At 33.1% G+C, this 59,922-nt stretch overlaps 1 protein-coding gene across 2 annotated transcripts; it reads right to left on the bottom strand.

Annotated features, from left to right (window-relative positions):
- Positions 1–5,857: 5,857 nt before the first annotated feature.
- LOC140445368 (uncharacterized) lies at positions 5,858–46,087 on the bottom strand. 2 transcript variants are annotated; one of them, XM_072537347.1, is made up of 5 exons: positions 46,048–46,087; positions 19,916–20,134; positions 14,548–14,787; positions 11,804–12,054; positions 5,858–6,421 (listed from the first exon to the last, which is right to left on the bottom strand). In XM_072537347.1, exons 2-5 carry the CDS (start codon positions 20,094–20,096, stop codon positions 5,885–5,887), a joined length of 1,209 nt encoding a protein of 402 aa, XP_072393448.1. In that variant the 5' UTR covers positions 20,097–20,134; positions 46,048–46,087; the 3' UTR covers positions 5,858–5,884. The 2 variants fall into 2 exon arrangements, with proteins under 2 accessions (XP_072393448.1, XP_072393449.1); XM_072537348.1 differs by lacking the exons at positions 14,548–14,787; positions 46,048–46,087 and having other exon boundaries at positions 19,916–20,290.
- Positions 46,088–59,922: the final 13,835 nt, after the last annotated feature.

The raw sequence follows: 59,922 nt of genomic DNA, 5'->3' as shown, positions 1-59,922 counted from the left end.
GCCTTCTTCAGAACAATCCGGTTCTTGGACTCCTCCATATATTTACCTCTAATTTTTCTGGGTAGTTTTGGGGCCATCTGTTTCCTCAAGCTTTAATAGCACTTATTGGCAAGCATTATTCTTCTTTTAATTTCTTTATTGAAATTGTTGTCTTTGGTCAGCAGCGAGCCCAGGTAGACGAAGGTGTCCACACCTTCCAGTTCCAGATCATCAATTAAAAGTCTAGGTATCTGGTTGCCTGATCTAGTACAATACATATACTTGGTTTTCTGTGCGTTTACTTTTAATGCCATTCTCAGTGCAGACGCCCTTAGTGATCGAAATGCTTCGATCAGAGGTTCAGTGGACCTAGCAATAATGTCTATGTCATCTGCATATCCGACCACTTGTACAGACTTATTAAAGATGGTGCCATTTGTATTAATATGGCACTCTCGAATTACTTTTCCTGGTGCAAGGTTAAATAAGAGACACGACAGTCCATCTCCCTGTCTCAGTCCATTTTTACAATGGAAGGGTCTTGAAAAGTCGTTTTGGATTCTGACTACACTCTCTACGCCTGTGAGTGTAAGTTCCGTTAGTTCCGTTAGTTGAACAAGATGAAGCGGCATTTAAAATTCCACAATAGCCTCTAGAAGTTTTTGTCTGTTGACTGAGTCGTATGCGGCTTTAAAATACACGAATATGTGGTGGGTGTCGACTCCGAACTCAAGCGTTTTCTCAAGAATCTGCCTGACCGTGAAGATTTGATCCGTTGTTGATTTATTGGGTCGGAAACCGCACTGGTAGTTCCTAACTATTTGTTCAGAATAGGGGATCAATCTTCTTTACAATATTGGACAATACTTTATATGTCACGTTAAGTAGTGTGATGCCTCTATAATTATCACATACCATCATATCTCCCTTTTTGTGAAGAGGGTGCATTACACCTAATTTCCAGTCCGCGGGCATTTCCTTCCGTTGCCAGATTTCGGTTACTAATTTATGCATGTGTTTAAAAAGGGTGTCAGCACCATTTTTAAAGAGGTCGGCAGGAAGATTGTCCAAACCAGGGGCTTTGTTATTTTTCAGTTTTGAAATGGCTTCTCTAATTTCTTCTTCGGTGAAGGCGGCTCTTGAGCATTTTCAATCATTTCAGGCAAAGTAATTTTTATTTGGTCTTCTTCACGACTGTCGCTAAGCAGTTCTTCAAAATGATTCGCCCACCTGTTTAGTATCTGTCCTTTGTCACTAATTATGGAACCATCTCTGTCTTTACATGCTGTTATTCTGAGTTTGACTTCTTTTCTGCAGCTGCTTATCTTCTGGTAGAATTTTTGCGAGTCTTTTCTATTGTGGTGGTTAACAATCTCGTTTGGAGCGTATTCGTATGGCTCTTTCTTTTTCGTTCTAAACGTACTTTGTTCTTCTTGTCTAAGATTTTCATAGTCTTCCAGGTTTGATCTCGTTCTGCGCTTCTAAAGTCTGTTATATGCTTCATTTTTCTGTTGGTTAATGGATCTACATTCTTCGTCAAACCAATCTTGGTTTATTTAAACCTGGTTAGGTTTTAAAAAGCCTTTAGCCGCTGTGTGGATAGCTTCCCTGCATTTGGGCCAGTGTTCTTCTATACTTAAATTTTCGTCAATTCTTGTCAGCTCTTTATTTAAAATTTTCCTGTAGTTATCCCTAGCGTCTTCAAATTTTAGCACATCAGTATTATATTTCGTAGATTTTGTGCTCTGGCCCTTCTTAGCGTTTGATATACGAACCCTAAGTTTTGTTCTTACAAGGTAGTGGTCAGAGTCTATATTAGCGCCTCCTCATGCTCTTACATCTAGTACGTCCGAGAAATGTCGACTATCAATTAGTACATAGTCAATTTGGTTTTTTGTTTGACTATTTGTGATTACCATGTGGATTTGTGGATATTTTTGGGAGAAAAACATGTACTTACTACCACCATTCCCAATGATGCTCCGAGTTCAATCAGGCCTAAACCATTTTGGTTGCTGACAGCATGAAGACTATGCTCGCCGACGGGAATGTTACACTGCTAAGTAATAAAGAACAAGAAATACTAATCGAATTAAAGAACCATAACATTATGGTACAGTGAAAAACTAAAAGACCATAGAGCTCATTCAGAAGTAGGACCAATACTGCACGAGAAAGGTAGACTGTTGGTAGCTACAATTTTACTCACGGTGACATCTTAGATCAATATTCTAAGTATATATCGCACCCTTAGTAAAGTAAAGGCACAAATTAAAAATTTCGAATTTTGAGTTTTAGTCTGATATAGACATAAAACCTAATACTCTATCCAATGGCCTTGACAGAAAGCGAGAAACCTAAATGTGTCGCTTTTCAACTATACGGTTTTTCTTTCTCCCCGCTCATCCTACTATATCAACGAATTCAGTATCGTATCATATTCGTCGACTGCAAACCATTGTTGTGTTTTCATGTTCAGCATTTTGCCATTGTATGACGAAAACAGTTTTACATTTTGTTTTTTCTATTAAACTGATGTGTTTAGATTTATGCCGTTGTATTACAAAACTTACGGGTATAATGTGTACGCATGTCAAATTGGTTCTGTACGTTCTTCTACGTGTATTTTTAATTATATCTTTGTGTTACAAAAAAAACCACAGACTTGAAGTCAAGTAATGATTGTGCCTCTGTAAGATAAAAAATGTAATGAAATATAAAGTTTAGTGCCTTTATATTAATAAATATTCACATAAATATTTATATATAATGTGAATAACTACATACAAGTATTTATTGTGTTGTTGCAGAATTATGGGATCACGAGCTCAAAAAATTATTAATCTTTTACATAAACCAGTTGACCTGGTGTTACCAAATTTAACAGCGAAACGTGAAAATGTAAGTAGGTATAAAAATGTGTACTTAAATAAACAAGGGATCATTCTATAAAACAGGTAGATCCCTTTTTGATAGATTTTCACACCTAAATGATTGAAAGCTGTGAAAAAACGTTTTTGTTATATTATTTTATGGATTCTGTTTTTTTAATTATTTGAAAATATGAAAATGAAACCCCAGGTTTACAAAAATGTAGACTGAAACGCGGTGAAAAAATGGATATAAACCAAAGATTGCAATATTTGCTCAGCTTTAAAATTACACAGTATTAGCAAGCATTATATCAGTAAAAAGATTATACTGGAGTAGTTTCTTTAACCTTAAAACTAAGTGAAAGATATAGTTTAAAATTTGTACAAGTATATGCCCCAACAAGTGGCCATTGGGATTATGAAATAAAAGAATTCTAAGATGATATTACTTTAGCCAGCCCCAATTGATACAAAAGTACACTTAATATGTGCTAACTAAATAAGATAAGATGGGAAACAAGAAATGCAGATAAGACAGAAACGTCATTGGCAAAACTTAATTTAGGAGACAAGAACGAGTGCGTTGAATCTTTACTTAGTTTCCTGTTGAAATTTTTTTCTACAAATAAACAGTTTATTCTACACAAAAGAACATCGGAGATGGACATGGTAGAACCCGAATGTAAACTCTAAGAACAAGATCGATTTTATGATCACTTACAAGAGGCAAATCTTTAAAGATGTCAGTCCTGAACCAGTTTTCAACAGGTAGTGACCACAGGAGGAGAATTTTGAAGATACTATGGACCCATCATATTACGATCGAAATGGTGTTGCACAGAATGGGAAGAGACAGAGAACGTTTGACCACCATTAAGAGGCGAAAGACAGCATATTTGGGGCACATACTTAGAAATGATAAGTACGAGTTGTTGCAGCTGATTATGAAGGGTAAAATCGAAGGAAAAAGGGGTCCTGGTAGACGACAAATATCCTGGCTGAAAAACATTCGAGACTGGACCAGGTTAAACACACAGACGCTCTTAAGAAAAGCAGAAGATAAAGACGAATTTGCAATGGTTATAGCCAACCTTCATTAGTGGAGATGGCACTAGAAGAAGAAGTGACCGCAGGATGGTGAAAGTGTCGTTAGAAATAGGTCTTGGGAAAGAGAGATATCGCATGATTAAAAGGAAATCTACAGATACATGAACAGAGCCTAATAATATAAATGCATTTGAAAGAAGACCATATCAACAGCATTATCATTTTAAAACGGTAAAAAAGAAATAATGAAATTAAAGAATAAAGGTGGAAATATCATTACCAACAGAGATGAATTACTAAGAGTAGTAGAAGATTTCCATATAGAATTATACAGAATTTAAGAAAACGATGATGATCAACTAAGAGAAAAGTTAGAAAACTCGGGAATAAGACTAGTCAACCAAGGATCGGAATTGATACCTGATAATATCAACAGACCTCGAAAATTACCTACCAATAAGCCTGTTTAACTACCTCTACAAGTTATTCACAAGAAAAATAACAAATAGACTGAAAACAAAATTAGATTTGTACCAACCTATAGAACAGGCAAGTTTTAGGAAAAACTTTGATACCAACCAACATCTCTACTGCATAAAAGGATTATAGAAAAATCTATCGAATACAATCCTAGCGTTCATACACTTTCCCAAAACATTCGATACGAAACAGCATAATGACGTTATAGAAAATTCGTATAGATTATTGGTACTCCAAACAGATCGCGAATATATACAGTAGTACAACCGTGTCAGTAACTCTACACAAAGATAAAAGAGTATATGAGTCAAAAAAGTTATCAGTCAAAGAGACACGTTATATCCCAAACTCTTTACGGCAGTTCTGAAACATTTTAAAAAAAAATTGGAGTGGAAAGCCAAAAGAATCAATTTCGACGGCGAAATGCTCTAACACCTACGATTTGCGGGCGACATTGTTCTGATAACAGATACATTAAAAGAGATTGGAACTACGCTAACTGAGTTAGATGCCACCTGTAATGAAGTTGGTTTAAACATAAATTTTGGAAAGACACAATACCTGACAAATCTGGTACCAAGCGAAAATCCAAAATTCGACTACAACGAAATAGGATTGGTGCCTAAATATAAATACTTGAGTCATGAAATCCACATTACTAGGAACAACTAAACTGGTGAACTACACAGAAGAAACACTTTAGCATGAGCTGCCTATGAAGTTGTATCAAACATCTTCAAGAGAAACATGCCAAATTATTTGAAAAAGAAGACTTTCGACCAACGTGTGCTTCCAGTCGTGACTTAGGGCACCGAAACACTTTCCTTAACGAAGGCTTTAGCAACCAAACTCACAATAGTCCAAAGACGAGGGAAACGAACGCTACTTGAACTTGAACTGACTCTCAGAGACAGAGTTAGAAACAAAGAAATAAGCAAAAGTACAGGCGTCACAGATGTCAAAAAGCGCATAGCATGGCTGAAGTGGAACTAGACGGGCCATGTGGACAGAATAAATGGCGGGCGATGGATCCAAAAAATTACAGTGTGGAGACCACGAGGTGACAAAAGAAGCAAAAGCAGACTACCTAGACGATGGCCAGACGACGTCAAAAGAATCGCTAGGGATTGGCTGCAGGAAGCCCAAGACCGACAGAACTGGAAGAAATTAATGTTCATCTTTGGACGCAGAAGGCTCTTTCATGATATTTTATTTCATTATTTACTACTTCAATGAACCAGCTATTTCTAATATTTCCTACATAAACACTGGTCAAACTGTTCTTCTCCACCAAGGAGTCTTAACTAGAGCAATAAAGACAGTGTTATAACATATATATACATTTATTTAGAGAGTCAACTTTTAAATATAAATAAAAATTAAATTAATACAAAAAGATTCTAAAAAGAAAGACGACAAAAGTAAACATTTTTAAAATACACATTGAAAAAATAATTTAAATAAAATAAAATCGAATCAACAATTTGTACATTTATCGTTTGTTTTCATAACCAGTTACATTTATGACACTGACTTATTATAAAAAACAGTCTTTCTTTGGCTTCTGGCATCATCCTGTCCTTTACTATTTGTCTGAATTTAGGATCTTCAAAATTGATATCGCCTTGAAGTGCTTCGCCTTTTTTACTAAATACCACCAAGCTAACAAAATCCATGGTCCAGCCCAAAACTATTTCGGACTCCATCTTACATTCTTTCAGAAATTTTGTATAACTAAACGGTTCAGTATTACATCTTAAACGTTCTAAGTTGGACACAAATTGTGCATGATAATGGTGTAATAAATCATCAAAATACTTTTTAGAAACCGCTGTCTGTACACTGGTAAATATGAAATTTAGAACATCCACAGAGGGCGAGCCGTAATCGTACAATTGAAAATCAAAAAACATGTTCTTTGGTGGTTTCCCACTTTCGTATTTTGTCATTGTATTGTTGAGCCAGAGGTCACGGTGGACAATCGTTGCAAATGGTTCTCTTACTTCAGTTTTGCTTTCTGCTTTGTTCCACGCTAATTTTACCTACAACAAGAACAGTAATTTATAGTTTGGACTTAAATACTAATATTTCTACAGTAAAACCTTCAAATAGGAGAATCAAAAGCAGGTCGCCAAAGAAAAGTGGTCTTTTAAGAGAGAACTATGAAAATTACAGCAACTGTATTTTACGTTGTTTATTTACATATTAAACATAATGTTAATTAATTGTACTTTCAATTTATCCATAACATAAATGAACACAATGATATCAATTTAAGAATTATTGTGTCATGAAATGTGTTTTTCAAGTAAGAACTGAACCATTTTATAGTAAAAATCCACTATTTGGAAGAGTGATTTCACCGTTTAAACGCAGAATATCCTCAAATTTAAATGTACACAGCGGCCGTCGAAAACTACCCATTTAATTTGCGTTTTCTTATAAGAAATCACAGAATGTATAATTAATACATTTATTTGTGCTTCTCTGTAGCAGACTTAACCACGAGCTGCCGTACAGTGTAGCCGATTCTTGTTCAAGTAGCAGTTATGGTCATACAAACCTGAATTCTTCGACACAGCTATTATTACCGTCATAAATATGGGTTTTTTTAGTACTAAAAATTTTAGCAAACATAGTAATAAAATACATTTTATTTACATGGTTTTGTTATATATTTAAGTTTATAAAAAAAAGATCGATATTTTAGATTTCATTCCCATTCTGTTTCAAAGACTTGGCAACTTGGGTATTTGTAAAGCACCGTAACGGTATCACTACCGCCCGTGTCGAAGCAAGAAACATTCATTTACATAGGCGGTGCTGGTGGGAGTGATTGTGTTGTATTTTGTGAATATATTTTGTGCACTTGAAGTTTGTGATGATAAACCGAGTGTTATTGAAGTTTGTCGTTTTATGGCGAATTTTTAGTTATATTCTGTGATTATTGAAATACAATGGACGAACAACCGAGTTGTTCCAAGAGAAGACAGCAAAATTCTGATGTTAATTCCAAAAATGAAAAGCCGCAAAAGAGACGGAAAATGTTAACGTCAGAAGAGTAGTGATACGATATGAAGGAATTGCCAGCAGAAAAATGGCATCAAATGTTAGCCAAGTGGTCGATATTTGTAGCAGTTTCGAAAGTAGCCCTTAGATCGTGTGCTCAAAAATACATCGGAAAATAAAAAAAACAAGAAAACGGTAAAACTAGAGGTAGAAAAAACATTGTTTTGGATGACGAGACAAGTAGTGTTTTTTGACAAAAGATTCATTCATTTTATTTTAGGAGTAAAATGCCAACATAGAAAAAGTTCTCAAGAGCTCGAAAACGATCACTTTTTACCCAAGATATCTCGTAGAGTCTTAATCAGGACTATGAGTGAAATGAACTTTCGATATCTAAAACGCAACAGAAAAAGTATGTTATTTGAAAGAAAAAAGAAATTATTGTGCGGAGAAGAAAATATTTAAAAGAAATACGCAAAATTCGAAGCATTGGACGGAAAATATATTATTTGGATGAAACCTGGATTAACGAAGGTCGTACAGTCGGAAGAGTTTGGCAAGATTTATTTAAATATTAAAAGTAAACGAGAAGCATTTATAGAAGGCTGGTTTACAGGATTAAAAGCTCCATCGGAAAAGGACGACGTTTATTCATTACCCTATAGGCAGTGATACAGGATTCCTTGATGATGGTTTGCTTCAATTTGAATCAAGAGAAACAGGATATTATGATAAAGAAATGACTTCCGAAATATTTGGGCGCTGGTTTAAGAGAATCTTAACAAAATTAGAACCTGGTCAGTTCACGTCAATAGACGTTTTAGCGTAACTTCTGCGACAGCTGAGTAGCATCAATAAGCTTTCTGCAAATTTATTTGTTTTTTATAGCTTTTTGATTGTAACATTCCGTATTTTTAGGGGAATGTAGGAAATAAGCCACAAAATATTTATTCGTACGTTTAAGTTACTGACGTTTCGATCTCTATATAAAGAGATCGATTTCAAATATACAAATGATAGATATATTTATTTTTCTACAGCTTTTTGCATGTTGCATTCTATAGTTTTAGAGATAATGTTGGAAATAAGCCACAATATATCTATTTATATATTTAATTTACTGATGATTCCATCTCTATTCCAGAGACCGTTTTTAAAGTTAAAAAAAAGGAAATAAATAATTAAAAATAAACAAATAAAATAAATATATTATCATTTATATCTTTATAAACGGTCTTTGGATATAGAGATCGAAACGTCAGTAAAAACCTATATATAAATAATTGTGGCCTATTTAGAACAAATAATATTTAAAAAATATAATATAATTAACGTTGAAATACAAGTGAGAATAAGCCACTGAATTTTCATACGTCTTTCCCCACTTCTCCGCATTCAAACGATGAAATCACTCTTCCAAATAGTGGAATTATAGTATCAGTGCCTTTAAAACCACATCTTTTCTGTTTATTAAGAAGTATTTTTTGACACAGTCGAAGGCTTTAGATAGATCATAGAAAACTACAGCAGCAACATAATCTTTACTTAAGTCCAAGTATAATTTTTTCATGAATAAAAAGATGGCATCATAATAATATGTACTTTTTTTTGACTGAAAACCAAATTAACAGGAAAAAAGAAAATAAATTGTATTTTTGTAAAAAAGTCATCACTCGAATTGTTACCAATTTTTCTGTAACGTTTGAAAGCGAAGGTAACAAATAGTTAAGACGATAATTAGCAGGTAAATCATGGTCATTACTATTATATAGAGGAATATCCTTAGCAAATTTTAAACAATCACTAAAGTGACCCGTTAAAAAAGACGTGTTAATTGCCTCCGCTAAAACTCTCAGTACATTACCAGGAAGATGAGATTAAACTTTACATGGGATATCATCACAGCCTGCAGCATTGGCGATTTGTAATGTTTTTTATAATATTTTTTATTTCAGCCGACTTAGTACAAAAAAAAATAAAAGGAATTTGTAATGTTTATTCCATTTAACATTTTATTCTTCTCTATGAGGAGGAATTTTACCAGTTTACCTCATTGTATAACAATTTGCTGCTACGTAAGAATCGTCTTCTTTGTGACTTAACATTCTGTAAAGTCTATCGAGACCATAAAGTCATTCGCAAAGTTCTAAAACTCAAACACAATACTTCTTTTTCTATCTTCCAAATTCATAGAAGGGATAATTTTGCGCATCTCCGTAAAGCTATTTATTCCACTAGTGAAAAACCAGATGACATAAATATCAATAATTTTAATATCTGCTCATCTATTCATTCTTTTAATGTGCATCCCATATTATGGGACACTTTTGACCGTATAAACTCATCCTCCTCCTCAGTCCTAATCCCTTTTGGGATGTGGTGACACCATCAGGCCTTTACAGTTTTTTCACGATTTCTCTCCATCCTTTTTTGTCCTTAACTAGTTGTTCGGCTTCATGTAACCCTTGGTTAATTAGTATTTTTGTTTGATCTACCCAACGGCTTGGATGTCTTCCCCTAGGTCTCTTTCCTTCAACTCTACCCTCGACTATTAGTTTTTCCATCGTAAACTCATAAACAGCCCTAAATACGTTTGAATCTAAGACCGAAACTCAGAGAAGCGCAAATTAGGGCATCTAATTGACAAAAAAAATTTCAAAACCTACAACTTAAAAACCCACTACAGTGGTTTACAACTTTATTGATATACCTATTTAGACCATTTCCACTCAAGCTATAACAAAAGGTTTCGATTACTCTGTTACCCCAGGTTACATTCCAATTGAGACAATCATTTGTCAAACTGAAGAAGCCATCTCAGTTTACCTTGCTGAAATAACTAGACAAGACATAGCTAGAGTTCTTAGAAACTCCAATACTCATATTCTGAATGTAATCCTCCGAGAAAAAAGATATGAAATAACTTCAGTCAAATGCAAATCCAGTCATTCTTACCGCCAATAAATGACTAAGGAAATGCCACCGTTATTCTAAATACTTCTTTTTACATTAATAAACTCTAAAATCTCATTTTTAGTAGAGACTAGAGACCATTTCTTAATATTCCAACAACATATCTAGAGAAAATACAAAAAGCCATCATTATGAAAACCTTTTTTTCTGTTCCATAGAATAATTTCTAATTCCTTCTGAAAAATCTTCTAGAACACCTCGAATATATGGCCTACCCAAAACTCATAAACCTAACACTCCTGTACATCCCATTGTTAGAGTATACAACTGCTTTACCTAACCATTGTGTAAGTACTTGGCCAAAACTCTACAAACACACGTTGGTACGATATGCTGATGATACGTTCGTCATTTAGCCCCACGACAGGGATGCTTTTAGTGTCTTTTCAGATCTGAATGGTATACATCCTAGTATCCAGTTCACGATGAAAGTATAAACTGATACATTTATAGCGTTTCTCGACGTTATCAAAAAGGAAAACCAATCCCATGGTTTCGTTACTCTGTTTATCTAAAACCCAATTATGCCATTCGTTACTTGCATGCCAACTCTCATCATTGACCTTCATAACTTATTTCAGTCATTAATACCCTTGGTTTTACATTGATACGCCTTTGTGATGATGCAAGTAGCCACGCTGAGCTCTCTAGTTTAGAACAAGCCCTATCAAAAATGGTTACCGTAAACTTCACATCAATAGGAACATCCACAGACATTAATCTTCCGCTCAATCTCAACCCAAAGATTTAGACCGTCATCATATGAAAGCTTTTGTTCCTTGCATCAAAGGTGTCACTGACAAAATCGACAAAATTTCTTAAAACAAGAGGATTAAAATATTTACCCTTCAACAAACACTTTCATCTCTTGTCCAATCAATCAAAGACAACATTCCAAATGAGCAACACAAATTTTATCAAATTCCTTGTGCAGGCTGCCCCTGATCTTATATAGGCCAAACAAATCGTGGAAGCCAAAACAGGATTTATGAACATTCCATTTTTGTGAAAATCCATAGAAAGAGCCAAATTTTTAAGGCCAAAGATCAAAATCTCACCGTCAGAAATGTTTGTGACAACTCCCACGCCAACTTTGATGCCATCCCCCACACCAACCCTTACGCCAACCTCCACCCCAACCTTCACCCAAACCACGTCAACATCGACGGTATAAATAAACCGTCCGCTATTCTCAGTAGCGTAGTGCAGTGATTAGTGATCAGTGTAGTAGTTTCTGAGAGTTGGGAGACTGAAACCTCGAAAGCAATGAAAAATACATCAGAGAGGATGTCGAAATCTCGCAATAATAATCGACGCAGTTCAACTCGGAAGCCTGGTGAGGTTAATATAATTTTTTGTACTGGTATTAATCTTAGCTTAGCTCGGTGTTACTTTTTCATTAAAATAGATAATTTTAAAAATAATATTTTTCTGCAATTTACCTTTGGAATAAATTGTTTAAATTCTTCTGATTCTGCAAGAATTTCTTCAATAACTAAGATCATTTTTTTAAATGGATTATCGGCAGTTTTTATCATGTAGTTATTACAAAATGGTTTAACCTCTTTGTTAAATACATCGGGCTCTTTAATTTTTAAAGCAACGACAGTTGACTGGAATATAGCCAGATCTCTAAGTAGTAATTTGGTATCTTCCAAGTTATACCCAATGTATCGATCGAGATTATTGTATCCTGCAAATAATAAAAAATAGAAATAAAAATATTCTGAATGAATGAAAAAGAAGATTATTTTTGAAGGGCATAAAATATCTAATTACTAGGTTCTCGCTTTCGGCCTATAAAGCCATCCTTAGAGCCATGCTGCAATAAAATAACAAATAAAAGTAACTAATGTAAGTGTTACAATGCTAAACTTACAAATTTATAAAGTACCAGTACTAATGTAGGGTGAAAAATAAAATTTTTTTAATTCAGAACAACTTCGAAAATTATTCCAAAAATACAGCACATTAGACTCCATAAAAAACACATTAAAAAATGTGTACCAAAAAAGCGTTCAAAATTACGTGCATTTAGTAGTACGGAAAAAAGCGTTATATATAATATTTATAAATCGACAACGGAATCGCGTCCTGAAGCTTTAATATCGGAAATAGTTAAACAAACTGCTTCTACCAGCGGAGTAGGTGAAGCTTCTGTGTACAGAATTATTAGGGAACAGAAAAGTACAGGAGGATTTTCTTCACCGAAAAAGAACAAACCCAGAAAAACCATACTTCACAAAATAGACGATTTTGATAAAACTGCTATTCGTCGAATTGTACATCAATTTTTTTTCGCAACGAAATACCAACTATAGACAAAGTTCTTGCAGCTGTTAACGACGACGAAAGCTTGCCAAATTTTAAACGCAGTACTTTCCATAAATTTCTAAAATCATTAGATTTTAAATACGTACGTAGGGGTAGAAACAGTGCTTTATTAGAACGAGAAGAGATTATTTTATGGAGGCGAAATTTTTTAAAATCCATTAAAAAATTTCGGGAGGAAAACAGGAAAATTTATTATTTAGATGAAACGTGGGTAAATGCAGGACATACAAAATCTCATGTGTGGGTTGACGAAACGGTGAAATCTTCCAGGCAGGCGTTTTTGTCAGGTCTCTCAGCAGGTCTCAAAAATCCATCTGGCAAAGGAAAAAGACTGATTCTTACACATATTGGGAGTGAAACAGGTTTTGTAGAAGGTGGCCTATGGACGTTTGAATCAAAAAAGAGTGGCGACTATCACGAGGAAATGAACTCAGACGGTTTTGAAAAGTGGTTTGCAAATATTTTGCCCCTTTTAGAAGACAACTGTGTCATAGTTCTCGATAATGCTCCTTACCCTTACCATTCGCGAAAAAGTGAGAAAGTACCGACTACAGCATGGATAAAGCAAAAAATAAAAGACTGGTTACGATCAAAAAATATCGACTTCGATGAGGACATGCTTAAAGTTGAACTCTTACAATTAGTGGCACCGCGTAAGGCTGAATATAACAAATATGTTATCGATGAACTCGCAAAAGCTCAAAATAAAACCGTTTTACGTTTGCCACCCTACCATTGTGAGCTCAATCCTATTGAGCTGATTTGGGCTGATGCTAAAAATTTTGTTGCTGCCAACAACAAGACTTTCAAATTTGCAGATGTCAAAATCCTTTTAAATGATGCCCTTAACAACATTACCCAGGAGAAATGGAAAAACTGTGTGAAGCATGTGCAGAATACAGTAGAAAAAAAGTTCTGGGAACTTGATCATATTATTGAGGTCATGGTTGAACCGTTAATTATAGAAATTGGTAGTAATGGTGATAGTGATAGTGATAGTTCAAGTTTTTCCTAATTGTTTTTAACGACAACAAGGTAAGCCATCTTAGTAGCCACGTTTTTTTTTCCCAAGTTAGCTATAAAACGGAAGGCGAACGATTTTTTTGGCATGTAAGCCTCGTTTGTTTGTATTTATTGTCATAATTATTCCACTAATCTCAATTATTATTTGTAAATCTTTTTTATAAGAATAATGCATAACATACATTTTCCTCAAGTTTGATTTATTATAATTTTACCAGACTGATTAACGGAAATAGAAATAAGTGCACAAAATATAAAGGGTTTGAAAAAAAAAGTTATTTTAAATGTCATTCCATATGCATTGCAAAATGTATGTGCTCATTTTTCATAATTGTCAACAAATGGATTTAAAATCTATGTAGCACAATAAAATATAACATATAATATAATTGGCAACAGCGCAATAACAGAAGTATCGTCTAACTGTGGTTAGGGATGCATCTTTATCGTTCGACTTCTCTTCAAAATTCTTTTATTGGAAGTTACAGCAGTACAGCTGTGTACAGTGTTGTCAGTTGATTTAGTATTAGTATTTAATTTAAAAATACAAACAAAAAATTGTATAATGAATATCTATTCCCAAGTTTATGACATATGGGATGGGAAAAACATTTATTGCCGACTTTGTATGTGCATTGAATCAAAAATGTTCTATTATTTAAAAATATATATTCATAAATATCACTTAATTTTCGTAATACAGATCTGAAATAGGCGGAGAGAGGTCTAAACGCCAGCCAATTAAAACGTTTATAACCCTACACGCGTATATTTCGTTGTTTACTGGCACTATCGCTTCTCGGTGGATAGAGTTTAGCTTCAAACTCACCTTTTATCTTTAGATTCTCTAGCAATATCACACCGTCTCTGTCAACTTTGTCACTTCCATTTAAGTTCAACCTGCTTCCATAATACTTGGGAAAACAATTAAGTATTTCTTTAATATTATATTTTTTCTGGAATTTTTGAAGTTCCGGTACAATTTTCTCATAAAATGCTATTTCGGATTTAAATGTAATTTGTACGTTAAATGCAGCTTGAGCTCGTTCCTTTTGTGGAATGATCTTACCTAAAATGTTTTATATATTTAAATAATTCAGGAATACATTTCATCTCCACTATTTTTGGGTACTAAAACTATAGTTTTATAGATACCATCGTTAGAAAATAAAACTTGTACACAAAATTCTGCAAAAGTATTTTTTATGGTCACATAGTTACTTCTACAATAATATTAGAAGAAAATCTTTTAATTAGGAATTGCAGGAATACAATAATATACCAGCAGACGAATGGGAAAGATACCTGACGGAATTGTTTAACCCTTCAGTACACGGATGATATTTTGATACACGTAAGAAAGGGTTGGGTCTGAGAAGCCCAAAAACTTAACTAAGATTTTTTTATGTTTAATTTTGTAACAACAGGTTTGGGTTGCATATATTAGAACTACTACTAAAGACAACTTACATACATTAAAAGAAAATGAACTAAAAATATAAAAGAAATTACGTACTACAATATGGCCGATATTTAAAAAACACCTTGTATGTAACTTATTCAGTCATTTTATCAATGCGTATGCAATAAACAGGTACGGTATGTTCCAAGCAAATAAATTTTTTACAATAGTGATACATGTATCGAGTTTTACGATCTCTACAAAAAGCACAACTCCCCCTTTTATTTTGCATTTTCGCAGGTGCTTGTACTGGTCCAACACCACTAACTTTAGCAGCAAGCTCTCTTATATATCGTGCCAAATAAGAAGATTGAGCTCTTTCTTTTATATTGTCCATTACGAACTGAAGACCTAGTTCTTTAAAAAAAAACTGGTGTGGCAGTCCAGTGGGACTGCCGGTAGAAGTTATACTTCTATACACGCGTTCACCGTTACTAATTTATTTGGGAGTCAATCTGCACAATCATTACATATGTAATGCTATAGGTAAGACATAGCAGAAAGAGAAACAGAATTAATAACAACTTACTAACAATTAATAAACAACATTTGACCTGTAACAGGAGGATAGTAAATGAAGGATTGAATCAATATTTTGATGAAAATGTATATTATTTTCATATATGTATGAAAGGAGTTGAATGCAAAAATTTTTTTACACTTACTCCGCAGTAAAATTCATTGTTTATTTTGTTATTAATATAAAAATACAATACAATACACTGCAACATAATTCAATATAATAATATAATACAAATTAAAATACAATATTCATAAGTCTTTAAAAATGACAATAATATACATAAAAAACATACACTAGAATACAGTGCAACACAATTCAATATAATACTACAATACATATTAAAATGCAATATTCATAAGTATTTAAAAATGACAATAATATACATAACTTTTCTACTTATGCATGTGTTTAATTTACCGTGTAATAATAATAAAAAAGTCTTCCCCGACTGGGAATCGAACCCCGGTCTCTCGCGTAACAGGCGGGGATACTGACTACTATACCACCGAGGACATAACACAAATGTATTTCAAATTTGACAGTTCTGGGTCATACAGTGATTGAGATTATTATTTTGAAATACAAAAGACTAATATAATTATGAACATTTATTAAATAATACAAAACATATTACATAAATAATAATATTAATAAATATTTTATTATATATATAATATTATATGTATATATATAATATTATATGTATGTATATAATATATATAATATTAAATATATATACAAAAGGAACATTTTTATATTCGAGAGAGGAAGAGAGAGAAAATATATCTTCTGTCTCTCTCTTACTCATTATCTTACATATGTAATGATTTCACAGATTCACTCCCATACAAATTTCCAACGTGGAGCGCGCGTATAGAAGTATAACTTCAAAAAATCTTCTTTTGATTGTTTTTAGATCCAGTTTGTTAGTTCTCTTTATCACAAATGCATTTATTGCAGCAACATCAAGCAATCCATAAAAGGTGACTATGGGCCAACGTTTTGTATTTCTATAGGAACCTGGAAGTTGATCAACCGTGTTCACACCACCTTTCATAGAGTTATAGAACGTTATTACTTCAGGTTTACTTGTCACCCGTTGTCGGATCGATTTGGTCATCATGGTGTAGGGTTGACAAAAGAACAACATGTTTTTTTGGTTTTGGTATATAAGACATTATCGTCATATCTTTGGTAAATTCAAACATTAGATTATGATTTGTCAGTAAGTTTTGTGCGACTTCAATTGATGTAAACTAATTGTTCAGTGTAACATTCCGGTTGGATTTGGAGATTGGTTTGCAAAGCCGCTCAACCACATCGTAGGCTGCAGAACTGATAGAACATGGACCTGGTGGTTGTGCACCGGCAAAGATTTCTAATTGATAAGTATAGAAAGTGCGAGAATCCAGCAAAGAATATACCTTCAGACCTTATCGGTCCGGCTTGTTTGGAAGGTATATTCTAAAACTGCAGCGACCTGTAAAGCCTAAAAGCATCTCATCGATAGTGACATATTGGCCAGTGGTATAATATTTTTAAAAATTTTTATCTACATCCTGGAATACGTTTCTAACTGCTGCAAGTTTGTCTACTTTTTTCCGTTTGTTTCTTGTACGAATATCATCTAGGCGTAAGCACTTCATAAGAAATCTAAATCTGCGGAGAGCCATCGTTGCCGGAAATATGTCAATGCCCGTACCATTTTTTCCCAAGACTCAAAAATTGAAGTTCTACCTCCACGATAAACCTGGGCCTGCTTTAGCTAAGTAAAGCAGGCCAATCAGAGCTTTTAGTTCACATATATTTGTTAGGCTCGCATCGGAACTGTCTTTATATCTCACAGACACACGCTCGATATATACATTAGTACATTAAACAATATGTTTTATAATTTTGTCATTAAAATACAGTTTCCAGCATTCCTTTTCAGTTGTGCAACTTTTCGCTTCACGAATAACTCCAGGAAGTTTTGTGATGATATTTTCTAGTCCAGCTCTAACATTTCGTGATCCGCATGTCTTATTCCATTTCATTCCATCTTTGGTATTGTAATAAAGATGTTGGTTTGACCCAGCTTGTGGAATACATTCTTGTAAGTGTAGTTCGGTGTCTGATAAATCAAATTCAGACTCTGAGTGATGATTACTATCTTTATTTTCTAATTTTCCAAAAATAGACTCATCGGAATCTGAATCTTCATAATTTTGTTCCTCGTCAGTTGCCACTTCTTCGTAGAGACATTGCAAACGTTTTACCTCTCCCTCGTAAGAATACATTGTTTTGCTAAGCTCTAAAAACAATGCTCTACAAATTTTGTTTTGTACTTTCATAAAAAAATACTTACATTAAGGAACGGGTTGGGTCTGAGAGAACGAAAACAGATATAACATCGACACTATCGCTTCAATACGCATTAGTAACTGAGGGATTATAGCTGGCCATGCCGTCGAAAGGTACCTAGACCGCCAGGATAGTACTTAGACTCGCTGACCGAATAGAGATATTAGAAAAACTGAATGGGTCCGACAGACCCAACCCATGTACCGCAGGGTTAAAGGAAAGAAAAATAATAATCAATACAATAACGTACCTGAATTAAGACACGAAATAGACATCAGTTTTCAGGAAGTAGAAATTGTATATAAATAGTATAAATTCACTTAAAAATAGAAAGTCTCAAGGACCAGACGGAACAACCAACAAGCTTCTAAAACACGGAGGAGAAATTATAACCCTAGAGATGACAAAGCTTATACAAAAAATAATATTGCACTGCAAGATACCAGACGCATGAATAAACAGCATAACAATACCAATGTTCAAGAAAGGTAATGAATATTAATAATAAAATGATGAAGAAGACCTCAACAATTATAGAGGTATGTATCTACTGAATACCGCACTTAAGCTTACCACAAAAGTCCTAACCAACAAAATCAATAAACTAACAACTTTATCAGATAAACAACAAGGATTCAGATCCAGAAGATCCTATGTAGACACCGTATTTGTACTAATACAAATCACAAAAAAGGCCGTCGTGTACAATAAACCAACATATCTATATTTTATAGACCTGACAAAGGCTTTCGATCGCATCCAAGTCGAAGTTTTGAAGACGTCTTACACCTACTGTATAAAAGAAACATACCAATCGATATTATACAAACCATCGAAAACATCTACTTCCATAATTGAATACAGGCAAAGATAAATGGAAAACTTACACAGTTTATACCAGTATAAAGCGGAGTCAGACAGGGTGAATCACGTCTCTTTAATATAATGATGGACAAAATAATACAAGCAGTATGTAAAAGTTATGGTTACAGAATGGGAAACAAAGAAATCCAAATATTATGTTATGCAGACGACGCCGCATTAATCTCTGAGACAAAAGACGACCTCCAAAGATCAACACACATCTTCAATACAACAGCCAAGAAATACAATATGATAATATCAGCAGAAAAAACCAAATGTGTGACAACATCTAAATACCCACTATGATGTAAAATCAAAATTGACGGGAAAATAATAAAGCAGGAAGCAAGGTTTAGATTTCTGGGAAGAGATATAATTAGTTACGGAGATGTTGAAAAAGAAGTACGACAACACAGCTTAACGCAAGTAGAGAACATCAAGAAGAACAAACACCTAAGAAGACACAAAAACAAGAATCTATAAAGCAGCAATTAGATCTATATTAACATACACGACGAGACCTTACACATCTAAAACGAGACGACTACTAAAAACAACAGAGATTAAAATACGACGAATATCATGGAAAAGTCTGTTGGATAGGGACAGAAGCCAAAACATAAAAAGAGCATGCAATATAAAAGACATAAATGGATGGGAGACAAAACGGAAACAGGAGTGGAACGAACACAATAAAATGGCAGAGGATAGGATAGTACGAATAGCACGAAATAATTCGAAGAAGTATTTGCAGACCAAGAAAAAGATGGTTCGATAATTTAAACAATTTAGGAAGCTAATATTATATAATAAGTCAACAGTAAGACATAGACCTCCTCTGTTCCAGAGTACACAGTCTTGTGCAGTATGGATTCATTACTGGGAAAAGTGTGCAGGATTATTTAATACATTTTTTTAAATACTTATGTTTTCTTTGTTTTGTTGGGTACTTCTATAAATAACAAAGAGTTATTTAAAAATGAAAAAAAAAAAACGACTACTTACCTACAAGATGCCAGACTTCCTCCTTCTTGGTGTTGGATTCTTGTATGGTAACATCTATCTTAAATAATTCTCCGCCATAATTTTCTCCAGGTTCGACTAAGTTGGTTATTTCAGTTCTAATTATCTGTTTACCTTCATCAATATGCGATTCTAGCAGTTTCTCTATGTTTTTTATAGTCATTTTATATTATATATTTTATAATATCTTGTGCTGTCTTTCTATAATTAAATGAATAGGTGTCACAGTAAGTGTACTAAATATATATATAATTATATTTCTTAATTATCATTAAATATATTCTTTGGGATTTTTTATAACACTCGACAATCTAAAAAGTGGATTATCATTCTACAAACCTTCAGTAGATTTGGAGATTAAAAAACAAAAACGTTTTGAGTTATCTAAAACGTGATAGAACACGGGCCAGCAGTTATTTTACTTTTCAGTTTATTTATTTCACAATGTACAAGATTAAATTCAAATAAAAGCAGTTGTAGCTATGTTGGTTTATTAAGTTTTACGTTAACAAAGGGTTTAAAAAGCTTAAATAATATAGTTTTAAGTACAAAATTTAATTAAGTAATCTGTGTTAAACTGAAAGGATTTTTCCATTAATTTAAAATATAAAGTAAGATTCTATGTTTGACCAGCAAGCGAGAAAGACGTGTTTTAGGCACTACTTTATCGTGCTCGTTAAATAGCAATTATTAAAGTAAATTTAAAAGTAATTAAGTATAAAAGTGAAAGTGATTTGTATACTGAATATTGGAATCGTGAGTAGATAAAATATACTTTTTTCATCTATTTGGATTTAGATATTTAACTAAATCACTGCAATTAGTTATAAGTATTATCCAATTTCCATGAACTGGTATCACAACGAAAGCTGTAAGACAGCACAGGTTTTAGTTGGATTTTAAATTCATTTAAAAGATGTCATCTTCCAGTCAGCTACCACAAAATTGATCATACTCAAAAGCAGTTAGTCAACCACGTAGTATATTAATCCCAAACAGACATCAAGCTATTCTATTTAACACTCTAGATAATTGTACAATTAATGACTATTTTGAAGGATTGAGTCAGCATATAGAACCAAACAATATAATTTTCGCATCCCGTATATCAAACGGTAGAATATGCATATATTTATCATCTAAAAACCTAGTAGATAAATTCATAGCAGAAACAAAGAAGATAATAGTAAGTGGAAATATACTAGAAGCGAGAAGATTAATAACTCCATCAGTCCGCTTAATTATGTCCAATGCATGTCCAAGCATACCTTCTAACTTAATAATGGACAATTTAATAAAACTAGGTTTAAATCCTCTCTCAGACATATCATACCTACGGATAGGAGCAACAAATCCTGCCTTCAGTCATATTCTAAGCTTCCGAAGACAAATTTTCGTTTCACCTTTTCCAGAAAACTTTGTACTACCTGAATCTTTTATTATCGAGTTGAAACAAACATCATACCGCATATTTATAGCCCAAAACGAAACATGTTTCAAATGCAAATTAACTGGACACCAGGCAGCTAATTGTCCAAATATTTCACCTTCTAACCATCCTCACAAGTATAGTGCAATGCAAACAGAAATGAGACAAAATTCATCAATAAATCATACTCAACAAGATAATCTACAAAATACTCCCACAATCTCAAATACCACTCCCTCCACACTAACTACGTCTTCTCAAACTACATTACAAACAGTAGCAATCCCAAATTTATCAATAAACCAAACCCAACAGTGCTCACTACAAAATACATCTATACATTTGACCACTTCTTCAGTTAACACTACAATCGCAACACCTCCACCGTCTGAGTCATCCTCTAATATCCAAAAACATAAATCAACCTTACCCGAAACAAGTCAACACTTACCTCCAAATAAAAATACACATATGAATTCGCACGAACCCCAGATAACTTCGAACAAAGCAACCGGAAAAAGAACTCTAGAAGATGCAATCACGCCACCCGCCGAAGAAAACTTTGAAAAACCTAAGCTTCAATTAAAGAAAAAAACCAAAACTGATGACAAAAACTTAAGAGATGAGATACCAAATATCCAAACATTACTGGAACCAGTTAGAGAATATGTAGAAAGGAAAAAACAATTATTAAGCTTCGATCAAGTAGTGGATCTATTCGAAAATATACAAGGATCAAAAGACATAATCAGCGTAACAAAATTGTACTCAGAAGACTCTCATGCACTTATAAAGTTTCTAACGGAATTACATCCATACTACACCGATAAAAGAATGAAAACCAAAAGCACCAAATTATTACTAAAACTTGGCAAACACATAGTTTTACTCTCTGCAGTGAAAACTTCATTGTCGGAAGAAGATTGCGACTCATCGGTAAATAATTCCTCTAAAGAATAACTACATTCACTTCTCTGCTTCAATGGAACTTAAATGGGTTTTACACCCATTTTGAAAAATTAAAACATATTATCTCTGAAACACACCCATCTATTATCTGTCTACAGGAAACAAATTTGAAAAATTCAAACCATGTATATAACTTTCGTAATTATTCATGTTTTTATAATAACAGATTAAACCAAAACATTGCCAGTGGAGGAGTAGCAATTTACGTGGATGAAAAATTCATGAGCACACAGTTATCAGTGACTTCAAAAATTATTGAAGTAATAACTATCGCAATAAATATACCTCAAAAGATTTATATATGTAATATGTATATCCCACCAAATCAAACTACATCCCAAGAAGATTTAACAGTTATTTTGGAACAAATTCCTTCACCTAGAATTATTGTTGGAGATCTTAACTGCCACAATCCGATGTGGGGTTCCACAAAACTCAACCCCAAAGGACGAATTATAGAAGATATTATAACATCTCAAAATCTGAATCTACTTAACGACGGAAGACCAACCAGATTCAACATACATAATGGCACATCATCGGCAATTGATATTTCTCTGTGTGACCCAGTTGTGTCCACTACGTTAACATGGGACGTTCTACCCTACTTATATGGTAGTGACCACTACCCCATTATAACTTCTTTAACGCATCAGAAAACCACAAATATCGAATCGCCTATCTCAAAGTGGAATATAAAAAATGCTGATTGGACTAATTTTACCAAACATATCGAACAGGACATTAACCAAACCAACTTTACATTATCAAACAACATTGACAAGTTTTTAAGTACATTTTTACAAATCATTACAGCAGCCGCAGAGACGTATGTAAGAAAAACAAAAATATTAAAGAAACATAAACCTCTTCCGTGGTGGACACCTGAATGCAGCCAAGCTACAAGAGCGTATAAGAAAGCTTTCAATAGACTAAAGCATCATAAAATAGACGAAAACATATCGGACTACAAAAAACGAAGAGCTGAGGCAAGATACATTTTAAAAAAGAAGAGAAAAGAATCCTGGAAAAAATTCATCTCATCTCTAAATACCTCTTCAAGCATAAGTACAGTTTGGAGAAACTTAAGGAAAATCTCTGGCAAAGGCCAACCATATAAGATTCCTTTTCTAGCAAAAAATAACAAAATAATTACTTATAGAAAAGAAATCGTAGATATGTTAGCAGACCAATACGAATTAAATTCCACTGATGAAAATTACACTGATAATTTTAAAATACATAAAAACAACGTAGAAAAAAACATATTGGGATTCGACGGACATGAGATTCACAACCTTAACGTTCCTTTTTCCTTCATAGAACTTGCTGAAGCCTTAAACTCTTCCAAAGATACAAGCCCAGGACCAGACGGTATCCCCTTAGCATTTCTACTACATCTACCAAACAATGGGAAAAATTTATTACTAGACCTTTATAATTTTATCTGGAGTAACCAGGTTTTCCCATCAACTTGGCCCGAAGCAATAATACTACCACTTCTTAAACCTGAGAAATCCCGGACATCACCTGAGTCATATCGACCAATATCTTTAACCAATATTATATGTAAGGTGTTAGAAAAAATGGTAAATAAAAGGCTGAAATGGTATTTAGAACAACAAAAACTTCTTATTCCACAACAAAGCGGATTTAGGCAAAATAGATCCACTATAGATAACTTAATAGACTTAGAGTCAGGAATACATGAAGCATTTGCAAATAAGCAAGAGTGTATCGCAGTTTTTTTTTGATATTAATAAAGCTTATGATACTGTCTGGCGATACAATATCATATCAAAATTGCATAATTGGAATATCAGAGGCAATATGTTAAAATTTATTTCCAATTTTCTTCAATCTCGCAGCGTCATAGTTCGATCAGACAACGTTAATTCGGATAAAAAAGTTCAAGAGAACGGAGTACCACAAGGATCAGTTGGATGGTCTCATGCCAGAGTGAACTATGTGCATTTTATTTGTTTTAACTTTTTCATTTCCATTATGAGGCAAACTTTTGTTCTAAACTTATGCCAAAACGAACTATGTGAATAACAGAAAACATCAGCTGGAAATTAGTAAATTCTATTTAGCAAAAGGGTGGTAGTACTGGTAGTCATATGCCACAGTGAACCATCATCCAGTCCAAGATGGCTTCCCGTGCACATAGTTCACATCGTCATGACATTGTTGATAGAAATTCTAGTGAAGATGAACACGCTGATTTCAGTAATGCGTCTTCAGATGATTACCATCCAAGTTCTGATTCGGATATTACAGAATCAGGTAAGATAATAATATTTATTGCCATAAAACTTCATTATCAAAGTTTGGTTATGTTTTGGAACGTTTCTTTTGCCAAAGTGAACCATGTGCAAATTTATTTCTTGCAGTGTCCACTGGGAGTGCTAGTGAAATATGAGCAGTTATACCAACCTAAGAACATAGTATTTACCTATCTATATAAGAATGAAGCAATATGTTCCATTAATTTATATTGGAATTGTAAAAAAAAATTAAAATCACATAGTTCACTTTGGCAAAAGAGAACGTAAATTGTCTGTCTTATGCATAGTGAATGTGTGTTTCAAAGTATTTTTATGTTATAACATAAAAAAGTAATGTAAAATATTTACTTATATAAAATATTAATAATTTTGTGTTTTTACTGATGAAAAAAATACCAGAGGGCAGGAAGAACCTCAAGACAAGAAGAGAAAATCTGATCCTAAAAAGTGGAAAAAAAATATTCGCAAGCAAAAAAGGGCAGCTGGTAAAGAATATATCAATACTTCAGGTACTGTCATACACTCTAAATCTTTTAATGACTATTCCTGCAATTGCAAAATAAACTGCCAAAATAAGCTTACAGCACAGCAAAAAGAAAGTTTTTTTAATTTGTTTTATAACGAGTCACAGTCTTAGGAAACTCAAACAAGCATAATATGTGGTGCTGTAAAATGTAGAACGATAATAAGACGTCGTAAGAACACTGATATTTCAAAAAAAAAGGCAATCGTGAATTTTATATCCCTTCTGAAAACGGAGATATTAAAGTATGCAAAAAAATGTTTATGGGAATATTACAAATCAATAGTAGTAGAGTACATCGTGCTTTGCTTAAGAAAAAAAGTGGAAATTTAAGTGATCTTAGAGGGAAAAAAGTGCCTCATAACAAATCTTCACCGTCCACAATGGAGTCAATAAAAAATCATATACAAAGTTTCCCTACCATAGTAAGTCATTACTGTAGAACTCAATCCCAAAAAAAAATACTTGGATTGTAATTTAAATTTTTCATTAATGTACAGACTCTATGTTGATAGTTTAAGAGAGAGAAATGTTGACAAAGTTATAAGCCAATCGCTTTATGAAAAAGTGTTCAGACGTGATTTTAATCTTAGTTTTAAATCTCCACGAAAAGATACCTGTCAAACATGTGACAGGTTGAACATTGAAATAAAGGCAGCTGAGGAAAACAAAGATGAAGCAATGTTAAAGACTAAGAAACTAAACCAGGAACTACACCACAGAAAAGTACAGTTAGCTGGCTCAGAAATAAATGAAGACGTTAAGATTAGTAAAGAAGGGAAAGCTACAGTAATTAGTTTTGATCTTCAGAAAGTAATGCTTCTTCCTAAACTAACCACAGGAGTTGTTTACTATAAGAGGCAGCTTTCATGCTACAATCTTGGTATACATAATTTTGAAAATAATGTCGGGACAATGCATGTTTGGGATGAGAGCACTGCCTCACGAGGTTCCCAGGAAATAGGATCATGTATTTTAAAATTCATAAATACCCATGATCATAAGGACATATTGATTGCATGGTCTGACTCATGTGGCGGCCAAAACCGCAACATTAATATTGCCGCGTTATGGATGTACATAGTGCAGTCCCCTACTTTAAACATAAAGGAAGTAGTTCATAAGTTTGCTGAGCCAGGACATTCATATCTACAAAACGATAGCGATTTTGGTGATATAGAAAAAAAATTGAAATATCATCCTGAAATTTATGTGCCTACACAATGGCATAACATAATTTCAAACTCAAGAGTTAAAAAGAACAAATTTGAAGTAGTATGCATAGAAAAAGAGGATTTCAAGAGTATGGATGCATTAAAACAAAATCTGGTAAACCGCAAAAAAGACTCAGATGAACAAAAAGTAGAATGGTTAAAAATAAAACAAATGAAATTTACTCAAGACCATCCAGGAGTTATGGAATTTAAATACACACATAACAAAGAAATACAATTTTATTCAGTAAATCTAAATAAGAGATTGAAAGGCCGACCTGTAAACCTAGCTTCTTTAAACTTAAGCATTCTTTACCCCGAAGGAAGAAAATTAAGTCAAGCAAAACTTAATGATATCAGATCACTTTTGCAATTCGTACCACCATGCCATCACCAATTTTACAATAAACTTCAACAAAGTGAAGTATTGGAAGATGACATTGAAGAAGAGAATGACAATAACAATGAAGAGGAAAATGAGATGAACAATGCGATCTAAATATTGCTACTATTAGTTTTTTACACATTTGTATAATTTAATTACTCATAATTCTTGAAAATTTAATTCTTTTGTATTGTTAGTTTTAATGATGTATTAATAAACTTGATTACAAACAAAAAGAACAATTTATTTATACTTCTCATGCCAGACAGAACTAAGTGCTAAAAAGTTTGCCAAAGTGAACCATGTACTGCAAATGCTGACCAAACAGCTTTAAAAGTAGACAAAATCATGTGCTGTTACTAAAAGTCTTAAAGAAATGTTTTTTTGAATAGTCTTAGAACCTTTTATATCCTATAAGAGATTATAACATATTGCGTATATTTTATAACACCTTCATAACTTTAAACTGTCGTACTGAAAATTTTCAATTTCGGCTTTTGGTTCACTCTGGCATGAGACCATCCAGTTATAAGCTCAACTCTTTTTCTAATAGCCATAAACGACATACTTCAACAATGCTCACCGATTGTCAAAGGAAGATTATACGCTGATGACTTAGTTTTATTTGCCAAAGGAAAAAACTCTACATCTATTCAAAACTATTTACAACAAACAATCAATCAGTTAAAATCATGGTCTAGGACTATCGGATTACAAAACGTAACACTCTAACTCCACATCTGAAGCTATATAATCAAACCCTTAATTTCACAAATAATATCAGATTTTTAGCTATGGTTTTCGACCAAAAGCTCTCCTGGAAAAAGCATACAGAAGAACTTAAAAAATCATGCCAAGCAGGACTAAATTTTATGAAAACTATTTCCTGCAAAAACTGGGGAGCAGATCAAAATACACTATTACATGTATATAAATCTTTAGTTAGATCCAAACTCGACTATGGTGCGATAGTTTATTCATCAAGCAAAGTATCAGTATTGAAAACCTTAGAAACTGTTCAAAACACAGTTCTACGAATAGCTACAGGTGCGTTTCGAACGACCCCAGTTGAAAGTTTACAATGCTTAACAGGAGAACCACCTCTAAGTTTACGATGCAAATATCTTTCTATCTCATATGCTTCTAAAATAGCTAGTAATAAAGAACACCCTACTTACACCAATACGTTTACAGATCTATTTCAAGACACTTTCTCTACAACAAGACTAGATCCACCATTTTACGAAAGAGTTAGAAGAAACCTTCATGACCTACATCTTGAATTTCCTGAAATTTTCCCAACAAATTTCCTAACTTCTCCACTTTGGTTAATACCAATTCCCAAGATTAATACTAACCTTAGTATATATAAAAAACGTGAGACTATAACAGATCTGATCAAACAATCATTCTTAATAGAAATGGAAACTTATAAAAATCACTATAAGATATACACTGACGCCTCCAAATCTTCAGACGGTGTTGGTGCAGCCATCCTCACACTCAATAGATCCTTAAAATTAAAATTCAATCCCATTACTTCGTCATACACTGCAGAGTTGTTTGCAATATTACAAGCACTTATCCACATAAAAGAGTCGAAACAGTCCCCGTCTCTCATAATAACCGATTCACTAAGCTCACTTCACACCATCAAACGTTTATATACCAATAATCCAATTGCCTCACATATCAAATCAGAAATAGATATTCTAAATAATAATAAGATCACTGTTGACTTCATGTTTGTTCCATCACATTCAGGTATACAAGGAAATGAAGAAGCAGATGAACTAGCCCGCTTAGCATCCTTCAGCCAGGACTCCATTCTTATTAATGAGGTTTCTTCAGATGACTTCAAGTCAGAAATAAAATATAAAGTGTTAAGTGCGTGGCAAAATAAGTGGAGTGCATCACAAAATAAACTTAATCAAACAATTAGTGAAACCGTGGCTCCAACCCACAGCGAATAGAAACGATCAAGTGAGAATAACACGTTTGCGACTAGGACACAGTAACTTTACACATAAACACCTCTTTACGCGAACTGTGCCGCCAATGTGTGAAAATTGTCAAATAACAATCTCCGTGAACCATATACTAACTCAGTGTAAAACATATGAGGCAGCAAGAAAGAAGCACACTATCCCAAATAATATGAAGGAAGCCCTAGGAAAAAAGAGAATAGATAAGTTATCTTAAAGACTCAGGACTGTATCAATTATTGTATTTTTTTTTTAACTTTACCTGTATTATATTTTTTAGGTCGCTAATAACCCTAGTGGTTACAGCGTAAATAAATAAAAAAAAATATGTAAATTAAGAAATTAAGCGAAATTAAATATAAATAAAAGTAAGCGTTCTTCCTGTATGAAAAGTTTGCCTAGTATGAGAGTCATGTACATCTTTGGTCAGTGTTAAAGCAATATTTGCAATTACTTGAGAAAGCTTACGTTTATAAATACACAAACTTGCACTGTACTCATTGCTTCAGTATTGAGTATTTTTCTTGGACAGTACAGATCTTGTGTTGGACGAAAGAGTGGCAGCTAAAAAACGTATTTAATAGCCCTTATCTGTAATATCTTAAGAGGATAAAGCTGTTTGTAATTGGTACTACCCCATATGATGTGAATTTATTAGGGAATAATACACAATTTTACGATTTGAATGTTCCAAAGTTTAACTACATCTCCTATAAATATCATGTAACTGCACTTATTCATATTAAATGAGAGTTTGTGATACTTAAACGACTCATCTATGTTGATAAAGTTCTTTTCTACATCAGTTTCTAATTTTCTGGGAGCTTTATTGGCATACAGAAGATCAGTGCATCAGCATAGAGATACAACATGAATTGCAGCAATAAATTGGATAATTAATGTATCTATCGATTTAATCCTGACTGACGGAGGGAGTGTAGGGGTCATCTTGATATCGTGTATTGTCCGTCACCAAAGATCTTTACCTCTGGTCATTTTAACTTTTAACATATACATAGGTCTTTTGCATGTTCCTATAATTTGATCAATCCATCTTGTTGGGGATCTTCCCCGTGATACTCAGCCTTCTACCTTTCCCTGGATAATTAGTCTTTTCATGTTTTTGTGTCTGCTCTCCTAACATGTTCAAACTATTTTAATTGTTGGAGATAGACTTTGTGGGATATCCATTTGCTGACTTTTAACTCATTTTTAATTAAAGTTTTTTAGTTTAACAGAACATTTCAGTGGCGTCTGTCTTTCTTCTTTCGGCTTGTCGTAGGGTTAAGATTTATATCCGCATGTCAGTTTTAGGAATATTAAGCAGTTGATTAACCTCATTTTTAGAGTTCGTAAAGTTTGACAGTTCTTCCATATTTTGGCCATCTTTCCTAAATCGACTTTTAACAGTCTACGTTTTATTTCTTTCTGTAATGACCCTGTGTTTGTGATTAATGATCGCAGATGTAAATATGAGCTCAGAACCTTAAACCGGTGAATCGTGGTCAATCATCTACACGTGTTACGTGTGGATGATTGTTATGCAGTCTATCCCCTATTATGATATTTGTCTTGGATATGTTTAACTGCAGACCAAGTTTTCAAGTATCGTTTTGTTTGCAAGAAGGGGCGTGTCGTGCGCAAAACGTAGGTTGTTTATTTTTTGGGCATTTATTGAGATGCTCTATTCCCATCCTTCAAGCTCTCTTCTCATAACGTGCTCTCCATATATATATATATATATATATATATATATATATATATATATATATATATATATATATATATATATTAAATAATTGTGGAGAGAGTATACATCGTTCTAACACCTTGTTATGGATGGGATTCATTTGAAAGTGTGTTAAGCACTTTAGCTGTTCTAGTAATGTGTTCATATAAATCGAAAAAAGTCTTGGTCTCAATGTATACCCTTAGGGAACTCCACGTGCAATATCTTCTGCTGCGCTAAGCACTTTTTTATTGTGTCACTTAAATAGTCCACAATATTCAAACTAAAGTCATTCTAGTTATTGTATATTACTCAACCACTTAAAAAGTGTGCCATGGTCAACTGTATTAAAAGCTTTTTGATAATCTAAAGATACATATACACAACTCAACCCTTTATTTAATGTATTGTATATTTCTGTAATAATGTCAATAGCAGCAAAAACTGAGCTTAAATAATATATAAAACCATAATGCCTGTTGCAACAGTAGCTGGTGGAATTAAAGGATTGTACAATTTGGTTATTTACATTATGATTTCTAGATTTTTGACATGTATATTAAAAGAGATATTGACCGATAACTTCCAGGCTACTTTAAGTATCTTCTTTATTCAATAGTACCACTGTCGCTATTTTCCCAGGGTTTTGAGTTAATCCAGTAATAAAATAAATGATAATTAGAGGTTAACTAATTAAGTTATATTCGGTAGCAGCTTCTCTGTAAACTCTCCAATATTATCCGCACTAAAGCCATTGCCGCCTGGATATTTTCCTATTTAAGTTTACTTACGACCGGTCTAACCCTCCAGTAGATGGGCGGGTTAAAAATTTCATGAGTGCTCGGATGAGACATGTCAGGACCATCTTTTTTGGTAATTTTTTAGTGATAAATATACTGGTAAATTGTGTTAAAAAATTGTGTTTGTGTTTTCATGTATGTGCCGTTCAAAAAAGTTTAGCCTTATATCCTGACATAACAGTTATAATAATTAAGGAACATAGGAAAAATAAAAATATCTCGTTACATATTGACATAATAATATACATAAAATAAAAAAGTTATACATTTCGGGCTTTGAGTGAATGAATTCGGATCTGATATCTTATAGTTTGTAATAAAAATAAGAATAACGTATGGGGCCTGAAGATAAAGGCAGATATTGTAAGTCTTGAAACCGGTAGCCCAAAATTTAGTAACATTAAATAATAAAAACCACTTAAGATTCTAAGTATCACCTTATGTCGACGACAACCCATTTTGTATTTGAACGGTCCGCCACTGCAGCCCAGCCAGCCAGCTAGTCGGTACAGACGACAGATGACAGAAGGACATTCCATCACCAGCCGTTGAGAAGCATAGAACTATTTGTTATTGTTTTCATATTTTTGTGCAAATTCATAAATAAATGCAGTATTTTAGACTATTAATTAATTTCAATGAATACAGTCCACTACAACAATAAACATTGGTCCATTCGACCCGATATTTGTGATAAAATCAGTGCTAAAAGTGATTCACAGTTAACGGTCAAGTGAAAGAACACGTGGGATTGCCGAACAATATACAGCCAAAAATACCGGTGAGTTCCCATCTGATTCCTATACCTATTTATACTGTTTTTGTTTGTGTAAGTTGCATAAAACTATTTACAATCTATATATCTATTTAAATTCAATTCGAATCTATTTGATTAATAAACAATGTCGGACGAACACTTAAAAAGATTAATTAGAAAACGTGCTGGTCATAAAGCTTCATTTACAATTTTCTCCAAATTTCTAGAGTCTATTAAATGCAAATTAGAATTACATGATGTTGAAAAAATCGAACTAAGCGACAGAATAAATAAACTAGAAAATACATTTTTAGAAATTAAAATTATCCAATCAGAAATAGAAGAATTGGCAGACGATCCCGAACCACACTTTGTGATAAGGGAAGAACTTGAAAACAATTTTTATTCACTATCGGCTAATGCCAAAGCATTGTTAAATAAATTCATTTCAGATATTGATGATAAAAAGTCGGTGACAAGCGAGCATACAAACAATAACACTTCTATTTCTGACGGGGCTTATCGTTTACAAGGTGTAAAACTGCCAACAATACAAATTCCAAAGTTCGACGGCACATACGAATTTTGGCTAGAATTTCGAGACACTTTTGAGTCACTCATTCATACAAATGATAGTATTACAAATATTCAGAAGTATCATTATCTTCGGGCATCATTACAAGGAAATGCCGCCGCAGTCATAAAACCTATCGAATTTTCCGCAAACGGGTACAATTTGGCATGGGACTCTGTATGTGATCGATACAATAATAAAAAACTCTTAATACACAATCATATTAAAGCTTTATTTTCATTGGAATCTATTCACAAAGAATCTTTTGTAAAATTTCGTAAATTAGTAGATGATTTTTCAAAACATTTAAAGTCACTTCAACAATTAAATCAGCCGTGTGAACAATGGGATGCCTTACTTATATTCATTATAACATCAAAACTAGACGAAACTACTATTAGGCAATGGGAAAAGCATATTGCTACTCAAACGGAACTACCAACTTTATCCGATCTAAAAGGATTTTTAAAATCAAGAGCAGATTTTCTAGAGGCAATTGAAATGAACATTGAAACAAAAAATAAAAGTAAGGAGAACAGGACGACTAGGGGATTCTTAGCAACAAAAACAAACTATACATGCGTCTCTTGTCAAGGCGACCATAGCATTTACACTTGCGAAACATTTTTAAATTATCCAATAAACGAAAGGTGGAATTTTATTAGATCAAAATCATTGTGTACAAACTGCTTGCGATCGGGTCACTCCAATAAACAGTGCAAACTCGGGCCATGTCGCAAGTGCAAAGCACGTCACAACTCACTTTTACACAATAATACAAATGATAGGAGCATCATTATAAGCCAAAATAATTCGGGCACGTTCAATAAAAATTCGAATATATCCAATAGCAGTATTAATACAAATCCATCACAAAGTACAAGTGAGCCAATAAATCCAGGAACAAGTAACAATACATTTTGTGGTAACAGCATGCTTTCTTGTTCTGATACAGGCTATGTTTTTCTCTCAACAGCAATCTTAAGTGTTAAAGATATGAATGGTAAAATGCAAAGGGCTCGTGCACTATTGGATTGCGGGTCTCAATCTTCATTTATCACAACAAACATGTGTAACAAACTAGGAATCAAACCACAAGATGTCAGCTTAAATCTTTTGGGCATAGGCAACAAACTATCAACTATTACAGGTCAATGTCAGTTAGAGATTTGCACATCTAATAATAAATTTGTAAAAATAATCAACTGTTTTGTATTGCCAAAAATAACAAATATTCTTCCTCATACAAACATTGATGTAAGCGCTATAAACATTCCTAATACAATTCGGTTAGCAGATCCTAATTTTGGCAATGCTGGATCTATTGACATTCTTATCGGCGCAGATATTTTTTGGCATTTGATTTGTAAAGGTCGCATATCTTTAGATCAAGGTCCTATTTTAACAGAAACAATATTTGGGTGGATAATTTCTGGCCCGCTGGGATCGGTTCCCCACAATACAATATCTTGCAATCTTAGCACAAATCTGGAACTAACTAAACTTCTTCAGCAATTTTGGGAAGTAGAGGAATTGCCAAATATTCTTCATCTATCTGAAGAAGAGCAATTGTGCGAGGACAATTTTCAAAAAACTACTACACGTGATCCAAATGGTAGATTCATAGTTATGATGCCATTAAAACAATATACGCATGTGTTGGGTGATTCAAGGATACAAGCTGAAAGAAGATTTCATCATCTAGAAAAAAGATTAGCACAAAACAATCCTCTTCGCGAACAATATATACAATTCATGCGCGAATATCAGGAGCTAAACCACATGTCGTTAGCAGATATCTCTGAAAACTCTACTGTCGACTACTACATGCCACATCATGGTGTCCTAAAGGAGGACAGTCTTACAACAAAACTTCGTGTCGTGTTTGACGCATCTTCACCAACAAGCAACGGGTTATCATTAAACAATATTCAATGCGTCGGACCCAGTATACAACAAGATCTATTCTCAATTCTCATCCGATTCAGAAAACACAAATTCATCATAAGCTCAGACGTAACCAAAATGTACAGGCAGGTGTTAATTCATCCCAGCCAACGCAGTCTTCAAAAAATAGTCTGGAGGGAAAGTCCTTCAGATCCATTACAACATTTTGCTTTAAATACGGTTACTTATGGCCAAGCATCAGCTAGTTTTCTTGCTATCCGATGCCTTTTCAAGTTAGCTAACGAATGCCAATTGTCGCAACCAGAAATCGCGAAGATATTACGTCAGGATTTCTACGTAGATGACTTGTTAACCGGTGCGGATACTATTACTGAAGCTTCGAACATTTACCGTGAAGTCTCACGTATTTTACTTACAGGTTGCTTTCCACTCAGAAAATGGATTTCAAATGACCCAAGAGTTTTAGAAAGGGTAAATAATCAAGATGATTCCTTTGGAATTCTAAACCTCTCTAAAGATGGAGTCACAAAAACTTTAGGACTTATTTGGTCATCCCAACGTGATTCACTATTATACAATGTACAATATAACAATTACAAGGAAACTTGTACCAAAAGAGATGTTCTTTCTTTAATTGCAAGAATATACGATCCACTAGGCTTAGTAGGTCCTTGTATCATACTTGCGAAGATTCTAATGCAAAGGCTATGGACTGAAAAACTGAATTGGGATGAAAAATTAAGCGGTTCATCACTAAATACTTGGAATAGATTGAAAAATGATCTTGCCAATCTGAAACAATTAAGTATACCACGTCATGCAGTGTGCAATAATGCTAAAGATATAGAAATACACGGTTTTTCGGACGCATCACAACAAGCCTACGGTGCTTGTATCTATTTAAGAAGTACTGATGACAAGGGAAATATCTCGGTTAAAATTCTATGTGCTAAATCAAAGGTTGCCCCTATCAAAACTCTAAGCATTCCACGCCTAGAGCTTTGCGCAGCTGTATTACTTTCACGTCTTTTAACTAAGGTAATTGAATCCATTAATATAGACCTCAATAAATGTTATTTATGGTCAGATTCCACAATAACCCTTGCTTGGATCAATACTTCTCCTAACAATCTTCAAACCTTCGTAGCTAACAGAGTCTCCGAAATTCAGGTCTTAACAAAGTCCTATACATGGAAGTATGTACCCACACAAGATAATCCTGCAGACCATCTATCAAGGGGATTATCTCCTTCTCAAATACTAAATTCTTCACTATGGTGGGACGGTCCGTCATGGTTGTCTTTAAGGGAAGAATTTTGGCCCCTTTTAAATCCAAAGGTAGACATTCTACCCGAAATAAAATCTCAAACTATTCTCAATTTTGTTTCCTATTCTCAGCAAGAACAATGGTTTCCATTCAAGGCCTTTTCACAATATTCGCGTTTACTGCGCGCATTTGCATACATCCTTAGATTTAAAAATAATTTATTAACACCCAAAATTCTTAGAGAGGGTGGCTCTCTAACATTAACCAATATTAATGACGCTCGTCGTTATTTATTGAAGATCATACAACTACACTCTTTTCGCGAAGAGTATGATCAGCTGTCAAAACAAAAAAGCGTTAGTTCCAACAGCAAGCTCTTCTCTTTAAACCCATTTATTGACCAGGATGGTTTAATACGTGTTGGTGGTCGCTTGGCTAACTCGGATTTTCTATATGACAAAAAACATCCCATTGTCTTGGATTCAAAACATCATTTCACGATATTATTTTTCCGTCATGAACACCTGCGTCTATATCATGCAGGCCCTCAGCTGCTTCTATCTACTATTCGGGAGACATATTGGCCTATATCAGGCAGAAACCTATCTAGGTTGACTGTTAAACAATGTACTACTTGTTTACGATTTAATCCTAAACCTATACAACCAATCATGGGTGATTTACCACGTGACCGATTACTATACACATTTCCCTTTGCCATCACTGGTATTGACTACGCCGGTCCGTTTTTGTATAAAAATAAGGGCAGAGGTGCCAAATTAAATAAATGCTATATTTCATTATTCATATGTTTTGCTACAAAGGCGATTCATCTTGAGCTCGTAACCGATTTGAGCACTCAAACATTCATGCTTGCCTTGCGCCGCTTTATCGCTCGTAGAGGAAAGCCAGCCAAATTGTACTCAGATAATGGTAGAAACTTCGTAGGTGCCATGTCTGAACTTAAAAGATTTTTAAAAATTAACAATGCACACATACAAGATTCATGTACACATGAGGGTATTAAATGGCATTTAATTCCGCCATATTCTCCACATTTCGGGGGACTCTGGGAATCCGGAGTAAAATCTTGTAAATTTCACTTAAAACGTTCACTTAAAAATACAAATCTTACATTTGAGGAGTTTGCAACAATACTATCACAAATAGAAGCAGTACTCAACTCCAGACCTTTGTGTCCTATTAGTCCTGATCCTAATGATTTAACACCACTCTGTCCCGCTCATTTCCTCATCGGTAGAATGCCAACGCTAGCTCCAGAACCAGATCTACTCCAAGAGATTCCACAACGACTCAATAGATTTCAACGCATCTAACAAATTTTCCAAAGTTTCTGGAAGAGATGGTCTTCCGAATACGTCGTCGAGCTACAGAGACGTTCTAAGTGGCAAATATCCAAGGGAGAATTAGTAGAAGGAACTTTAGTCCTTATCAAAGATGACTGTCTGCCACCAGCAAAGTGGAAACTAGGCAGAATAACTCACATACATGACGGATCGCAGAATACCGCTAGAGTTGCAAAAATAAAGACTCAAGAAGGTATCATCACGAGGTCATTCTCCAAAATATGTCCTCTCCTTCCATTAAATTGAAAGATTCAGGATCTTTCAAGGCCGGGAGTATGTCGACGACAACCCATTTTGTATTTGAACGGTCCGCCACTGCAGCCCAGCCAGCCAGCTAGTCGGTACAGACGACAGATGACAGAAGGACATTCCATCACCAGCCGTTGAGAAGCATAGAACTATTTGTTATTGTTTTCATATTTTTGTGCAAATTCATAAATAAATGCAGTATTTTAGACTATTAATTAATTTCAATGAATACAGTCCACTACAACAATAAACACCTTATTTCCCATACACTGGAAGTTAAAAAAATAAACATCAGCGAAAGATCGAACTGATGACCCGGGTTAAACAGCGTTGATTCTCCTTGCGCTGAGCATTCTCTCTGAAGTCTTCTCCCGAAGGTCTCAGTCTCCCGAGCCACCAGACACTACTAAAATAATCATCAATCAATGCACTACTGCCGGCTGGAAACAGAGGACGGTTGATGATAAATATACCGTCCGTAATAATATACCGTAAATATACCAAATAAATTAACCGTCCTCTGTTCCCAGCTGCAGTAGCCCATTGATTGAATTGATGATCAGTGTAGTAGTGTCTGGGGACTCGGGATATAAAGACCTCGGAAGCCCTGAAGAAGACTCGGCGCAATGAGAATGAACGCGGTTCAGTTTAGTCTACTCTAGCTCTAGGTTTAATATATATATATATATATATATATATATATATATATATATATATATATATATATATATATATATATATATATATATATGTATATATGTTACTTAAGATTTGTAAACTTAAATGTTGTTTACAGTAATGTAAACAGTCCAAGTTTTATCAACACTTGTATTATCAGTATTACTACACAATTTACCTGGAATCTTATCGCCTAATATTCAATTAAATATTTTACTAGATACTCTCCTAATAAATGGTTTTTGATAAAAGCTAACTCGTGATTTCTCTCGTCGGAGTCATTTATTGAAACAATGATATAAATATGAGCGATAGGAATCAAAAAATATATACATTGAATCAAGATAATACTGTGATGTAAGGAGTAGTAGTTGATGTTGTGTAAAATTTTACATACCTGTCGGGTTAATATCTCACAGGGTAAAGCAATAAAACCTAAAATTCTAACACATAAGGTAGCGGTAGTTTCACTTAGTTACCCACTCAGGCATAACATAACATAGGCAATATATAGGGAATATTCACAAAACACTAGGAACCAGACTAATCGTAGAAGATAACTGCAGAAATACCTTGGTGGATTCTTAGAAGTTAGCAGCAGTCTTAGCAGCTCCATAAAACTGGAACTTTTCAGCCAAGGAACACAACCCCTAGATAAACAATTAGCTAAAGGAAGGCAACTTTCTCTAAGGAAATTCTAACTACTCATAATCTTCTCGAAACGCCGCAGAAATCCACTTTAAATAGGTTGAAAACTGCGACATAGAATTTACAGTGTTAAGTTAAAAGGGAACAAGACCTAAACCGAGAACAGAAGAAGGAAAACATCAATATAGAAGTCATAACTGAAACTACAAAGAAATTGAACAGCAAATAAAAATTAGAAGAAAACTTAATAATTTATAGCGAAGTTGATTTAACAAGATCTAAATAGCACCATAATAAGAACTAGCAGTATCAGTCATTGCCGGACCAACCTTTTATTAAAGACAAAGTGGACCAAGAGGGTCAATAAATGTCCACACATATATTAATAAAAAATGTGCTTTATTAAAACTCATTCAAAAATAATACTTTTACAAATAAACAACGTATTTCTAGAACTAAATGAAGCAGTTAAAAAGATAAAAAATTGTAATTTACCCGAAGCCTGTGGCTTTAGTGGAATATTTGGCAAAAATAACTTCAAATTTGATTTTTTTGAAAATTATCAATAACTTTTCTAAAAAAGCACAAAAAACTTTGATTTTGCTTAAGAATAAAATAAATCTCATAAAAAATATTCAGCTTTAAAATTTCAAGAAGTTTTACTTAATACAGTTAATAATAATAATTAGTTAAATGACTTCCACTTAAAATCACTTAGATCAAATGCTCAAAACTGTAGAAATGTTTTCAAATGATATCAGTATGCACTTTGGGTTAGACAAATGTCATGTACTAAATATAGTCAAGGGAAAGGTTCAGCCCGGAGGATTCGATATGCAAAATGGCCAAAACATCGAGGCTATGGGCGAAAATGACATGTATAAATATCTAGGAGTAAAGCAAGCGCGGAAAATTGACCATAAACAAATGAAAATCGAATTAACATCAGAGTTCATACGAAGAGTAAAACAGCTACTCCGCTCACATCTTAATAGTAAAAATTTGTTTAAGGCATTAAATACCTACGCATTTTCCGCGCTTAGCTACTCATTTGGGATTATTAAGTGGACTAAAACGGATATAGAAACCCTTCAGCGAAAAGTACGAACACACCTCACAAAGGCACAAAAACACCATCCTCGAAGTGCAGTAGAAAGAACGATATTACCGCGGTATTTAGGAGGACCAGGATTTATTGATATAAGCGAGCAATTAGAAAAACAGATTACTAATTTACGAACTTGTTTTCAGGTGCAGGCAGAGACATCTACTCTTCATCGCGCGATTTGTGCAGTAGATCGATGCACAACACCGATCAAACTGAGGGAACAAGAAATGCACATAAACCATCTTACTAAGAACGAAAAAATGCGCATCTGGATGGGTAAACCTCTGCACGGGCGACATCCGAATGAAGTCAGTCAAGACTATGTCGACAATATAGCGTCGAACTATTGGCTGACATCAGGAAAGATGTTCCCTGAAACAGAAGGTTCATTACTCGCCATTCAGGATCAGGTTATACCAACCAAAAATTACCTGAAATATATCGTCAAAGACCCTCAGGTCCAAAACGATAAATGCCGATATGGATGTCAAGCCCAAGAAACTATCCAACATCTTACGGGGGGCTGCCAGGCATTTGCTGCAACTGAATATAAGGAACGGCATGACTCAGTAGGGAAGATCCTCCATCAAGAGATAGCTTTTAAACTGAGACTTCTACAAACAAACCATCTCCCATATTATCAATACGTTCCTGAGAGTATGCTTGAGAATGACAACTACAAGCTATACTGGGATCGCACTGTGCTCACAGACCAAACTGTAGCACATAATAGACCAGATCTCGTGCTAGTTAATAAACTAACAAGATAAACAACACTAATCGATGTGGCGATACCTAACAACAATAATCTGCGTGTTAAGATAACGAAAAGATCGCCAAGTACAGAAATCTGAAAGTACAAATAAGGAGACAATGAAGAATGGAAAGTACCGAGACGATACCTATTATTCTTTCTACCACTGAAGTCATCCCGAGGAACCTCCTAGAAAACATAAAAAAGCTGGGTCTAAATGAACATCTATATAAGATCAAGCAGAAAGCTATGCTACTTTCGACGTCCAGATGCGTGCGAAAATTTTTGGGAGATACAACGACGTACCAAGTCACCTAGGACTCGATAACATGGAAAGAGTCCCACCAGAGCTCAATCCTTTTGATACCGTACATATCTGGCATGAGTGAATTTTCCCCTTAAAGGGAGTGTGAGCCGTATGGCTAAATCTGGATAATAATTAGTTAATTTTAAGGTCAAATAAATATGGACAAAACAATTAACCCATTGATGCATGAAAATATTTTTTTTAAGTTATAGTGCTAAATTTTAAATGTATACATGAGACACATATTCTAAGAAATTTATAACTTAAACTTACACATTTGTTTAAATAGTTTCAGAGGCCGTACCTTATATGGAACGCTAGGAATTTAAGGTATGTTAAAATAACGTCTTTTTATTGAAAATTTATTGAAAAATAAAATTTAACGTAAGAAACCTAAACATTTAAACAGTAAGCAAATAAGTATAAACTATAATTTCTATGAAAGGAAGCAAAGCATGTAATGCATAACCCAACATCACATTTTTGGCATTGCGTTCGTACGGCACTGCCTACATGATTATTCCCTGCACAACATCTTCGTTTGGAATTAGGCACGTATTCAATGTAATGATCAAACCGATTAAACTGAATGTTGTAGTGAACTCTAGAGTCCTCAGCAGATGTTGAAGGACGACCAGCTCCTTTAGGTGGATTTTTGTATTTTAATAAGTAGCATTGAACTATTTCCCTTCTAAACTGAAGTTGGCAAATTTTTTTCCCCTTACTTATGTCTAAAACCCACGCGTTTTGAATGATGACATCCAACAACCATGTAAAGATGGAAAAGCACCATTTTTTCCTCTAACTACAATCCGATACACATTGACATTAGCATCCATCTGATCAGTGCCTCCCATGTAGTTATGATATTGGGTTATAGCGTCAGGTAGTGGAATTGGTATCTTTTGATAAGTACAATATCTGTCAGCTGAGGTTAGAGGAAATACCCCATGAAAATTAGATGCCACAGTGACAATGGAATTGTCTTTTCATCGTACAACGCTAATCGAATCATTTTTTAATACGTTGTAGTCGTATGTTCCTCTATCAGTCTTCTTCATTTCTTTTACCGATTTCAAAGAACAAGTCTTAGGAACGCTGTTTTCTCTAATTATTCCAGTTCCACCGTAATTAGGTGTTTTCATGTATATAAGCAAATTCATAGAAGTCAACAAATTATTCAAATAAAATCTATACGGTAGCTCTTTCACTTATTAAATATCTAGATCATTTATAAGTGATATGAGAGGTGCTGTTGTTTTACCATACTGTTTTTGATCATCCGCATTGGCATTTAAAGTGGATCCTTGCTATACTTCAAAATTGATCAAATGTTGAGAGTGGTGATTATTGATTAGTATTGAGAGACCAAACTTTGTACCCAAAACGTATTGGTTTGCCACGGATGTATTGTTTGCATCTGTGGTGGCCAAAATATTCAATCATCGACTCATCTTAATTAATTTCTCTTTCGGATACAAAATATTTTATAAATTTGTCTTTCAATAAATTCATCAAAGATCTAGTTTACACATTTTGTCATCTTTATGTAGCTTTCCGTTGTCACTGCAGTGCACAAATCTCATAATTTGGTCAAAACGGTCACGTCTCATAGCTTGATATCATGTATTTCTTACATCCTCACTTGAATCCCAAAACATTCTTCTAGAAGGAAGATCATAATATCCAGAAACAATGAGTATACCAAGAAAACATCCCATTTCGCCCAACGTAATCTTTGTACTTGAACAATTTATGAATAACGCATATTTATTACTCTCATTCACTAAATATTCAACAACTTCATCATAAAAAATTGTTCAAAAATATCCACAGCTGTTAAGTATATCTCGATATTGCGTATTAGTAATTCTGTTCTGGAAAACTGTTGTTCCTCAGGGTACAAGCCAAATCTGTATCTTTTGCCCAATTATATATTTTATTTTCTTTATTTTGTTTAGTGTGAGAAGTAGTTGGTAAATTTTCTTTATGCTACTTATAACTTATCCTTCTACCGCTTACGGAAAGAGCTTCGGCTTGTGCTTGTAACTGATGACTTGACAAATTGGCTATTAAACCTCCAGAGTCTTCATCAGCTAAATCTTCATCTGACACATTGTGTTCGTTCGGTGGAGCTATATATATATATATATATATATATATATATATATATATATATATATATATATATATATATATATATATATATATAAATATTTTAGAAATATCATCGTCTTTCCACTATCATTGTTTAGCCTTGAGTGCCATATATGGCAGGGGTCACCAAATGGCAGACCGCGGTCCGCATCCGGACCGTGAGCTTGTTTTTTGCAGACCGCCGTTAAATTCAAAATATAGTGTAAAATTATAATCAAATCTAAATATATTTTTACATTTTTATAATGCACAGTAATAATACTATATAGAAATAGTTTAAAGAAACATATAGTAATATAAACAATATGATTCGACTAAAGGTTTTTTGAGATTTCAGGAAATGCCTACCTAAAAATAATCTTTTAGCAAACCATAAAGGGAAGCTGCCTGAATACTAAAATTATTTTAATTTGCATATTTATGACGTACCTAGTAACCAGCCTATAATAAAACACTATGTTTTTTCCAAATTTTCAGGTAATAGAACCATAATAAAATGAATTTCTTTTGAATTTCAAATTTTTAAGTTCTTTTGTATTTCATAATAGCATTATTTCAATCTGCATATTTCTGACATATTTACCATTCTGTGGAATTTTATAATAATTCTTTTGTATTTAATAAAACTAAAGATTACTGGGGTTGATGTTGGATATTTTCATTTAACATCGATTTAGCACCGATTTTATCGAATACCTAAAAATCCATGGCAAAAGATCGAACATTGAGCCAAGGAGTACGATGTTTATAAATCATCGGTGAATATCCCGCATCCCTAGTCTCAGTCCAATCCTAACCCAACCTTCTTACCTATATCTCAGTCTCAGTTTTGCTTGTCGCATTGCAGGCTCTGATCCGTCGTCATTCTGAGTGTTGTTTACATTTTTATTCTTTTTATCGTGTTTCGAGTTAATACTTTCAAGTGCTGTTTTCTATATAATTCTAGCGTTGTTTATATTTTACTTTGATATCAATATTGATAAAAAAAGAAAAATTGAATCAGAAAACATGCAGTTCAACCTGAATGGGCAGCTTTATATTGTTTCACTTTGCCAAACCGAGTTGGAGCAGTACCTGTTTGTTTGATTTGCCATCAGACTGTGGCAATAATTAAAAGTTCGAATATTAAACGGCATTATAAAAAAAAAAAACGAAAAATATAGAATAGGAACTCTAATTCGTAGAAGTTAACTTAAGAGTTTACTTTCACATTACGCTATGGCTATATCTACGAAAATTATTAAGCGATCAATGACCGATCAAGAAAAATGTTCTGAGGCTTCTTTATGCATTTCCTGGGCGCTTGCCAAACATATGAAGCCATTTATTAACGCGGCTATTGTTAAAGAGTATTTTCTGGAATTAGGAAATTCATTATTGGAAAATAAAAAGGTTGTTGTCGACACTACTCAGCGTGTTCCAATACCTACTACTTCAAGCACAAGGAATACACAGGTATTGACAGATGAAACGTACAAAACGTTAAAATAAATAATCTTGGCTGTCACTAAATATTTTTGCTTTGGAATTGGATGAGTCATGCGATATTACAGATACAGCACAACTTGTAATTTCTTTTTGAAGAGTTTGTTGAAGAACTTTTGACTATTTTGCCAATATGAGGAAATGCTACAGGAGGGGATTTACAAGGCTGTAGTGGCTTATTTTGGCAAGGACGGTTTGGATTTAAAAAAAGTTATTTCGATCACTACGGACAGCACTGCAGCGATGGTTGGGTGTAGAAAACTCTTGGTTCAGCAACTAAGTAGCGATTCTATGTGCAATAAAAATCTAATATATTATCATTGTAATATTCGTTAAAGTATGTTGTGTTGCAGTTTAAATCCAATTCTTCACAGTAAAATGCAAACCGTCATGAAGATAGTAAACTTTGTACGTGCAAAATTATCTTTGAGGCATCGACAATTCAATGTTTGGTGCTTGAAAGATTCTTTGCAATACTTGACAACATAAAAGAATTTCTGTTCACTATTAATAATAAAGCTGCAAATGACTATTTGGGCTTGGGCTTCTTGTTGGAACAGAAAGCATTGCAACTATCGCATTTTTGGTGGATATCTTCAGACATCTGAACTTCTTGCAATTAAAACTACAATGCAAGGAAAAACTTGTTTATGAACTTGTGTCGGATATTAGAAGGTTTTCTAAAAAGATTGAACTTTTTTCTGAGGATATTAAGACAGAACTTTTGAACTTTCCTCTCAATCCGTTTGTGATAGTAATAAAGTTAATGTTACTTAGTTCTCACGTTTTATTAATGATCTTGATTTAAAATGTAAAAAACGATATGCTAATTTCCACAAAATTGAAAATTTTGTGCAACTGTTAAGCAATAGTTTTTTACTCAAGCATAATAGTGTACGGACCAGCAAAGCCGGTAAAGTAAAGTAAACAAACGCTACTTAAGGTAAGCTGCTACTAACATTTAAATGTTTAAATATGTTTAGATATGTTCCATAAACTTGTTGAACACTATAGTTGCAGAAAGAAAGCAACCAGAAACAGTATTATTAAACGATTAAATTAAGTTCAGTTCAATTAAGATACAAATATTTCAAATTACGCCACAAACATTTATTAAACAAAGACGGGAGAAAAAACAATATAATAGCTTTATAATCATATTTTTCCTTGAGTTTATTTTATAACCCTCCCTAAACGAGGTGGCCTAGTTGCCTGGTTTTAACTACGTAACCAGGATGATCTCCTGAGTGGGTGGGGATTACAAGTACTGGAGGGTTTCTGGGTAACCCCCCGGTTACCCCACTGCCTAGTTTAGTGCTGAATGTAGTAGCTTTTTGAAACGGACCCTCAGGGAATATAATTGGTGACCCCTGATATATATGGTACACTAATAAACAAAGGCTTATAAAATAAAAACAAAATATAATTGAACTAAACTGCAGTTATCATACCATTCTTTATATAATACCTCACTTTATATTCATAATGGAAATAAAACGTTAGTTTTGAAAAATATAGAAATTAGTTACTTACGGTCGAGAACTAACCATTTTTATTCTTACAAATTGTTCAACACTTTTTAGGTTATTTAACTGTATATAATATAATGCCATTGTTTAAAACAAAATATCAATTATTAAGTGTACCTACACCATCAGTTAGGCAACATAAAATACTAATGTGAAATGAGAATTGCAAACATCTAAAACTATCAGAAAATCTGAAATTAATTTTTAGATGCAGTAACATTTTCTGTAGCATATATAGCACGCTAGGTAATAATGGGTTTTAAATTATTCTGAGCCTTCTGCTATCTTATAGCAGACTTGATCTGGCAATAATCTACAAATGATTATTAATCTAATAATAGTAATCCTTTAAATAATAATTAATCTGGTATTCTGCTATCAGATGACGCCTGCTGCGAATAATTTAATTGTTTTTTCGTGAATTATTATTTGACCCTACGACCAACTGGTTAGTTTTATAATAATGTACAAACGGTTTTGTATCATTAGTTTTTATCTAAAAAATAAAAATAATTTACATTTTTATGTTGGCTATCGTTATGTTCAGAAATAAATAATTAACAACTATGAACTAATTAATTGGTTTAAAAAAAACTGGATTCATGACAATCATCTATTATAATTGGTTTCAAATGAGTGTAGAGTAATAAATCATGAAGTGTCATAAAATTTGCCTGAATTTCGGTGTCGTCATGGGCGTAGGCAAATGGACGGATGTCAACTTCGTCGTCAAAAATTGATGTACCTCAAAATATCATATTTTGGATATTTTGTGATAACCAATTTTATTTAATTTTTCGATTAACTTATTCTTCAAACTCGTATTCCATTATATGGTCATTAAAGCTAATTACATTTTTATTTATAAAAACAAATTCACTTCCTTACTGAACGAATAAAAGCATTAGAAGAAACTGATAAGGGTATGACGCACCTCCTAATATTACTAAGAACTAAAATAAATCAACATGAAGACTAATAACGCGTAATGAGGTTTTACTTACACTTTCATTATAATCCCTCTTTTATTTTATTATTATCATTCGACATTCGACATTCGAGTTAGTAATTGTTACTACACCAATTAAACGTACAGTAATATTGTGATATAGAAATAGTGAAAAAGTTATAAAATGGCGACATTTACTCCAAAGAAAAGAGGTGTAAAAAATTCTCCGCTATCTGTTAGTGAAAAAGTTATAATTTTAAATGTATATGATTGCATAAAACACGATCACCCTAGTTTGTCTGTGCAAGAAAGTGTTGAGCGATGTGCCCGAATGACTGGAATTGGACAGTCCACGATTTTTAAATTATTGCGAGAAAGAAAGATATCAGGCCAGTTAGTCCATGCAAGAGAAAATCAGGAAGACCAATAAAAATCTTAGGTGAAGACACCAAACGTGACATTCGAAGAAAAGTTCATTCGTTTTATTTTAAAAAGGAAATACCCACCCTTGACAAAATACTAATGGAGATAAGCCAAGATAACGATATTCCTTTGATATCCAGAAAACTTTTATGGAAAACTTTAAAAAGTATGAATTTTTCCTGGGAAAAGCACAATCGAAAGGCACTATTACTGGAAAGTGATGAAATCATTTGCTGGAGACGAAAATATTTGAGAACTATAAAACAGTACCGCAGAGAGCACAAGAAAATTTTTTATCTTGATGAGACGTGGATAAACGAAGGTTATATAGTCCAAAAAATGTGGCAAGATAAAAATGTAACAAGTGCTCGCCAAGCTTTCATAGAAGGCCTTTCGACGGATATTAAAGTGCCTTCGGGAAAAGGGAAGAGGCTTATAATTGCTCACATTGGAAGCGAAGAAGGATTTTTAAAAGAAGGTTTGTTAAGCTTTGAGTCGTGTCGGACGGGAGATTATCATGAGGACATGAATTCGGATGTCTTCGAAGACTACTTCGGGGAAATGTTAAAATTTCTTCCAGCTGATTCGGTCGTGGTTATGGATAATGCAAGCTACCATTCAAGGCGCATAGAGAAGGTACCAACTTCAGCTTGGAGAAAGCAAGAAATTATTAACTGGCTGTCAAATAAAGGTATTCAGTTTGAGACGAATTCAATAAAGAAGGAACTACTAGCCGTAGTAAAACAACATAAATCTCGCTTCATAAAATATGCCGTAGAAGATGTAGCAGAAAAGTATAAAGTAACTGTGCTACGCCTACCGCCATATCATTGCGAATTAAATCCCATAGAACTTATATGGGCACAAGTTAAAGGATATGTTGCAAGGCACAATACCACATTTAAAATGAAAGATGTCAAGGTATTGTTTGATCAAGCCATTATGGAAATCACATCAGAAAACTGGCAAAAAGCAATCCAGCATGTTTTAAAAGAGGAAGATAAAATGTGGGAACTGGACAACTTGGTCGATCAGGTGGTTGACCCTATAATTATAACACCAGGGGATGATGACAGTTCTTCGGATGAAGACTATAGTGATGTAGAATTGTAATAACGTATCCAGTAAAGTTTTTGTAGTTTTTGTGAATAAATTGATTTAAACTCCCCACAAGTGTTTCAATATGTAAAGTTCATTCGTGTGTGTTTGTGAGTATTTCCCGATTTCGGTTCGTATATATTTTATTGTTACATTTTATATTTTTTTAATAACACTGTTCTGCTGTATTACATTTTTATTTCCTTTAATATGATTTTTAAAAATGCATATTCTTTTGTCAATTAACCCACTAGCGCGCCTCTGGCTCAGTGTTTATCTGTCGATAACAATGGACTAATCCCTTAAAACAGGGTGATACCTACCTGCTCTTTATGAAACGACAGAATTTTGCAATGCGGACGGAATTTATTGACGGATTATGGACGGATTACCCTGTAGCGCTTTTGAATACTTCATGAGATTTTATTACTCTACACTCATTAGAAATAGATTATAACCACCTACAATCGATTGCATATTTCCCTTATTCTTTATTCTTATCAGAATAGTTGTCGGCCTACCATACTGCGAGAGCATACAGGCGATAAATTATTTATTTTTTGTTGTAATTCAATGTTATTATTAGTTTACCTTGTTACGACATGGCATGGTTAGGACCGCGACGATTAGTGACATCTGGAAATCATCGGAGGAAATAGACAGAGTCAGTAAAACCTTCCATATGTATTAGATGGCGGTCGTACAATTTTTATTATATATATTATAATTATTTGGATAAATCATGATCAGGTAGTGCGTAACCCGATCTATAAGATAGTTATTTTCAAACAACTAACGCCTATTTAACTGTATTATTAACTATATCCTGGAGACTGCTTAGTTTCTGATATGATTTTCTAGTTCGGGTGTTTGTTCTTAGTAAATAATCAAACTACTATAAGATTGTAGATTATAGATACTACTATTGTAGATAATAGCTAAAAAGTATACTACGATGTAAAGTGTTGATATACCGAGGCTAATTTAAAAATATAATAGTACTTTATAATAGTGACGAATTTTTATTTATTCTATCATCCATTGAGAAAACTTTCAGTGATCTCTCAGAATGCAACATTTTCCAATTTCTGTTCTGTAATATAATGGTTTTACATATTTGTAGCTGCGGTGGCTAGGCCAGTTAGAGAGACTGAACGAGATGGAACCATCGAAACACATTTATAACCAAAGATCAGAACGTGTCAGGAGAAGAGGCAGGCCCAGAGCATGAATTAAAGACCATGTGGAAGACATGGCTAGCATATGCAAGACCAACTATGGGTTGTAGAACCAACAATGATGATGTTTTTGTAATATAAATAATTTATTATTGTTCTGAAGCTATTTCTTTGTGGCATTTTAAAGTAATTTATATTTAAATGGAGATAAGCCACAATTAAAGGTTAAAGTAAGTTTACTGACGTTTCAATTTTCACTTCGGAAATCTTTCTTCAAATACAAACATTAGTAAATTAAACAAATTTTGTTTTTTTTTGTTACTTTGTGAAAAATTCTTCTAATAATTCAATTTTATCTGACACATTTATATTGGCAATTCAGACATATATTCCCAATATTGTTGAGTTGCGTTCCTGGGACGACTTTACTTGTAAGATAGTTTATTCGATTATATGAAATCAACTTTTACTTGAGAATATCCGTCAGAAAAAATGATAGCATGTAATTTGTCTTTAAAAAACAACCACATGTCATGATGAAAGTAACATTCTCCTGTTAGTGATTCCATATAAAATTATGAGGGAAAAGCCAGGAAAAAACCTCATAAATACTATTCCGACATGGTAAGTACATGGTCGTAACTTTAGTTTACTTTCAATAAACACCAAAATCCGATTTTATATGTTTGTTATTTAAAAAACATAAATGGTGTATCCTCGATATGTCACTAACTTACTAATACTGGTATTTTCCTTTTAATAACTTCCTCTTTTAATATTGGTAACCAGATCCTATTACATTCTGCCGAGGAATTTGCGACACAATTGGTCTCATTTAGCATAATTAGAGCCGCTTCTTTGATTTTTCTCTTTTTACCATCCATTTCTTTTAGGACTATACTTGAATTATTTTATTGAACCCCATGTTCATGCCCATAGCGTCATGCGTTTTTACATATTTGAGATCTATCAAATTCTCTATTTTTAATATAAGATTGATGTTCACTTATTCTAACATTTAATGGCCTTGATGTTTGATCTAAACAAAACTGATCGCATTCACAAGGTATTTTATAAATTCTATTCTTTGTCCGTTCTTGTTCATTGTTAGGTTTGGTTTAGACAAATTTTTTTATTACTTCTATCAGATGTCTGGGATAATCTTCGTCTCTACATAATCCTCCACAAAAGGGTTTCTAATTATTCAATCGATTTTTCGACATTGTTATAGTTAGTTTTTTCTTTACGAAAGCCATTCTTCTAGTAATAGCAAATCAGCAATTTTTTTAGCCTGTTTTTTATAATTCGAGCCTATAATTTGTTTGAAAAATTTAACGGAAAAACTCATAAATCCAAAAGTTTACAAAACGGCCTAGATACCTAAAAGGCTTGTTTCTATCGTTTGTCTTGTTTAACATTTACACCTCAAACGCTCCCACTACAACCACACGCAATTTAATTATGCGGACAATATGCCTGTGGCCATGCAAGACAATGCGCAAGCTATTCTTAAAGGCGACCTCAATATTATTAACACATAATATAAAAAATGTAGCTAAAATAAAACCTGCAACACGATCACTCAAAACACTTCTTGAGGAGCATTAGTCTATCCAACAGCCAAATAGTGCGCTCCAATCTAGCTAAACAGAAATTCACTACATTAACGCCCTAGATATATAATTGGATCAAAACATGAGATACATTCAACTCAATGTCTTCCGGTCTTAAGCAATATAGCACCAATCAAAACACTACGGTTATCTGTCCTAAAAACTCAATACCAGAAATATTAAAAGGATTAATCACTGTCAACAAATACTGACATCGATCAGCTAAACCAGTTCCAATTAAAAAATCTGAAATCTCGAGACCCGCCAAAAGGAACAGCTAATAATCTTCCAAACACAGCCGATGATCATTGGTTATACGAATGGAATCAAGAAGCTAACAACGCACATCTAATCGAAAATCCCACAATAATACCCAGCGGTTTTCCTTTATTGTTTCGGGAATAGTGTAATCTAAACCGAATTAGAGTAGGTTATGGAGTTTATAGTGGCTTAAATGACTTCATTTCTACTACTTAAACATAGAGAAGTACGTCTTAGAGTTCTCATCCCTGTACCAGCCGATATGTACGGCGCTGCAAGAAAATTATTCTAAATTACGATCCTAAACTATGTGTATGAATGCAGTACTGTATTAAATTGCCGAAAATAAGGTCAAAATTTTCCAAAAATTAAAGATTGTCCCTGCTACTGGTACTAATCTTTTGTACGGCATTAGGTCGCAGGTTATTATTTTTGTATTAAACACCCCAATTAAGTGGTAAGTTTGCCTTACCTGTGTAGCCACCTGTACAGATAAAAATTGATGGCATAGTTTCTAAAATTGTTATTACGTATTGCAGCATTGATTTATATATGATCATTATGATTCATGCTTGGTCAAATAACCTTTCAAAAATGTATAGTGGACTTGTAGTCTATGTTACTTATCTATTTCTAGTACTTTAATTTTTTAACGAGAAAAAAAAAATTATTTCCAAGAATATGAAATGCGAATTTTTGTAATTCTTACCTTTATTTTAATTTTCAGAAATAGGGAAACGGGGACACCAAGCATCCAAAATTGTAACGTTATTACATCATCAACAATACAATGATATATAATAATATTTCGAACCGAAATTACATTAACATAATTACAATTGTAATTGTACTTAATTAATGTTTATAAAAAAAATACTAGTGAAATACAATGAGAAACGTGAATGGGATCTAAACAATTTAGTTAATCATCTGATTGAATGGAATTTCAAACATTTGTTACAGATAATCGCGTTCTTTACGTGTTTGTAAAGATTATGAATGCTGAATTTTAAATTATTAATAAGAACATTATGACAAATTGTATCAGTAAAAATATTTTCAAAATAACATACAACAAACATACACCTCAAAAATAATAAATAGACTTCGGCAAATATGCAAATAAAAATGTAGAAAATATGCGCATAAATATGCACGTGTTTACCCGAAAATATGCAAATATTTTACAAAATATGCATACAAATAAATAAAAAAATCGTAAAATAGTAACAATTTTATTTAAAAAAAAAAGTGTACATAACTAAATATTTCCTACTATTCATTAAGATTTACATTTATTTTAAGTAACTACATCATTTTTAAGTATGAATAAACTTATTTAGAATTATGGTAACAATAAATGACCAAGTGGTGTTCAAAATTTTCTAACAAAAACTTGTGGCTTCTGTCTGAGTACATTATATTTATATATGGAAAAACTTCGTTCAACATCAACTGATGTAACAGGAGCATTTTTCAAACTAACCAAAACATTTGGTTCTAAATTAATTGTTTCCGAAATATTTTTAGCTAGAACACTGACTACTTCAGAAAGAATATGATAACCTTTATTTTTTTCCATAGTAGCTTCAAATTTTTTTAAAATATCTTTTCCAATATTACCTCTAACGTTCCGACAACATGACGCAAATTCTTTTATTAATGCTGTACTTTCGAACAATGACAGTTTGGGTGATTCTAACTGAGTAATTGTTTTTTGAACAAAACTAAAATTTGATTTTATAAATGAAAGTTCTTGTTGAAGCAAGTAACTCTAAAAAGTTTGTTTAGAATCCAAAAGAGATTGGGAACTTTCATCTGTTAACGTATCAATTATGTTCCTTATTTTAACAAAATGATCTGCATAAAAATTAGCTGCTTCTAACCATGTTCCCCATCGCGTTAAAATAGGTTGTGGTGGAAGAGGAATGTTAGGTAGCATTTCTTTATAAAGTTGAATTCTTATAGGAGATTTAAGAAATTCTTTTTTGACACTGGATATCATGGTATTTACAAGAGGAAACTTTTTTCGTATTTCCTCTGCAACTCTGTTTAATCCATGCGCTACACAAGTAACATGTATTAAATCTGGGAAAAATATTTTTAAATTTTGTCCTGCTTTCACCATATAAGGAGCAGCATCCGATAAAATAAGCAGTAATTTATTAGAAGGAATAGTTGTCGGAAGAAAAAAAGTTGCTAATGTTTCTTGTATAAAACGCGAAATTGTTAAAGCATTTGTTTTCTCAAGTTGCTGGCATGAAATAAGATGAGATTTTGGTAAGGTATCTTCTTTAAGAACACCAATCAATAAATGAGCAATATACTTTCCTGAGGAATCCTTGGTTTCGTCTACAGATATGTAAAAATAATTATCTGCACTTTCTTCCTTAATATTAATTATCACCGACGAGTATAGCCCGTTCACATTATTTCTTCTTAGAGACCGATCACTTGGAACATTAAGTTTGCAATATTTTTTTAGAAACGAACTAAAATTTACATTTGCTAATTTTGAAAGCGGTATGTTTGCAGACACTAATGCGCGACACAAGTCTTCATTAAAAGTTTCTTGCTCATCTAATTTTTTTTTAAGTAGATTGGAAACATTTAGCCATTGAAGTTTGATGTTTTCCTCCTATTTTTCCTTTTTTTGCAATGTGTGAAGCAGTTCTCACATGTTGGTCTATCTGAAATTTCTTCTCACATGCTATCTATAAATAAAAATAAAAACCTTTATTTTAACCCAACCTTTAAAATATAAAAATATACAAGGTCTTTTTGGTTAATCAAATAACTGGTTTGGAAAAAAAACACTCGCTAAGTGTTTTAAATGCAGTATTAATCCACAAATTAGTTTTTGTTACTAACCATTAGTACATCATATAACTTATTTTAAAATTCAACAAAAGTTTTTTTTTTTGTTAATTCAATTACAATAAAAATAATTGTGTTTTAGAATAGCTGACTTCATAAAAAAAAGTAAAGGTGAAAAATTTTTCTAAATACACACCATTGTATTGTACCATGGACAATTTTTTCTCACTAAAGGAAGCTATTTTTCATTTAAAAACAACCTACGAGTACTAAATTTCAAGTAAATACGTTTATTGGTTTTAAAGTTATTGTTGTTATTAACTAAAAGAATTTAATTTTTTTTAATTTTAACACCCTGTATCTCGAAAAGTAAATAAGTTTGACCCCTCATTAACTATATCGTTTTGTTTAATTTTTCGAGAAGTATCTACAGTCAAACGTTGTAAGTGTCATTTGGAAACACCCTGTATGTATGAAATATTAGATATTTAATATACTTACAATTTTGCCACAGACTGAACAGTAGATTTTTCCCATATCCATAGACAGTTCTTTATAAGGTTTAATCCAAGTTGAAGCACTGGTTGTTTTAGGCATTATAAAATCACAATCTTCCTTTTTGTTACGCACAACGAGTGTTTACGCTTTGAATATCAAAACAAAAATGATTTACAAATCTGAGCATCAAATTAGAAATGTTTAGGTACCTAATTCAATAAACTGGGAGATTTTGGAAAATCCCTAAATTAGGAACAAAACTATTAGCCGTTTACCTGCTGTTAAGATACAATAAATTGTAGATAAATTTGGGGATTAGATCATAAAATGCAAATGAGCGAACCCTTAGCGATTATCTAATAACTGAATGCCTCAGTGACCGAGACTTTCTAAGAATGTTGAGGGCTACTTAAATTGATCTTCTTTGAAATTGTAAATGTTTTGTACCTGTAGAGATTACGTACTTAGATCATTTCTTGATTAAAATGACTACAAAATTTTATACAAGAATTGAAATAAATTGGTATGTTTAAAAATTTTCAAATACAGTATAAAAATCTGAACTTTTATGCACTTTATGCAAACTTTTATACAAATATGCCAAAATATGAAATATTTGCATAAAATATGCACAATATGCAAAATATGCAATATGCATATTTGCCGAAGTCTATTGATAAGAAAAGAAAAATTGAATCAGAAAACATGCAGTACAACCTGAATGGGCAGCTTTATATTGTTTCACTTTGCCAAACCGAGTTGGAGCAGTACCTGTTTGTTTGATTTGCCATCAGACTGTGCCATCAGACTGTGGCAATAATTAAAAGTTCGAATATTAAACGGCATTATAAAAAAAAACGAAAAATACAGAATCGGAACTCTAATTCGTAGAAGTTAACTTAAGAGTTTACTTTCACATTACGCTATATCTACGAAAATTATTAAGCGATCAATGACCGATCAAGAAAAATGTTCTGAGGCTTCTTTACGCATTTCCTGGCGCATAAACATATGAAGCCATTTATTAACGCGGCTATCGTTAAAGAGTATTTTCTGGAATCAGGAAATTCATTATTGGAAAATAAAAAGGTTGTTGTCGATATAGTTGTTATTAAAGAACTTTTGACTATTTTGCCAATATGAGGAAATACTACAGGAGAGGATTTACACAAGGCTGTAGTGGCTTATTTTGGCAAGGACGATTTGGATTTAAAAAAAGTTATTTCGATCACTACGGACAGCACTGCAGCGATGGTTGGGTGTAGAAAACTCTTGGTTCAGCAACTAAGTAGCGATTCTATGTGCAATAAAAATCTAATATATTATCATTGTAATATTCGTCAAAGTATGTTGTGTTGCAGTTTAAATCCAATTCTTCACAGTAAAAGGCAAACCGTCATGAAGATAGTAAACTTTGTACGTGCAAAATTATTTTCGAGGCATCGTCAATTCAAGGTTTGGTGCTTGAAAGATTCTTTGCAATACTTGACAACATAAAAGAATTTCTGTTCCCTATTAATAATGAAGCTGCAAATGACTATTTGGGCTTCTTGTTGGACACAGAAAGCATTGCAACTATCGCATTTTTGGCGGATATTTTCAGACATCTTAACTTCTTGCAATTAAAACTACAATGCAAGGAAAAACTTTTTTATGAACTTGTGTCGGATATTAGAAGATTTTCTAAAAAGATTGAACTTTTTTCTAAGGATATTAAGGCAGAACTTTTGAACTTTCCTCTCAATCTGTTTGTGATAGTAATAAAGATATTGATGTTACTTAGTTCTCACGTTTTATTAATGATCTTGATTTGAAATGTAAAAAACGATATGCTAATTTCCACAAAATTGAAAATGTTGTGCAACTGTTAAGCAATAGTTTTTCACTCGAGCATAATGGTGTACGGACCAGCGAAGCCGGTAAAGTAAAGTAAACAAACGCTACTTAAGGTAAGCTGATACTAACATTTAAATGTTTAAATATGTTTAGATATGTTCCATAAACTTGTTGAACACTATAGTTGCAGAAAGAAAGCAACCAGAAACAGTATTATTAAACGATTAAATTAAGTTCGGTTCAATTAAGATACAAATATTTCAAATTACGCCACAAACAGTTATTAAACAAAGACGGGAGAAAAAAACAATATAATAGCTTTATAATCCTCTTTTTCCTTGAGTTTATTTTATAACCCTCCCTAAACGAGGTGGCCTAGTTGCCTGGTTTTAACTACGTAACCAGGATGATCTCCTGAGTGGGTGGGGATTACAAGTACTGGAGGGTTTCTGGGCAACCCCCCGGTTACGCCACTGCCTGGTTTAGTGCTGAGTGTAGTAGCTTTTTGAAACGGACCCTCAGGGAATATAATTGGTGACCCATGATATATATGGTACACTAATAAACAAACTCTTATAAAATAAAAACAAAATATAATTGAACTAAACTGCAGTTATCATACCATTCTATATAATCACTTTATACTCATAATGGAAATAAAACGTTAGTTTTGAAAAATATAGAAATTAGTTACTTACGGTCGAGAACTAACCATTTTTATTCTTACAAATTGTTCAACACTTTTTAAGTTATTTAACTGTATATAATATAATGCCATTGTTTAAAACAAAATATCAATTAAGTGTACCTACACCATCAGTTAGGCAACATAAAATACTAATATGAAATGAGAATTGCAAACATCTAAAACTATCAGAAAATCTGAAATTAATTTTTAGATGCAGTAACATTTTCTGTAGCATATATAGCACGCTAGGTAATAATGGGTTTTAAATTATTCTGAGCCTTCTGCTATCTTATAGCAGACTTGATCTGGCAATAATCTACAAATGATTATTAATCTAATAATAGTAGTCCTTTAAATAATAATTAATCTGGTATTCTGCTATCCGATGGCGCCTGCTCCGAATAATTTAATTGTTTTTTCGTGAATTATTATTTGACCCTACGACCAACTGGTTAGTTTTATAATAATGTACAAACGGTTTTGTATCATTAATTTTTATCTAAAAAATAAAAATAATTTACATTTTTATGTTGGCTATCGTTATGTTCAGAAATAATTAACAACTCTGAACTAATTAATTGGTTTAAAAAAAACTGGATTCATGACAATCATCTATTAACCACCTACAATCGATTGCATATTTCCCTTATTCTTTATTCTTATCAGAATAGTTGTCGGCCTACCATACTGCGAGAGCATACAGGCCCTTAATTATTTATTTTTTGTTATAATTCAATGTTATTATTAGTTTACCTTGTTACGACATGGCATGGTTAGGACCGCGACGATTAGTGACATCTGGAAATCATCGGAGGAAATAGACAGAGTCAGTAAAACCTTCCATATGTATTAGATGGCGGTAGTACTTTCGTAAAATTTTTATTATTTATTATAATTATTTGGATAAAGATTAGGTAGTGCGTAACCCGATCTATAAGATAGTTATTTTCAAACAACTAACGCCTATTTAACTGTATTATTTACTATATCCTGGAGACTGCTTAGTTTCTGATATATGATTTTCTAGTTCGGGTGTTTGTTCTTAGTAAATAATCAAACTACTATAAGATTGTAGATTATAGATACTACGATTGTAGATAATAGCTAAAAAATATACTACGATGTAAAATGTTGATATACCGAGGCTAATTTAAAAATATAATAGTACTTTATAATAGTGACAGTACGTTGATTTGATTTTAGAAGGAAATTACTGCTGCTAGTGTTCTTTTTGAAGTTATACTTCTATACGCGCGCTTCACGTTGGAAATTTGTATGGAAGTGAATCTGTGAAACTTGTTTTGGTCATCTGTTTTTATTTATTTTTCTAATGTGTTCTCTTTATTTTAAGAATTTTTATTTATTCTATCATCCATTGAGAAAACTTTCAGTGATCTCTCAGAATGCAACATTTTCCAATTTCTGTTCTGTAATATAATGGTTTTACATATTTGTAGCTGCGGTGGCTAGGCCAGTTAGAGAGATTGAACGAGATGGAACCATCGAAACACATTTATAACCAAAGATCAGATTGTGTCAGAAGAAGAGGCAGGCCCAGAGCACGAATTAAAGACCATGTGGAAGACATGGCTAGCATATGCAAGACCAACTATGGGTTGTAGAACCAACAATGATGATGATTTTGTAATATAAATAATTTATTATTGTTCTGAAGCTATTTTTTTGTGGCATTTTAAAGTAATTACTATTTAAATGGAAATAAGCCACAATTAAAGGTTAAAGTAAGTTTACTGACGTTTCAATTTTCACTTCGGAAATCTTTCTCCAAATACAAACATTAGTAAATTAAACAAATTTTGTTTTTTTTTTGTTACTTTGTGAAAAATTCTTCTAATAATTCAATTTTATCTGACACATTTATATTGGCAATTCAGACATATATTCCCAATATTGTTGAGTTGCGTTCCTTAGACGACTTTACTTGTAAGATAGTTTATTCGATTATATGAAATCAACTTTTACTTGCTAATATCCGTCAGAAAAAATGATAGCATGTAATTTGTCTTTAAAAAGACAACCACATGTCATGATGAAAATAAAATTCTCCTGTTAGTGATTCCATATTAAATAATGAGGGAAAAACCAGGAAAAAAACCTCATAAATACTATCCCGACATGATAAGTACATGGTCGTAACTTTAGTTTACTTTCAATAAACACCAAAATCCGATTTTATATGTTTGTTATTTAAAAAACATAAATGGTGTATCCTCGATATGTCACTGACTTACTAATACTGGTATTATCCTTTTAATAACTTCCTATTTAAATATAGGTAACCAGATCCTATGACATTCTGCCGAGGAATTTGCGACACAATTGGTCTCATTTAGCATAATTAGAGCCGCTTCTTTGATTTTTCTCTTTTTACCATCCATTTCTTTTAGGACTATACTTGAATCATTTTATTAAACCCCATGTTCATGCCCATAGCGTCATGCGTTTTTACATATTTGAGATCTATCAAATTCTCTATTTTTAATATAAGATTGATGTT

The sequence above is a fragment of the Diabrotica undecimpunctata genome, chromosome 7 (genome assembly GCF_040954645.1).
Source record: "Diabrotica undecimpunctata isolate CICGRU chromosome 7, icDiaUnde3, whole genome shotgun sequence".
NCBI classification, from domain to species: domain Eukaryota; kingdom Metazoa; phylum Arthropoda; class Insecta; order Coleoptera; family Chrysomelidae; genus Diabrotica; species Diabrotica undecimpunctata.
This window is presented reverse-complemented; position numbering and strand designations above follow the sequence as displayed.

Bases quoted from the DNA above. Each gene is read 5' to 3' on its own strand.
- LOC140445368 (XM_072537347.1), bottom strand. From the start codon at position 20,096: ATGACTATAAAAAACATAGAGAAACTGCTAGAATCGCATATTGATGAA. The intron at 14,788-19,915 runs GTAAGTAGTCGT...AAAACATTTTAG, and splicing joins GGAAGTCTGGCATCTTGTAG to GTAAGATCATTCCACAAAAG. The intron at 6,422-11,803 runs GTAAATTGCAGA...TTCTTGTTGTAG, and splicing joins TTAAACAATTTATTCCAAAG to GTAAAATTAGCGTGGAACAA.